The following is a 72,089-nucleotide window of genomic DNA, read 5'->3' on the forward strand; positions in this document are numbered from 1 at the left end:
TATCTTGACAGCATATTGCAAAATTAGTAGAACAATTTCACTATGTTTATAACTACCTCATGCTGGCATTTGATTCCCATTTGTCTTTAAAATGAAAACAAAGAAAAGTAGTTGCACAATCACTCTCAATCTCTGTCTCTCAAGCACCAATCATTCTATCACCTACACTATTATTTTCTTCAAAGCAATGAAAAAGTTCCTGTTAAGGAAATTTAAAAGTTCAAATGGATTTTAGGTAAATATAATTTTAAAATGTGTGTGAAAAAAAGAGTAATTTATTTCGCTCCATACTTACAAAAAAATAAAAAGGTCTATTAACAATATATAGCTATATCACAATCTACTTTTAATGGCTAAGGTAAATACTCAGAAAGGCTAAAAAGCACAAGAAATTCCTGACCTACAAATTTGTCATCTTTTAATTAAAAACATAGATAGATAGATAGATAGATAGATAGATAGATAGATAGATAGATAGATAGATAGATAGACAGATGAATAGATGAACAGATAACATAGACAGAATTATAGTTTTTATTCTTTACATGTCTGTGTTGGCTGCTATTAATCTCTTTATTGTCTTTCAGATGGATAGAGACAGTTTCATTATTTGCTTATGTGCTTTTTGAGTTTTGTGTTGTTTTTGTATGTTTGTTTGTTTGTTGACAAGGATTATATATAACTGATGTGTCCCTCTTATTTTCCTTCTTTTTTTAAAAATAAATTAATAACTCTTGCCTTTTTCAGTCTCAAGAATATCTGTTTACTTCTTATGATTTCATTTGAACATCATCAAGTTCAAATGAGTTGAAAACATCTGTCTCATTTAAGTACTCCCATTTCTTCTTCCTTTGTGCTAGATGAAAACTTCTTTTTCTCATCAATTTTGCTAATACCAAATGGTGGCTTATAATTTTAAAGTCTTATGAAGGTCCATAAGCCATTAAAATACTTGACCTTCTAGGCATCATTTGTCAACACCTCTCCTTCCCATGAAGAAGTTATATTGAAGACCAATTATATTCTTAAGGATTTTCCTTTTCTAATAAATATACATATTCTGCACTATCATTGTCGTTTCCTGTAAGTTGCAACGCATTTGCTGTCTAGACATTCAAGATGTTGTCCCTATGTGTTTGCTCAGTGGGTTTCAAGTTATTCTCAGTAATCTATCATATTCTTTGCTTCCTGCACAATTTCTCCACACATCTGAGATCTATAAAAACTCACAATTCAAGGAAGTTTCCCAATTGCCTATCTTTGCTTTAGTTATTTTGTATTTGTGCTTGTAAGAAAAGGCCACTTATATCACTTTTTCTTACGTTCCCCTGCCATATTTGTCAAACTTCTGAGTACATATGTCTTCCTGAGAGCCTGACATTTTAATACTTTTTGCATGTCATTTTACTTCTTAACCCTACCAGATCTTGAATACTATTAGTTTATTTTTATTCACACTAAGATGGATTTTCACCTTTACATTCTTATTCAATATTTCCATGTTGGCTGGAATTTGCTCTAACTTTCTGTATCATTTCCCTAATTCCCCATTCCTTTTGAAAGCTGGTTCTGTGTGCTGAATAATTTTGCTATTTCTTCACAGAAAACCTTATCCTGAACAACTTCACATTTTAAACTCTAGTAGATCTTAACCACATAGCGCCATTGTTTCCTTTCCCTTCCTTTCTACTCAAAGATTTTTAACAAGCTTCTCTTTTTTTTTTTTTTTCTATCTTGGCAAGCACACACATCCTTCATCTTCAAAGGAATGCTCCTCCTTTTTTTCATTGCGTGCCTTTCTTGTACAAGCTATTCCTATTTTATATTAAACTTCCAGTAACAGAAATTATCTTATCATGTATTTACTATACCAATTTATTCTCAAACTTGACCAACTGGTAAGAGTCACGACACTTTTTTCTTTCTCATATTTCTTCCTTTAAAATACCTACTACAGGGTATTTTGCAGACACCACATTTCCTTTGCACAAACATACACACAGGTTTTTTTAAAGTAAATAATCATTTGCTTATGGAGTGCCTCTGCCATACCAACTTTCCACTTACAAAAAATATTTCAAAAATGCTGTGTCAATACACAGCTACCCAAATACACTGTGAAAAATTATTTTAAAAGTAAAGTGGATTGGATCACTTGGGTTTAGACCTTTAATAAACCTAACTTTGTTTCCAGGCATAAAATTAAAAATTCTAGTTGATTTTTTGTGGAGATCAACAAGATCGACATGTCATTTATCCAGGCACTAGCCACGTAGTTGTCGGTAAAAAATGTTACGGAAGAGGATAACAGAGAGTGCAAATAAATGTGTAACTGTAGAGCACCTGTTTCAGTTTTGTTCATTCTTTTTCCTTTAAGTTCAATTAAAGGGCTTCTTTTATCTTTTTATGTTGTTAAAGAACCAAATTAAACTTGGGGTAAGCTATCACAGACCTTCAGGATGAAATAAACTGTGTCTACAATATGCTCTATTTTCATAGAGTTTATAATATTAGTGACATTTTTAGTGAAGATAATAACAGACAGAGCTTAAAAACCAAACTTCTGCTGGAAAACCAGAACTGACATGACAAAGGGCTGACATAATATCCAAGATACTGATTTTTATTGTATTTGATGTCTGGTCAGACATGTTTGACATGTCTGTTTTCATACCTTTTCTCCTCTAATAGCAGCTGTGCTCTGATGAGATATAAAGTCTTCAATTTCCAGCCTTTTTTTTTATTCTTCTCATCAAAGTGGAAAAATTTCTCCTAACATAAAAGTAGCCTTCTCATGCACTTGAACTAGAACTGACTCCAAATATCAGTTTTGACTAAAACTTCTAACAAAGTAATTAATGCTCAAGTAAACAGGTAATAAGAATGCCTGTGTGTAACCGGAATGATCCCAATTCAGCCCTTTATTTACTTTACACTCATGTCTACTCAACCTTCTATAACCTAGCCATCTATCAAGAAACTCTACAGCTTTGCACGGTGACTAAGCTTTTGTCCAATAGAATATTTTAAGCTGGGGAAAACGAAAATTATATAACTGGTATTATGTGCTCATAAAGTTTATAACTCAGTGAATGATGGCACAGGTTTAACTGACGCACTGCTGTAAGAATCTGTTGTCAATTAAGAGTGTTAGCATTTAAATAAAATACCCAGTCACGCTGTCAGAACTTCCCAAATTGATTACTTGAACCAATTTAATCTTTCTGCACATTATCCTGCTATGCAAAATTCCCTGCATAAAGAAATTAAACAGGATTTCCTGGTGTTGCTCTCCATGAAAGAAAAAGGCCATAGTAAAGGGAAGAAGAAGCAAAATTCAATGAAGTCTTGAAAGACTTGGATATTTTTCCTCAGGTTGCATGGTATTAGGAGGGTTTTGGTTGACTGGTTGGTTGGTGTGAGGGGTTGCCCACTAAGCACTGAACACTGTCAAAATGCAAAATAAGGCCAGTTTACTTCATTTTGCATGTAGCTTTTAAAGCTGTGGTCTGGGGAATGTGTTTTATTAACTTATTACCACCTGTCACTTCAAACTATATAAACTATTTGCTAGAGAGCAATTAAGCCAAAAATACTCAGAGGATCATTTTAAGATATTAATTATGAACAACGTGGGAAAGGAAGGTGCTATAGACAAATATTATTTATGTTGCAAACCAAATCCACTTTATTTACAATTCTTAAAACTGAAATTCTCTCAGATTTTACAGTTGTGATCAGACGTAGATATTTTTATTCTGAAATTATTCTACACAGTACACAGACACATTTCTAGTTGTGCCTTTGTTACTTGAAAGGAAGTGGTTATATATTTCCAGTTGTTTTTCTTTTCCATTTCTGTTGGCCTTTTACTTTGAAACAAGACAGGTCAAACAGAAAAATGATGAATAATTCAGAATGTTGAAAGAAGAAGACATTGAAAAGCCTAGAAAGGTCTGTTTCAGACAATTCAGGGTATTAGCTCTTTCCTCTCCTCAAGTAATTTGCAATTTTTTCCCTGGAAAGAGGCAGAATCTCATGTGCTTTCCTTTTCTTGGATGACAGTTGCAAAAGTATGGCTTGATGAAAAAAAATACTGTGAAGATTTTTAGACTGAAGTTTACCTGTTAATATAGATTAACAAAGATGAAGAACAATTTAGATTAATACAGTAATATGCTGACATTTCCTCATATAACTAAAACAGCTGTTTTACACAGTTTGTTGTTTTGAGTTGGCAAAAATAATTTTATCCTTAGATGATTTTTAATATGTTTGCTGATGTGCTTAAGTCTTAGAGAAAAGCAATCATTTCTAAATAAATTTCAGACATGGCCTTAATAATTTTATTTAATTAGAGGGATTCCTTAGCTTGTTGGAATTCAATCCAGTGTTTGTTGAATAGACATCTGAAAATAAGTAAATCATTTGCCAATGAAACAGTCTTCTCAAGATAATAATGTATATGCACATTTGAAAAAACCACTTAATGTTGTCTTGATGTTTAATCCCATGTCTTTATAAAGATGAGGTAGGCTCAATGTCACAGTTAAATGCTCTCATACTCTTTAGATTCAGTCAGATTTGGTTTGTTTTCTCCAGCATTGCAAATATCTAATAAAATCATCTTTTAGCATAATTTCATTATTTTCATTATTTTCAAGCTATATAATTTCAGTTAATACTCTGAGTGAACATAGTGTTGATACGTCATGCTACAGTTTAAATAAATTTTCTTCCCTTATTTATGATTCCCAGCCTAGCCTTAGCTGTTTTAAACAGAGGCAGAGCAATTTGGTGAATATCAATCAGTCTTACCAGGTTGGTTTCTCCTCTCCTATCAATAAGTTTAGTCCTTCAGGCATGACAATTCCCATCAAGGGGTTCTGTACAGTGTTGGAGCTCCTTAGGTCATTTATATGTTCTTTCTACTAGATCATCTTTTGACGGGTGCCCAGGGATAGCTTCTTTCCCTCACATCCCATTATTCAAGTGAGTATGGTTCACATCCAGCTTCTCCCCATACTGTTTTTAGAAGGATACTGGGTTGCATGTCTGGAAGAGGCCTAACTTCTAGCATGTCTCTAAAAATGCTGGAGATGGCACACAAGTAGATCTTTGTGCCCTCTGTGGTGAGCAGTTTGGCCTTTTCTTGACAAGATATGCCGGATTCTATAATTAAGGAATTCTTTGTCTCACCAAAAGCCATGTCACCATTAGTTTGGTAAGATAATATGTACAGGAAAAACAGATATCCTAGCAAGAATGTTGCAAAAATACCCATCTGAGCACTTGAGATTGAGGCAAAACAGGTGACAAATTGTTATGTTGCAGCACAGAACACAAAGGTTGAAAGTAACTTCACAAAGATTGCAATTAAAAACTGAAGGTGAAGAGAATATTTTTTGTTGTTTTTTTGCTAAAATGGTGTGTTTTATCAAACTGCATTGTATTCAGGTCAAGAGTCATTTTTATCAAGCAGCCTTCCTGATCAAAAAGAAGCAGTCAAGTACAAGTGAAATTCCAATCTTTCTTCTGTGCTCCATGTGTTTCTGTTCCATGGCAAAACTCTATTTGTTTGCTGTATTTTCATGGATAGGACATTTAAAGAAAGGCTGTAACACCAAAAACTGAAAAACTACCATTTATATGTTTGCAACTTTCAAAAAATTGAGTCTGTATGTCTAGCAACCTGCAAGGAAATATAATATTACTAATGCTACTACTACTACTACCAGAAATTGTAGAGTAACCGAAAGATCATGAATAACATAAGACACAGTTAATTATTTGAGATTAAACACCCATTCATCTAGACAATAATAAAAATAATAACATAATGTGTTCAGAGGATCTCCAATACTACCGCATTCCCTTCAAGACAGAAGATAAATAAGAAATAAAAAGTCAGCTCTGTGATGTTTTCTATGGATTTATGATTTTAAAAGACCACTTAGAGAGTCAAGTAGGCAGAAGAATGGCAAGGTTTCCAAAGCTACGTGATAATTGCACTTGCTAGCAACACCCCACTTTGGTTGCACACTGTATAGTAGTCAGTATGAAAAAATATAGACAAATGACATTCAATCTCTGCATAGTCAGAATTAATAAGTTCTGGGAATAAGATGGAACTGTGCAATGGACACCAACAGCAGTATTTAGAAAAGTCTGAATGGAAGGGCAATGTAATGTGTGTGAAATGCCCGACCATTTAATTCTATTTATCATTCCAATAATTTCCATTCTAAAATTAAGCCATCTGCATAGAAAATCAGCCAGTTATGTCTGACAGTAAAAACAAAAATTAAGCTCTTCAGGTTCTACTTGTTTTATGTATAGGACAAGGTTAAAAATTTTGCAAAAAAAATTTTCTAATTTGAGTGTTGCTATAGGGTATATCATGATTTGTCCCTGCAATTGTAAACACACAAAAAGAGAAATATAACTGAAAAGTCTTCAGCATATAATTTTGCCATAGCTTTTTGACTTAAAAAACATATATATTTTATAAAATAATTTTATAGAATATTTTTATATTCTGGTACCAACATAATTTAAAATTAGTTCATTTTTAGATTTTTAGATGTGTAGGTGGTGTATTTGCATGTCTGCATGCATATGTTCATGTGTGTGTGAAAATATATTTGCAAAGGAATTTCTTTTTCTAATATAATATGTTTTCTTAATTATCATTTGGAACAAAAGTGAATGTATAGTCCAGGATTTTTGAACTGTATTGAAGTAATCTGGAAGTCAAATTCTTAGTGGTATCTGTGTACAGAAATCCCTGGTTCACACTGTGAGCAAAATAAAAAAAGAAAAAAAATAAAGAAAGACAACTGCTAGCTCTGATCAGCTGTGCCATATTTTCTAAAAGCCCATGAACCAGAACAGTGGGTTAAGAGGAAGTTGACCTGACACATCCAGGTAGACTGATAAACTGAGCTGAAAACATTTCATCTTGCAGCAGATGCTAGGTGAAGCATACATGACAAATTGTAATGGCTGCAGGGTAATGGATTGCCTGTAAGGGCTCAGTGTTCGCTCGCTAACTCGCTCTCGCTCTCTCTCCTGCTTTCTCCCACGTGCAACAAGGTGTTTTCCCTTCACAAATCCCAGGCCTGCAGGGAAAAATCACGACCTTGGGCAAGTTATTCGGCACCCCCTAGAAAGCAAGAGGACTGCTTTTACACACACACCTTTGTAGCAGGACAGGCTGCACAATCAGAGTCACAGCTGGTCTCCCATAAATTCTCACTTCGGGACAGTGCCTGTCTGGCACTGCTGATCATGCCTCCAAAGAAGGCAATAACTGCAGAGTTGTAAGGCTCCAAGAAACATTTTTACTGGTATACCATCATTGGCTTTCACTAGTTATCAAAGATGTGTTTCCCTATAAATGAGGGAATCCTAAGAAAAACTATGTACTCCTAAAATATTCTGTTGTTTGATTAGACTGTACCGCCAGAGCAACACTCAGCTGAGGTTCCAGCTCAAGGCTGAGCTGCTCATATACTTTAGCATATAAACAGATAAGCCAGACAGCAGTATAAATAGCACACTCTCTTGTTTCTGGCTCCCTGTCTGTCAAACTGCCTGCCTTGCAACCCAGCTCCCTTTGGGTGCAAGCTGCTGAGCCTGACAGAGGAATGTCTGACATGGGACACCAGCCACCAAAAGAAGAACATCGTATACATGCAACTCAGAAAGACTGGATAGGGTTTGCTTAGAGGCCCCTGCACTCTCTGTCATTCCCACTTTAAATGTACAGCTAACCTCTGTCTCTTGTTATACCAAAGAACGGAACTTTGAGAGCTGCAGTTTGCTGTATTTCCCTGTAATGGAAAGTACAGGTTTTCTGTACTCAAACCTGCAAAAGTTAACTCAAAATATACAGCAAATTAGTTAAACTGGAGTAGTTTAGTAGGCAGACATGCCAAATGAGGCATCTGGCTTCTGGCTTGTCCATTTCCTTAAGGTGGTGTTTTAGAATAACAGATGGGTGTGAAATCAAGGCAAGCAAAGATTAGGATCAGCAGCAGTGGCCACATACAAGTTTTTCTGGGTTTTTTTTTTCTGAGTTAGGAAAGCAAAAAATTGTAAGAAAAGTTAAAGGTTTCAGGATATTGACATAGTTTCTTCTAAATGATCAGTCTTCCACATCTGCAATATTTTCTGGTTTCTGTTCTTTTAACAACTTGGCTCCAGGTTTGTATGAAAGTTGGCCATGGAAACATTTCTCAGACAAAACAGGTTAAAAACTATGTAATTATTTTATTTGTAAAAACAGCTCCCTTACTCTACTAAGCAAAATATCTGTATCTCTCATAGATGTTCTAAGACACTCCGGGAATATTCTTGGTTTTCCCTTCATTTACTTTCTAGATCTTGATTCTAAGTGGCTATCATATAGATTATATTTTACCTCTTATTTTCATCCAAACAGGGTAAAACAAATATATTTTCAATTTATAAAGCATCTCAGACTAAATTCACTTTGTTGTAAATTGTAAAGGAGGCCATTTGTGGAGCTGGTCTGTTGAATGCAGTGTTAGTCACCATGAAACTAAATGACACAACAGGCATCCTCTGTTGACTTTCCCCACCTAGAAGCTTTTTATGTGACACAGGACATGCCTTGCCTCTCAGTTCTGCCTATTCAGAAAATCCATCAAAATTAGTGGCATTACTGTGGTATAAAAGCGGTTTCAGTGAGACAAAATTATTCCCAGAATTTATAGTGGATAAGTGAGGAAGAAAATTATTTTTCCAACAAAATGATTTTGTACCAGCTGAAAATGAATACACAGTAGCAACTGGAGATTCAGAAGAGGGATTCAGGCTATCACTCATTGAGACTACCCTCTTTATCATCTCATACAGGCAAGGTGGAAAAAGATCTACTTCTTCACTTCTGGTCTTTTCATATTATATATTGTAAATATCCACATTAATTGCATCTGCAAAGAAAGGAAGAAGCAAAACCCATCCAAAACAGCCTCAGAGACAAGACATATTTGAAATTGTCAGATTTCTTTCAGTTTGGGCATTATTGGACTTCAACTCATAGTAAGTCATTATTCTAGGTTGTCAAAACTGACGTAAATTGGAGAAAGTTAAGTTTATATTTGGACAATTAAAACAAGTCAAATAATTGAAACAAATATTAAAATAATTTGAATAATTAAATAATTTAAATAAATCAAAATATATAGGTTGGATTTTGGTAACCAGAAGATTAACAAGAAAAGTAACAATTTTTGGCTACCATTTAAGTTGATGCTGGTTCATAGGATTGACACTAGAACAACCATTTTATTTTACTTTGGACCCTAAGATCATGTAGACAGTCCATACCAACTTCTGCAGGATTTGAAATGACAGTGACGAGCTGAAATGTTTCTCTTGCCTAACTTCCAGCCACTGACAGTGTCAGCACCAGCATCTCTGTGTAGCAATCTGACTCAAAGTAATGCCTTGTGCTCCAAAGGTTTCCATCCTTTGACTTTGAAGAAGAGACTACCCATCCTTAGACATTGTGCTGTTCTGTGTGATGTGTAAGCTATTGATACTCCTGTCAGACAGCTTTCAGGACCTGAGCACAGAAAGGGAGAGGCTTTGTGGTATTCCTTGCTTTGTGTCTTTATGATAGAGTTGTACTCTGGCTTCCAGGAAAATCGGCACAATACCCTTGTTTTAAGATGAAAAAGCTTTTGCTTTTTCATCAAAATGAGTATGACAATGCTCTAGTCAATTTCTATATCAAATTATTATTGCTTGTTGGAAGCAAGGTTTCTCATGAAATATTTTGTTAAAAAATGTACATGTTTTGTCAGCAGAATTTCTCATGTCTCGCCTAGGTGTTTTCTTCTTATTCCATTTTCTTTACATTCTTTCTTTCTTGTTCAAACTTTCCTTCTTAAATCATCATAATTTTTAACTGAATCTTTCTTCCTCCTATTAACTGATGAATATTTGCCTTTTAGACAGTGAAGAAAGGTAAAGTAATTTCTATAATTCTAATTTACTATGTGATATTGTTGGTGGGCTGACCTTGGCTGGCTGGCAGGTGCCCAGCAAACAATTTTCCCAAACCCTTAGCAGGACAGGAGGAGGAAGTATGATGAAAAACTCACATGTTAAGGACAGGGAGATCACTCATGAATTACCATCACAAGAAAACAGACTCAGCTTGGGGACGAATAACTTCACGCATTGCCAATTAATAATGGAACAAGATAGTGAGAAATAGGCACAAAACTAAAACCATCTTCACTACATTCCCTCTCTTCTCAGACACATCCTAATTCTTCAGCCTCCCTCCTTTCCAGCTTTCCCCAGGGCTAATTGACTACTCTGGTGTGGGATCCTCCACAGACTGTAGTGCCAACAACTGCTGTGTGTGGTTGTTGCCATAGGTAGCAGAGCAGCAACATGCTTCACCATGGTCTTTTCCACGGGAATATCAAGTGTACCCTCAGTCACTTTGCAGATGACATCAAGTGGGCAGGAGAGTTGATCAGCTGGAGGGTTGGAAGACTCTACAGAGGAATCTGAACAGGCTGGATCAATGAGCCAAGGCCAATTGTACGAAGTTCAATAATATCAACTACCAAGTCCTGCTCTTGGGTCACTACAACCCTGTGTATCTCTACAGGCTGGGGGCAGAGTGGCTGGAAAAAGACTTATCAGAAAAGGACCTATGATGCTGGTTCACAGCCAGCTGAACACGAGCTAGCGTGTGCCCAGGTGACCAAGAAGGCCAATGACATCCTGGGCTGTATCAGAAACAGCATGGCCAGCAGGACCAGGACTTTGGCTAGCAGAATTTCTAAGTGAGCACCACTGGTAGCATGAGTAGAGCAAAGAAAGATTAAAACTATCCTTAGGTAGAAAACAGGCTGATGAGCTGAGAACTCAGATCTCAAAGCCTAAACTGTTTCGTATTAAAGATATCCCTAAAAACTCCTTTAACAGTAGCCAAATAAAGTTTATATTTTCTGGCCAATCAAAGGATTTTTTCATACGACAAAGTGTTAAAGAAATGACAAAAGTACTCATTTCTTATTGATGTACTAATTAGAAGAAGTTTCAAAGACTAGGGGTGAAATGAACATTCCTTCTTGAAAAAGTAATTCCAGCTGACTGGAATGCTTATTATTGTATTAACCAATCAAATAATTTAGAGAAAATCTAAAGGGAAAATGTGATCTATTACACATAATTTCTAGAAAACGCAAGAAATCTGCAGGTAAGTTGTAGTGGGTATGGTGGAAGTAGGAGCAATCAGCAGACTTTTATCAGAGGGTCATTTGAAATCAGGATTAACACTCTTCATATCGCAGTCACACCACATGCACATGACATTTAATATGTGCTGTTGGCAGTTAGATAACCTCACAAGTGGGAGTTGAAGAGCCCATCTATGTTTAGGCTTTCTCACATAGTATGCATTTAAATTGAGATTCCTGCTGTACATGGTTGCTCTGTCTCTTTCTCAGTGAAAATGGATAGCCAGTGTTTCATAACGTGTGTATTCTGTCAGATACAGCCAATAAACTCTCTTTTTCCTCCAAAATGAAAACTAAAAATCAACAGTAATGTCTCCAGCACCATCAGACAGCTGATTCAATAGTCCCAAAGTCCAACTAAACACGTGTTTCTCATTAATGGGATAAATCTGTGGAGACCAATAAAAATAGTGTTGAAGACCTAGATCTTCTAACATATCCAATATATGCTTCCCATACAAAAGTCAGGTGATTAAAGATCAAATTCTTGGTTTGTCATACTTTTTTTTGTGGCACATATCCTAGAAATTGGCATATTATCAGTTTTTCTTTATTCATTCTACAGTCTAGTCACTGGTTAAAAAATTTTGAAGTGTTTTCAAACACATGATCAGCAGAGACCAGTAGCTTAGCAATGCTCTTCCTAAAATTTTAAAACTTTTTTCTTTTTCTTACTGTTAATAAACAGTGACGTATCCAGAAATGTTAATGGACCCTAATGTATATCCAGAAAGGTTGATTACAATCACCACAAATCTTCAGGACAGAATTATTCTTGTTCCACAGCATAACACAATGAGAGTTGTTTCATTATGATTTGTGTGGTTTTGTGAGGAGTAATATTATTAATATTATTATTATCATCATCATCATCATCCATGGCCTTTGATGTATGTATTTTTAATACCCCTTTCATTTTTCTGCCATGAAGGAGGAAATAGCAAGATAGCAGGAGAGACATCTCATCATCAAGCCAAAGATTCTGGGAGATGCATATTTGGGTCCATAAAAGAAAAGTAAGCTGGATGTGAAAGAGAACCTAATTGCATGCTGTAACTAAAAGGGTGTTTTAATTTCAGCATGAGATTGCTACCAATTTTGTAACAGTCAACTTAAAACATCTGCATATATCCACAAGTATCTATATGTACAATATCAGATCTTATTTATCAGGGAACACTGAAGTTATTTTATTTATAACTTAAAACACTGGTTAAGTACTTTAGTAAAACCTTAATCTAAGGTGAGAATTTTCTTCTGATTTGTATTTCTTCTTATTTTGCTACCCTCATTTATTATTTGTTCTTATAGCAGGTCCAGACACAAGAGGGAAAATTAGTTTATTGTGTCATAGCAAAATGTATCATGACACTATGATTCAAATGATCTGAAGAATTTCTGTGACTTTTCCATCCACTGGGATTCCACCATACCTATGAGCCTTGTTGCTATAGAATGATGATGAACATTTCTAATGCAATTTGTCCAAAGCATCACCTTAGATTATAAATTGTAATATTTTTTGCTATACAATGATTTGTTCCTATGAACAAAGCACTACTGTTCAAGATTCACAGAATTCTAGCTTCAATTTATCTTAACTGGCCAAGAAAATTTCCTTTTTTTTTCCTGAATGAGTCTTTTCCACTATAATGTGAAGTGCTAGCCCCACACAAGTAAATGGATAGTCATGTCTGGCTGTCCATATAAAATGGTATGAGTATGCAATATTAAAGGAGTGAGGTATGACATAGTTTAGGGTTTTCTTTACTTAAATGCTGACAACTAAAGAATAAATTTCAGTAACATGATTCCTATTTTTTTCCATAGAATTTGAGTTCTAAATGATATTAAGGCTGTGACAGAAATAAAATTTAAAAAAATAAAAGAAAAAAAGAGAGGATCTCTTCACTGGAGAAGCAGAAAAAAATAGTGATAGAGAAGTAACAGGGTGGATTAATAATTATTGCTTTTGGTATTATTCATCACTTCTAAATTACTGTTGGTAAAAAAAATTCCTATGTGATGTTAAAAAATGAAATTATGAAGTTTACTGTCTGAACCCTACTGCTGCCAGGATGCCTTCTTTTAGCTCATACATAATGTATATCTTCCAGTAAAGTTGTTTAGAAGCAGAGATGACAAAAAGAAATGAGAATGAAATGCACATACATGTCTACGAACATAAGGTAATATACATAGGTTTTAAAATAAAAAATCTTAAAGTTAAAAGTACTACAATTAAGTTCAATCCAATAGAATTCTGTATGTTTATTGATTTATGCACAAGCCTATTGACAGATATTAGCCCTAACTCTGAAAAGTAAAATAAAGTTTTCATATTCCCTATTTACCCTGTTGGGTTTGAACTTGAGTACTTTTATGCTAAGTTGCAGTTTAGATATATTGGTAATTTTTTTTTAATCAAGTTGTTATTGCTCAACAAGTTCAAATCATTGTGCATAAGTCTAAAGGGATTCATTTAAAAAATCTGAATCTAAAAAACAATCTGGTATTTTTCTTCTTCCCTAACATTATACTAGAAATAAACGTCTGCAACATTCCCTTGGAAAAGAAATTAAGAAAATGAAAAATACATCTTTCCAGTTTAATACCATCTTCTGAGAAATTTGATGTTACTTGTTTCAAAATGCTAAAAAAATGTCTATTTACAGATTGTATTAATTGCAATACAGTGCTTTCTAAACTTCTTTGTGCTGAATTAGAGAAGGTGATATATATGGAGTAATAATACATGAGCAAAGGAGGGGACCAAAAAAGCAAGCTATAAACAATAACCTCAAAAGGAAATATGAGCAAAAACTGTTGGACATTCTTGAGAGCTTTCCAAAAACAGGGTTCAAGTTATATTGTGTGGGTTTTTAAAATTTCTGTTATAATTGCCATCACCTTTCTTATTTCCTGCTCCCTTAAAGAGAGACTTTATGAGCTAGATTATTGCCACTTCAATTTGTGTTTGGTTTTAAATGTATAGGATTTCCAGGTCTACAGAGCAGGAACTTGAAATATGGAAAGGGTACATGTTTTCTGTATGATACAGTAGAAATATTCATACGGTGGCAATTTTAGGATCACTAAAGTTGACATTTTTAATTTTGTTTTAGGTGACTGCAACATGCATTTGTATGTATAGCATTTAAAAAAAAGGAAGACAAATTAAGATACTGCAAGGTTATCAGGCCATTCAGAAACATATAGGAAGGTGCAACAAATTCCTTTTATGCTTTTCTGCATAAACATGCACTCCAGAGTCATTAACAATATGAGTGATGGGCTGAAGCTTGCCACAGTTGCTGTGCAGCCAGCATTCTCTTCATTTACAAAATGAATTTCCCTCCCATGAGTTATTTAGTTTGGCTGAATGCATCCGGTTGTAAACTGAGTATATTGCAATTAGTGCATCAGCATGCTAGCAAGCAAGTCTCAAGATGAGAATCAGAGATCCAATTTGAATAGGTGTCTGGTTTCTGATAGTGCTGAAATAATCAATGGGCAAAAGATCAGCAGAAGCAAAAGGAAGTTACAAGGAGTAACAAGGAAGTTGCATCCTTGACCTTCATTTAAATAGCTGTACTTAATATGCCATTGTAAGTATCCCTGGCTGGATTACCAGCAGCTGTGAATCAAACTGACTCCACTGATTTTCAAAGGCAATAGATCTGTTTACATTATCTGACATCCTCCTTGACATAATCCAAAAGTGCAGAGTGAGTCAATCTGACACAATGTACTATCACAAATTAGAGGCTTAGCATGATGCTGAGGTCCCTTTAAAATTAGTGTCGAAGCCCCAGCTGAAGTTAGGAAATATAGGCTTTCAACCTGGATCTTTTGAATCACTGTCATGAGAACTACCAAGGCCAAACTTGAAGACTCTCTGCAGTGTTTCTATTTAGACTTTCAAACATTTTATTAGAAATAGGCAGAGATATCTACATTAAAGTTTCAGATGCCCAAATACAGGTGAACTGAGCAATTTTCCCCTTGTTAAAAACAAAACGAAACAAAACAAACCCCAAAACCAAAACAAAACAGAACAAAAAATACCCCACCCAAATAAAGGCCTTTGTTTTGCTAAAGAAAAATCAGTGAATTTTCTCATCTACTTTTTTATCCTGTTCACCTCTGTAAGCCTATTTTTGCACATGAGCCTGATGCCTTTTCTTCTTAGTGCCCGCTTTTTCTTTCTTTGCTATTTCTTTCAGTCTCTGAATCAAAGTGATACGAATTAATACTAAAACTTGAAAAATTTCCTATGGCCAAATAGAACTGGACACACTGAAAACTGTATTTTAAGGAACTAATTATTAATTCAGTACTAATCAGACTCATAAATTCATCTTAATCTGATTCCCCATTAAATTAGGCTGAAGTTTCATGAAATTTATCTGACATATTTACAACTAGGCATCACACAATTTTAGCTGTTCTGTTTTAAGACTCACTGGAACTGATGCACATTTGAAATTGAACTAAACTAATCAACATGTCCCCAAGAGTGGTGTAGAGGCACCTATGTGAGTGTAAAATCACTATGAATGAGGTGTGTCTGTTAACTGTAGACAACTACTGTAGAGACTTTCACCTCTCAGCTGGTTATCTGGACTGTAATCAGTAAAGAGAAGCCCTTTAAGGCCATGACTCATGTGGGTTATTTTAGATGACTGCTGTAGAAGAACTGTGCCCTAGCAGACTTCCTTTCGAGCCACAAGCCACAAAGACAATCCACGTAATACAGATACCTCCTTAGTAGGCATTGAAATGCAAGCATAAATCAGGGTGTGATTTTACTGTCTTTACTGTGTTGAGCTGTGCTTTTCACAGCATTTCTTGCAGACTTTCCTCTCTGGGTAATTCTTAGTTTGACTGAGATTAGCAAAATTAGGCCAGCTAAATCCAGGTGAATTTTCCAACGTTATCCCAAGCTAGACTCTGTTTAGGTGTACCTAAGCAATTTAGACAACAGAGAAAATGCACTTATGTAAATGAAGTTAGATAAAAGACACTATTTTCCTTGCTTTCTGAGATACTCATTGAAGTTGAACTTTCTATTTTTCATATATATATATATATATATATATATTTGTCAAAGCATTTTATGTTAGTGTCCACAAAATTGCGATTGACAACCACCTAAAACATATTATAGGGAATGAACAGAAATGTAAAATATTTTAGGGCAATTACTAAATTATACCCTGGTTTTTAATCTTACCCCTGAAAAATGAAATAGGTAAAACCTTCTCAAATGCACAGTCAATTGAAAATGAAATAATTACTTGTAACCTTTCTCTTGTTGTTCTTTCTCTTTTGTGATTCGCTTCACAAAACTGCTGTTATGAAGCTTCTGAGTGAAAAAAAAAATCTTCATAATTTTTCCTACACTTTTAACCATTAAAGTAAAAAAAATAAAAGCAGTTCAGGACCCGGAATGCTGCGCTTCATCCCACAGTACCCCAGTAGCTCAATTAAGACTATATCAGATCAGTTACTTGCCTGCTACTCAGCTCAGGTTTATGATCATCTAAGTGGTCAGATCTTAATCAAACAGTGGTGATATCTAAGGGTAGAAATAAAGCATTCCTTTTTTTTCCCCCTGTATCACAGTCTTTGTTATCTGATTCAAATACCATTTGGAAAATTTTCATTTGTTGCTGAAAAGCCCATAAGTAAGATCAGGAAAGAAAGAACTCCATCAGTTGATAACATGAATATGAAATTGAGAAAGTGGCACCACAGCACTAGGTTCAGTGTGGCCCTAGATAACTGTAGAACAGACAGATTCAAACATCAACTTCTGTTCCTCTGAAGAGGTTGTTTCTCTTGTGTTTGAAGGTAAAACTTACTCTTGTGCTTAGAATCAGATTACATCTGTCAAATTTTACATCATTTAGGCACAGATATTTTTTTTTTATATTGGACAACAGTGAAATCAAAAGAATTTCTCTTGAGAATTTAGACTTTCTTGAAGATGTGCTTCACCATAGATAGACTGGAGACAGTGCAGGATGGCGTGAGCTTGGTCCTAGTTGTATAATTAAGCCTGAAGCTCTGACAGATCTGTGATCTCTTTTACTACATATTCTACAGCTCAGCATAGTACAAATAATTTGGTTTTATTTTAATCTTCCTATGAAGACTTTTCAAATGTTCAAGGCCAATATTAATGCTATTCATGTTTTTATGAATAAGATAATCCACACATGAACTTTAAAATAAAGATATTTTATCAGTTCTGAACTTTTCAAATGCTTTGATTTCAATTTTCAATGTCAACAATGGCTAAGTGATGGTATAGGCTCTCCAGAGATGTCAGATAATAAGATACAAACTATATTTATTTATTATTTTTTGTTAATTTCTACAGATCATATGCAGGGCATAAAAGTGTACCAACAATCACTCCTTAGTAAAGAATGACACAAATTATGGAAGATTTTCAATAGAAAATAACAACAACAAAATCAGTAGATGATAGATCAAGCTGGATTATTTACCTGCCTCATTCCAGAAAGACGTGTGTACAATATTCTACTGTGCACCGTGGAAGAAAAGGCAGGAAACATTCTCTTTGTAAATATTATATTGGAAAAGCAGATTTAGTTTTAATTTTGAATGACAAGTCAAGAATGTTGTTTAATGCAAATCCTTTCCAAAAGAGAACATACAAGGCACAATATATTATTTATCATTCATTTTCTGTACTTCATTATATATATCTGCTATAGGGATTTCATGCCATTGTTTGGTCTAAAAAGATGAGAAAATACACTTTCAGGGATGAACCCAATCCATATAAAAGCCATGCTATTAATTTGCTTATGGTGGTTTATATTTTTAAATTACTCCTCATTCTATTACCATAGAACCTCTACTTTTACTTAGAATATTTTGCACTTTACTTGCAAGAGCACAGCTTGAAACCAGTAGTTTAACTGTTCCATTAGCTACTGAAGAAAGAAAAAATGTTTTCCCTCTTGTTTTCTGTTTTTTTTCATTTTAAGTTTGTGCAGATCCTAGGACAACATGGTCCTCATTTAGTACTAACACCCTAGAAGTCTGCAATAATACAAATAATTTTTTTGTGTCATCATTTGATAGGGAGAAAATTATTTCACTTTTCAAAAAGGTAGCAAAACTCACTACCTAGTAGTAAAAGAGAACTGTTAGTACTGTTTTATGCCACCAGAATAGGTGTCTCAGATATCAGAGCATATCATGCTCATATCACGATAAGGACTCAGTATCAATTGTGCTTAGGGCAAAAAGAGAAGAGAAAAGAAAAAGAAAGAAAAGTAAAAGTCCAACTAGAGGTAATTCTAATAATAAAATTTTGAACTGAAAATGCCAATTTTACTACAGGTCCCATAATTCAGGGACTGTGTTGCTCATGAGTTTGTTCAATATTCAAAAATATTCAATTATAATCAAATACTGAATCAATTTCTAGCATTTTTTTACGTGCACCACACTCCACTTGGTACATTTTAGAATGAAAAGCAATGTATCATTAATACAAATAACAAAAATAAAAGAAGATAGAGTACACTCAAAACAATCCACTATTCTATCAGGATTAGATTGGTAGAGCAAAATGACTGAGACAGAGGAGTCAGCTTTCATCACTTTTTGGTAATATGGCAGTGTGAAAAAGTGAATTAACATTTCATGTGATTCCTTGAAATATTTTTATGCAGATAAGGTAATAGAAAATGTAATTCTGAAAGAGTGCATTTATGTGCACCCAGTTTTGATTTTCTTATACAAACATTTGAATATTAATTTAGTATATGTGCAGTCTAAGTGGCTGCAGTTCTTTGATAAAGAAATTTTTTCTTCACTATGTAAGATAATGCTTTTTATCATTCATTTATTTTTAAATCAAAATTTACAATGGACTACAAAACTTAGTTTTGAAGAATAATATTTTTTAATTTAAAAATATTAAACAATTATTTCAGATTTATTTTCAATTTAAACAGCAGAAAAAAAGGAAACAGTAAAACTTTCCTTTTTGTCTTTTTACCAAGTCATGTGCTTGAATTTAAAGTCAAAATTAACTAGATCTTCCAAGTCGATTTTTAAAAATAATTTTGTATTCCATTAATTTCATCTAGTATGAGTAAATATGGCAGAGCCTTGTATGAATGACTAACTCTTCCCATTTTAATGGTTTTCATAAGTACTAGAAAATATGAAAGATTTAGAAGAAACTGACGATAGGACCAACAGATCATTTTGAATATATGACTGGAATTCCTTAAGAAAAATGTTGATGGGCAGTTTAAAATGATCGGCCAAGTCTTTAACAATGATGCATATTGTGACAAAAGCACTTCCTTGCTTCCCTGGAAAAGTTCAGGAGTTTAACTGCTCAAAGCATTTTGTACCAGTGCACTTGTTTTTTATCAGATAAGCTCTACTATGGGGCAAACTGTCTTTTAAAAAAGATTCACTTCAATGCCAAAAAGATCTTCATGCTTAAATTACTTCAATTAATTATTTAACTAAGCAGAAAAGCTAAAAAAAATGAAATAAACAAGGTAATCGGCATACTCAAAGTTTGTATGTTACAGTGAATTTCAAAAGTCAATAGATTTTTCTGGTAGAAATTGGTCTCATTAAAAGGTTACTGGTATTCAAAAACATTATTAGTTATTTATGCCTATTTTCGCTTTTTAAAATTAAACATGATTTATTTCTGTGTAAAGGTTGGTCATCTTTGACATCCCCCTTTTTCCACACACTGCTTTAGGTTTTCTGTTTTGTTTTTGAGTGTTCGTACTAGCTGCACCAAAATCCAATATTTGTACAGATTTTATCTAAACTGTTCCAAACTTTCAACTATTGGATTGAAAAATCCGTATAGGCATACAAACGTCTCCTTTCACTATGATAGACAAACATATTTTTTATGACACCTTTTCTCAACAGTTATTGCTTCCTGTTTCCTCTTAACCAGTCAGATAATTATTAAAAAAAAAAAAATACCCAACCTCTTTTTCCTTAAAAAAGTATCAAAATCTAAAATTCTAACTTAATGAAAAAAATTGCTGAAGGAAAGATTTAAAGCTCGGTCACAAATACATCCTCTACTACGATTCACTTTACTTAGGGAAGATTTTTATTGGACAATAGGGAAAATTTCTTCACCGAAAAGGCTGCTAAGCATTAGCACAGGCTACCCAGGGAAGTGATTGAGTGGCCATCCCCAGAGGTATTTGGAAGGTGTGTGGGTGTGCCATTGAGGGATGTGGTTTGGTGGTGGACTTGGCAGCGCTGGGTTAACAGCTGGACTCGATGATCTTAAGGATCTTTTGCAACCTTAATGATTCTGTGAGTCCTCACAGCACATGAAGAGCAAAGCCGTGTATTATTTCTGCAATGATATAATGCACAGACCCCATGGCAGAGGGAATTTGGATGCATATGAAATAGCTTGTGCTACAAAGTTGCTTCAGCTACAGGGGAAGGGCAGCGGAACAGTGATGGATGACTGACCTTCCATGTTGGACTGCCTTGAATGATGGAAGGCTTTTGAAGGCCAGTGTTTCATTGTAAAAATCCTGGCCTTTCAAATGTCTCATGAGAAAGAAGGGAAGCTTTATTGTGCCTTACCAACCAGATAAATTTAGCAGTCTGCATCAACAAAGATGTTTACACTGTATTAATACACACAATCTAAAATAATAACATAAAATCACTACTTAAACCACATACTTTGGTAATTAATTTCTCCTTTATTCCTTACACAGTCACAAAGGCTTTAACCCATCTAGATACAGCACTGGCTCTGGAAATGATGCAATGATTTCAGAGAGCATGATGGAGAAATCTGCATCGAGCTTCCCATTGTTTCTCTCTTTTCTTGTCCTTCCTTTGTATTCCTGTAAAATGTTAATGTGATAATTTCACCAGCACCATTTCCTAAGCAGTAAAGAGTATCCTGAGACAGTTGCAGAGTTTGTCTGGTCTAAACAGTTTGCATAGCCTGAACTCCATAGTCACACTGGGACTTCACAATGTTGAGCATCCTGGTTTATATTGGCTCTGACTTGATCATCACTGAATTCTGCCTTCTTATATTTTACAGTGGTGAGTTTCTGGATAGGATTCACTGTGACCCCACTGGAATTTTTTATCCTTGCAGTTAAAGAAAAACCTCTGGCTTATAAAAGTGAGTTGTGACTGCTGTGAGGATGCAGATAGTTTTAGATACCTCAGATCCTATAAGTAGAAACTATTTTTTTTAATCCTCTTTTCTGAGTAAGAGACTATGTCATGCTGCCTGTTAAGTTTCAGGAATAGATGGGACACTCTGGCTCCTCTGAATGAATGTGGAATATGAGAAGAGGGAAAAGTGGTTGGATTAGATTTGGGCTGAGTAAATGTTGATCTTTCCTCACCTGCTCTGCACAAGTTTTCACCTCACCGAACATTTTTATTAAATTTTAATCAAAAGCACAGAAAAGATTGTTGATTGTAGAAATGTCTAACCCTGCTCTAAGCTCCTCTGCTAAGTCAGTTTGTAGATGTTAACAGTGCCACACTGACATGGAGTTCAATGTTGTTTTACAGCCTAGGTGTCCTACAAATTATCACAAAACACAAGAGCATAAAAAAATTCTGTGTCTACATAAATGTGACAGACCAGAGACCCCAAACTTCCATGAGATACTTGAGATTGATTTGTGTTTAGAAGGTTCCCTCTGCATTTGTTGTTCCTGATGTTAGTCTTCTGCGAGATCACAGTTTGGTTCTGGGGGGACCTTGTGCTGAGACCCCAACTTGTGAGTCTGTCAGGTATAAGTTTGGGGGACTATAAAGTTGCATCCATATGATCTTTGATCACAAATAGATGGTCTGGCTCTTTTTTGGAAGTCATACACGATCAAAGAGATCCTTTATTTAGAGATGCAAATGCTGCTGTCAAGCTCATAAAATACATACAAATGACAATTTTTTACAGTCCTGCATTGTACTTCAAAAGAGTGCTTTTTTTTTAAAGGTCATGACCATTTTGATATCAGATACTGTTATTTGTGAGTGGAAGGTCAGCAATCTTTTATTCTTCTGACTTAAACATCATATGAATATGTGTATTAAAGCAAAGATGAATCTCTCAGAACAAGGAAATGAATTTTTTAACAGATGTTAAAAGGCTAATAAGTCCACAACCCTTAGCACCCAGTCCAAATACCAGACTTTTATATTGCAATAAAAATTTACCAGATTTCTGAAAGTATGTGATCTCTTGAAAAGAAAAATCATAAGAAACTTGGATCAGATGTCTATTATTTAAAAAACTTTACAATCCACCAAAGACTGCTTTTGGCAGGGAAGTAGGAAATGAGTTGGAAAGCATTAATAAACTTTCAGGATACTTAAAAGCACCAGCTTATGGTACTTGATCTATAAGTGAACTCTAGATTACTTCCTTTTTTTAAAAAACTAGAATCTTAGAAAAAAAGAGAGTTTATCTAAGTAAAAGAAAGAAAACAGAATGCAGGGAAAGAAAGCTTAGCTTGGACAAAAGCTACAAAAGACAGAAAATTAAGTACTTGATTTTTTATTTTTGCATTGAATTTGATTAATACTTTCAGAGTTCTACAAAAGAAAACAGAAAATTGCAGTAAGATTCCATTTTAATTTCATTTACATGTTACTGAAATCCATTTTACAATAAATTCATAAGAAAGTTTCAGTCTGGTACAGAAGCACAAGAAAGGTATGCCAACTAGTTGGTAACAATAAAACAGGCTACATAAACTTTGGGGATCAAAGAATAGATTCCAAAACACATTCGTTCCACTGGCATGACAGGCACTGATTTTTTCCAGTCTTGAACCAGATCTACTTTGCTCCTCCATAAAAATGTTAAGTGGTTCAAATTCAGTGCAATGCTATGTAGAGTGAGGAAACCCCAGCAAAAATACCCAGCCTCTGAAAATCACTATTTCCAAAAATGGTAGGAAATTTTTGAGATCAGCCTAAGACTTTCCAGAATTCTTGCTTCTTTATGGTAAAGACCTGAAAACTGTTTCTATATATTTCTGTATTTCTGGAGGGTTTTGGGGGTTTTTTTGTTTGTTTTGGTTTGGTTTGGTTTTTGTTTCCTTGTTTTTTGTTTTCTTGTTTTTTGTTTTTCGTTTTTTTTTTTTTCTAAGGGCCCAAACAAACTTTGAAAAGTCTCTCTCCTTTTATTTAACATAAACTTGTCAAGACTCAGCTGGTTTTCTTGAAAGCTTTTTCTGAGGATTGGAAAGCGTGTTTTGTGTGAACTCAAGCACCTTAATTGAAAGGTGTCTATGAGTGTACTGAAGCCTTAATAATGCTGTGTTTTATCCAGAATGTTAATTAGATGTTGTGCTAGATGGGTATTAACAAGAAATAAAAGCAGAACAGTTTTAAAGAGTATGTCTATAAATCCCCTACCTTTCAACTTTCCTTCCTGTGATCTTTTTACCAGTTCTTCTGTCACATTAGAATTGTATAGGATTGAAAATATTTGTATTCATCATTAAAACAAACCAAAAATAATTTTATTAAGAAAAGTGCTACTATCTGACTATGGATGTCAATAACAAACAAGAATGAGATCAGGACAGCAGCTTGCTTTCCTTCTGCAGAGTGGCCTCAACATAATGCTAATAAGACCATTCTCTGTAACTATATTAAAGCAGCAGGCAAAGCAGATTTGAATAGATAAACTATGTGCAGTAGAAGAACTTGGGTATAAACCTTTAAAAGGCTGAAATAAACCACTTTTCTGCCTATGCTGATACAGTAGATATCAGCCTGCCTAGATAATTAGATGCATATGACTATTTTCTGCATGGACTAGAATGAACTCAGAAACAACATTTCTAAAGAATTTGAAAAAGCTTTCAGAAAATGCTGTAACAAAGTGCCTCTGACAGAGCACTCATAGTAGAATAGGAATTCATTCCACCATAAGGAATGATTTGCTGAACCAATAATTAACTGTATTTGCAACATAGAAAGAGAAAGAAAAAATGAGTGTAAAAAGTTTTAGGAGATGCAGGTGGTCACCATTCAATGAACACCTAGAGTCTACTGCTTCCTGTGAAGCTAAGAGGAGTCAGGAAATACCAAGTATTTTTTTCTACTGCTCTTCAGACATGCTGATAAGAAGTTTATGGTCAGCAAGGAGACAGTTTGGTCAAAAAGTTTCTTTTCAATTACAAGGTGCTTACTTAGGCTTTAAATTTTTGATTTAAACTAATATAGGGAAAAGAAAAAGAATTTTAAAATGACAAAATATTATTAAAACATTATATAGTTGAAAGTGCATCTATGGAGAGCAGAGCAGTTTTGTGTTCTCTCTGATTATTGATATTGCTATGGCAAACCACTACCACATAATTCTCAAGAGCTAGGAGTGTTGTGGAATTATAAACTGAAATATAACTGCCTTATATTTTCCAGAGTAGAGTCCGGCCTGATTAGTACTACTGAAGACAATGGAGGAGCAGACTCCTAATGGAGAAGTTGACAGTGACACACATAATTGGATAATGTGGTGCAAAGTTCCTCAGGACAGACAGACAGGCAGGCAGACAGACAGAGAGGAATTGAGAGACTTTTAGAGAGCCACTGCTATTGGCAAAAATACCAGTGGTTTAATTTGGATGATAATTACACCTAGGATCTCTGCTTGCTATCATAATAGCATAAGTCTTATTTTTTCCTGTGCCACTGTGAAAACCTGACTTTCCAAGGCCATGCATTCCTTGGGCATCACTTAGCAGAAGGCCAAAAATATATGACTTTCTTTTTTAAAGAAGTTCCATTTTTCTTCAGAATGATAACTGAGCCCAGAGGTGACCCTTATACACAATTGCAGTTATTCAGGTCTAAAAATCCAGCAAATTCACATGTAACTATATCTCCCAGCTTCAACAGTAGGGCAGACTGTCAGCTCCCTCATCTGTCAGCACTTGTTCAGGCTGGTAAATGAAGACTGGTGCATACTAGCAGTATCTATTTGCTACAGGATATGCACTCAAGAAAGTCACGAAAAGGAGTTTCAAGCAAAGGCCAAAACCAATCAGTCATTTTCTCCTGTTAGTGATAAGAAAAGCAACATAAAAGAGAGGTGCTTGTCCCAAAGGTGGTATCAGTAGCAAACTGTCACCAAATAAAAATAGTTAAAGTCCTAATGACTGTACTAATTCAATACAAATAGCCAGGTTCCAGTTAGCTTAGCATTTCCTCTTGCTAGGCCTCAGGGAGGAAAAACAGAGCTCCTACTGTTCAGAAGACAAATTGTGTGCAACTTGTTTTGGGTGAAAAAAGATATGCTGAAATGGTGGGACAATCAGTGCCATGTTGCTTCCTTGGAGCTGAAGTCCTCAAAAACCATGCTGCATCTCATTCAATTAGCAAAAATCTTCCTGCCATTTTGCTTCTCTGTGTTGTGAAGACTCAGCCACAGCTACAGTCCCTCCCATGCTGAATGTATATTTAATAAATCTTGAGGCGGTGGAAAGCTGGGCCATCACCCAGGAAGACTGGGAGAGGACAGCCAGGCAGAAAGGGAGCATTGCAGAGAAGTTCTGCTTGCCCTGGTCCCTCCCAGAGGTGAAACTGGCTGCTCTTTGGAAGCTTGCCTCCCCCACTGCCCAGCACCAGAAGCTGAATCTCTGCACAGGGAATTGAGAAGTAACTGTAAAGATTACCACTCTCACCTGATATGATTTTATAGCAGACTTCTGTGATTCAGAAGAGTCACGGAATGCCAAAGAAAGAGGAAAATGGGGTTAAAACTCTTCAAATCAGGAGCAGATTGTAGGGAATGACTGACTAAGGATCCACTGATGCTGCCCCATCTGACATGTATGATCTCAATCACATTATGTGCTGCTGTATGTCTCTTCACATCTAGAGTGAAGCTGTCTCTGGCTTGGTAAATAGATTGTGCTTTTCCAGTGCCCTATACAATGCTTGATTCAACTTAATCAGATCGCTGAAAAGGAAAGATGCTTTGATAGTTATTTTCAAGCCCTTACATATACAGCGTTATGTTCTAATATTTTAGAAACATTTTACATACATAAAATATAAAAAGGAGTGTCTTGATTCTATGACTTTTGCTTACATATTTTCAAGAAAATATGCTAGTCAGAAACTAAAACAATTTAAAATATCTGACTATTACCCCCCAGTTTCAAAATAATTATAGTTTTCTATGATAATTTAAAATTAGAAATTAATGAGTTCCCATATTAAAGTGTTTATCATAAAAGTATTGTCTACATTGGTTATCTGGTCATGAAAACATATATTTGATAAAATTATATAGAGAGGGAAGGGTTCTGTAACCCTTCCCTTTTAAATACAGTGTTATGTTCTAATATTTTAGAAACATTTTACATACATAAAATATAAAAAGGAGTGTCTTGATTCTATGACTTTTGCTTACATATTTTCAAGAAAATATGCTAGTCAGAAACTAAAACAATTTAAAATATCTGACTATTACCCCCCAGTTTCAAAATAAGTATAGTTTTCTATGATAATTTAAAATTAGAAATTAATGAGTTCCCATATTAAAGTGTTTATCATAAAAGTATTGTCTACATTGGTTATCTGGTCATGAAAACATATATTTGATAAAATTATATAGAGAGGGAAGGGTTCTGTAACCCTTCCCTTTTAAAACAAAAAATAAGGAAAGCCCTTTCTATATAGTCAAACTTCCCTTCTCATAACACTTTTTCTAACACTATCTTTGGGACATTAAAAGAAAAAAATCAACACCAAAACATTCAAGAGAGGCTTTCAGTAGTGGATGCTCTATTGAACTTCCACTCCTCTTTCATTTTTCCCTGTCAGCTTCTTGCACTGGTGTCAGTAATTTGCCTTAGATTTTAGTTCCTTCTCATACCGCCTCTCTGAAACCCTTACACAAAAGATGTTCAGAAAGAGACTGTGCTGTAGTGATTTCATTCAACCTAAATGTTTGATTTCCACAGCTCCTTCAGATCCCGCTTGCAAACTTCCACTCTTCAGACAGCTCAGAGAAAGGATACTTTTCCTTTACAGCCTGCTGCCACTGCCATTCTGGATATAAATGCTTCCTGTTGTGTTTCCCCTTTCAACTTGCAGCAGCCAGCTCATAAACTGTGGACTTTTTTGTCTCCCCCAGGCTTTTTCCTCACAGGTAACTTTCTGGTGAACTTATTGCCCTGCTCTGAGATCCTGGACACCTGAGTATGGCAGGTAGGTCTAAAGAGGGAGTGACTGTATTTCTCAGGACCTAGATCCATTTGTGACAGAAAGAAGCATCATCTTGAGCATGTTGTGCTACAGGTATTATGCCTCTCCATTTTTCTGTGGTATCACTCTTCATTCAAAATAAGCAATAATATATCTGGAGCTCTCCAGCTACAGTCTGGAGAAACTACATCAGAAAACAAAAGAGAGGCCGAGGTTTTAAGGATGATTTCCCCCCTCCATTTTCTCTCTTCCAGACAAATAGAAGTAATACTATGTCAAACCAGCAGATGTCTTCAGGATCTGCACCTTTCTCTGGTGAAGGCATGGAAGATAAAAGGGTCCTTTTAAGGTGGCAAATTCTTAAGTGTGTTAGAGATTTATGAAATACTTCACACAGTAAGCAATTTCCCTTTTAGAGGTTTGAGAGCAAGTCAAGTGAACAGTCAGATATTGTGATCCATCCTTTACATAGTGCAGCTAAATGACAGCATTGAATAAACTTTTGAGACTTTTTAAAAAATGTCCTCCCAGATCTAAGCAAAACTGAAAAAATTACTGTAGTAGTAACAGTTCCTACCTTATCTTAAGACTGATTCTGTCTTCTTCTACTACAAGAAGTGGATCTCATTCCTTCCACACTGGAATGAGAATCACTTACTATTGTGTTTTGACATTTCAGGGTCAGCTTCGGCTATCTCCTACATTTTCTTGCTGATAAGCTAATAGACTGATGGAGTATATGTAGATTATTTTCCAGCTTTCATGGCATGAGTCAACCCTCTCTGAATGCTTTCCAGTTTGTCAGCATTCTCTATAAGTTGTGGATGCAAGCAGTAGGTTCAGAGTTGCAGTAGCCACACAATCACAGTCACACAACTAGTAAGGCTGAAAAGGACCACAATGGGTTAGAGGGTCCTATTATTTGGCACTTGCACAGTAAAGAAGTTATTCTCATATTTAGGTGGAAGTTCCAGTGCATCTGTTTCTGCCCTTTGCTTCTTGTCCTGTTGCTTGGCATCACCAAGAAGAGCCTGAATCCATCCTCATCACCCTCCCTTCTGGTACTTGCAGACATGGACATCTCATTATCCACCAGGACTCCCAGATCCTTCTCCACAGAGATGGTTTCCAGCAGCTCAGTGCCCAGCCTGTCCTGGTGCAGAGAGCTGTGCAGAGAGTGCATAGCTTATTTATTGTTTATTATTCCTCCCCAGGTGCAGCACCCTGCATTTACCTTTGCTGGACTTCAGGCAGTTCCTCTCTGCCCATCTTTCCAGCCTGTTGAGATCTCTCTGAAGGCCTGCACAGCCCTCTGGGGTATCACCCACTCCTCCACAAATAATGATTAGGATGTGAGTGGACAACAAGTAGTCCATTAGTCAAAAGTGTGCCCAGGGGCCCAAGAAAACCAATGGTATCCTGGGGTACACCAGGAAGAGCATTGCCAGTATGCCAAGGGAGGTGATCCTCTCCCTCTACTGAGCCCTAATGAGGTCACATCTAGAATAATGTGACCAGTTCTGGAGGGCAAAAAATATGAATAGGGGACTGGAGCATCTCAATTATGAGGACAGATTGAGGGAGTTGGGCCTGTTCAGCCTTTAGACAACAGAGAAGGAACCTCATCAACGTGTACAAGCATCTGAAGTGAGGAGCCAAGCTCTCCTCAGTGCTGTCCAGCAGTAGGACAAGAGGCAATGGGCAGGAAATGATGCACAGAAATTCCACCTGAATATGAAGTCTTTACTGTGTGGATGACCCTCAGTGGAGGTGTTCAAGAACCATCTGGACACAATCCTGTGCCATGTGCTCTGCTTGAGCTAAGAGGTTGGACCAGATGATCTGCTGTGGTCTCTCCCAACCTGACCCACACTGTGATTATGTGATTTCAAATGCAACAGGTTTAGATCAAAGAATTGCATGAGCTTGTTTTAGTCATGTAAATGACCAGTCTGTTATAATCCACCATGATACCTAATTCCTCTTTTTCAAGAAGACCAGGGTAGGATATTAAAAAAAAACATGTATCTTGCAGATACAGTTGGGACAAAAGCTTGGAAATGTGTTCACCTGTGAACCAATGAGAGCTCAGAAACCTTTACTCATTAATGCCTACATCAGCACACAGAAGATTGAATTTCACAAATCAAGTTTAAAAATCTTTTAGGAAATGAAGGTTAATTTTATAAATGTATTTGTGCCTTTTTATTTCCAAATAATCTTATACTGATAAAATTCATCTAATTAATATTCATTTATCTCCTTTTTTTTTTCCTTTTCATAACTTATTTATTGTTTGTGGAGTTGTCACATTTTTATGGCTGCTGTCATTTATCCTTAAGGCTATCTTAATGTTCGTTTTCAGTTTTGACCCAGCTGAACTTTTGCTGATAGCATTTTAGGCATCTAGTTAAAAATTAATAAATACTTTGCAATAACTATTTAGTCTTTTCCAACTGAGTTTTGTCTCCCAATTGATTTGTCTCATAATTATTTTTTCCTTTGTTAAACTGGTCCTTTTAAGCACCAAGTTTATATCTTGTTGGTATGTCTTTTATTCTTTGTGCGTACTATAGTGAAATCAAGTTGCAGTCATTTGCAACCAAGGAACCACTAATTTTTAGTCCTGTGATCAGGTCCTCTTTATCTGTCAAGATGAGGTAAGACAAAATTCCTCTGTGTAAGATGAAACACTCTCTAAGTTAATAAATTGTCATCTGTAATTTTTAGAAATCTCTAGGACATTTCAGTACTGGCAGCCTGAAAAAACTCAGCATATGCTGGGCAGATTGAACTCCTCCTCCATTCCTTCCCTTTTCCTGATAAAACATTTTTTCTTCCTACACATAGCAAGGTACTTGACAGAAATCGACAGCATGGAGGAGAAAGAAAGACTAAAAGAAAAAATAAGATAGGTCAATTAATTATCCTTTAAATAGAGAATCAGAAAAGGGGATGGTAGAGATGTGATCACCTCTGATCCTAGATTTTTTGCCTGAGTTACCTTCTTCCTTTGCTTCCTACTGAATGTCCATGGAAAAAGAGCATCCCCATTTAGACAGGTGTAGCACACAGGGGTTTTGTGTGTGTGTCCCAAGGGTGGAAGGAACAACAGACAGCGTGCCAACACAGAAGCTGTTCCAAACCATCAAAGCATCTGTCTCTGAAAAGCACATAAATAATACATTTGTTCTGAATGTATATGTGTGGTAGTTTATTATATTGTCACATTGATTCATGATTCAAAATTATTTGCCTTAAGATGATATCATTTCAATCAGAGCTGGCTGTTTTTCCTTCCCAACAGTGAAATTATCAGTAATAAGCAAAGAGTTTAACTGAACTCTGGTAACTTGGGGCTGAGACTTGATTCCAAATACGTCCCTTTTTTATTCACAGCAACCTTGCATTTCACTCTCTTTGTTGTCTGCATCATTACCTTTCTGTCTGACATCACTCCACCTTCCAAACTTGATTTCTGTGTATCCTGAACAAACCAGGAGCTTGGGCAGGGGGAGGGGGCGCAGTTTGTTTGTTTGTGTATTTGTTTTGTTCAGATATCTAAAGAAATATACAAACCAGGAAATCACAGCTCAAAATAAAGAGAAAAAACATAATAAAACCCTAAGGAATTTAAGTTGTTGAACTCCATCTGTGGCTACTTAAGGATGTATAACTGTAGCACTGGTAATCACATTAATGAGATGCTGAAAATTTGTGAATGATGAAAGTGATGAAGATTGAAAGAACAGAAAACTGAAGATAATACTTGGCATTGAATAAGTAGATGAAGAGTATTAAGTGCCTACAATTCCTTAAATTCCATCCACAGAAATGGGATTCATGAGATATCTGCCATTTTGGAAGCACTTAGGAAAAAAAATCAGCCAACATGCAGCTGGCAGGAGCAAATTCAGTAAAGACAATTTAATTGTTATCACAATTTTTTGTCCATTCCCTGAAGAGCTCTGAAATAAAGTAAAAAATACAGTCAAAATTGCAAAACTACATTGATTCAGTCTGCAAAAATGCTTTGTTTTGAAGTAAGCCTTTCAAATGTCCAGTTAGTGTTGCTGAAAGATGGAGGCACATACTAAATATACCAAATATTTACTATGAAAGTGATATAGTTGCAGATAGTTTATCAAACCTATTGATTAGAAATAGAATCAGAGAAATTGTGGGAAAGGATTTTTCTTTATAACAAAAATCATAATTTGGTATTTATGAATGGATTTTAAGACCAAAATTATGAAAATGATAGTTGTTTTTGATAAATTAAGCAATTCTAAAGTAATAGCTACATAATTCTTAAAAATATCAGGAAACCTGTACCCTGTTGACATATTCCAAGAAAAAATAATATTAATTTCCCTTTCTTTTATTAAATTTTTAGTTCTTGAACTGTGGACACATATCATTTTACTGTTTGTCAAAGATCACATGAAATTTTGTATTAAACTAAATGCATCATACTGGCTTTAAATTTGCAATTAGAATGGTATGTTTAAGTTGAAAAGTAATATCTGAATCATAAGATTAAATGGAGAAACGATAAACAGGTGAAAACTTGCTAAGCAAATTATTAAATCAGTATCAAATTGTACATTCCTTGACTGTTGCAAAGGACAGTAAGTAAAGCAATTGCTAAGGGTAGAATTCAATAAAACCTCCCTTGTGTATACAAATTTGGCATAAGGACAAGAACATAACTAAGCAATGAGAAAAATCTAAAGAAAATCACAAAAAACCACCAAAACCATAAAAAGACAAGGTTGAGAAACTTTTCCTTCTAGTGAACTTGTGAAAAGGTATTTAAATAAAATATAAAAAACAATAATTTTTTAGTTTTGCATTACAATAATTACTGTTCCATCTCTTTGTAGAAAAGGCCATTAAAGAGCCGTAGTTCTTGAAGTGAAATTTTAAATACAGAAGATCCTCTAAGACTTCAATTGCAAATGAATTGCAGAAGTAGCATTTTTTCAGTCTTTAGACATAAACTGCACAGGTTTCTTACCGTGTTATAACTGAGACATATGTCCTGACCTCTGAGTCCTTTTTTGAGGAGCTCCATGACAACTCTGACAGCAGACCTGTGTTCCACTCAAATGCAGGAAGTCTCACTACGAAGGTTTATTGGAAGCAGACTTGACTACAAATCCTATTAATGCTACTGCTCAACATTATTATTTCAGTTCCTCCAAAACAGTTGAGCCTCTTCCACTCTTAGTGGCATTTGGACTAAAATGCATTGCTGGGGAAGGAATGATCTTTACACTTACAAAGGAATATGCTACCAGAATTTTGTAGTACTATCAGAAATTAGAGTATTACATTATTTTACATTATGATAAAAAAAAAGAGTTTTGTGCTGTGTTTGACAATAAAGTCACTGCAGGAAAGAGTTGAATCATGCTTGTTTCACTATTGCTACTTGCCTCAAATCCCTCAGAGTTCAACATTACTAGTTTCTTCTCTAAACTGTGAGAGATCAGTATTACAGCAGTGTGCATTTTCTAGAGAATTCTTTCAAGACCTTTTCAGACTGCCCATTTCTTCTCTTACACCTTTCCTTTCCTTGTTTAATCCCAAATATTTTTCTTGACCTTTTGGCCTGCAGCTTCTTGCCACAAACTGCAGAGAAAACCTAGACCTCTGGCTCCTGTTAACCACAGACATGATGTAATCCTGCTTACATTACTTCACTATTTTTTTCAGTATATGCATGTATATACATATTCTGCTTAACTAGTCATCTGGGGAAGGATGTGAGATCATTTTGTAAAATTGGACCAGAATGGAATTTAAGGGTCGTTTTTATAAGCAAGTGGGCAGCTGGAGTTAACTCCGTATGAGGAACTAATCTCTTGACATTTTCTGAATTTTAAACCCTTGGGGTGCAGTTTTTAATATCTATCTATATGCATATTTATAACATTTTAAAGCATAAACAAACAAAATAAAGTCAAAGATAAGATGGTACAGAAGTACTCAGCTGTTGCAAGCACTTCTGGGCTTCCAAACACATCCGTCAACCCCATGGGCTCTACAAATCTGCCTGGATCAGAATGTTATGACACCATTAACATAATCTTTCATACCAGAAACTACTCTTGACTATTATAAAATCAAGAAACAGGGGTAAACTTTCAGGAGAATTTTTTTAATTAGTGGATTTCAAAGAGAATTTCCAAAGTTTTAAATTACTTTCATTTTAATGTTCAAATAAAGAGATAAGCCATAGTAGCAGCCTACTTAGCCACTTTTTATAACTATGTTTCTTTATGGAATTCCTGTCATTTACGCAGTTGCAGTACATGGAGAAGGCAATTGGTTTCATCTTATTTCTCAAGTGTCAGGAAAGAAGGTTGAGAAGCCATCTTGCAATACGGTTAATATGGCCCTTCTCTGCTTCTAGACCCAGTGAGGCACAATCTGAGAGCAGTCATTTGTATAAACAGTTCAGTGCCTGGGCAAGTAATGCTATAACTATCCAAGTACTGTGCATGTGACACAACTCACAAATATTAATTTGTTTCCAGGACATTGACCTTGTACCTCTATATATAGTCAATACTCACACAGGCAACAATTATATAATTTCATTAAGCAAACACACATTTTTTGTGTTTCTGTATGCAGTTGAATTTATGTTAGCGATAAAAACTGCAGTAGTTCCTTTTTCATTCTTCAGTATCTTGCTTTACAATCCAAGGGTCTATCAGAAGACAATATTCCCTTCAGAGATCTTCTGCCCTCTAGCAAGTTTTTCCGACATCTGTAGTGGAGCTATGAGATTCTTTAAATAAGGAGCTCAAATAAGCTTATTACAAAATAGTTTTGACTTAAAAATTACTTATGAGGAAATAAATTAATTTTAACCCCTACACATACAATATACTGATACATTACAGCTATAGCTGAAATTACCCCTTGTTGCTAGTCAAAATCTCTGAAGTTTTGTACGGAATCCACCTTTTTTTAAAACCCTCATATTAATTTTAAACTCAGTATAGGAAGTCCTAGGAGCTCTTGTTGTATCTTTTATTGACATTTCCTCACAGATATATTTTCTTTATGATAATTTTCAAGAATGTCTTATTGAGGATACTGCATTTTACAAAGCTGTTTTAACATGAGCCTAGGCAGAAATGATACACTCTATTCAAGCAAATTCAAAGAAGAAAGCATAAATTTGCAAGTAGTCTTAATTTCACTGTACTTTTAAGTAAGAACCTCGGGAGTAAACAAGTTGTTTCAGTAGAGCTGGCCTAAATTGAAAAGGCTCCATATGCTAATTTTAGAGGTGCTCAAAGTAACCAGACATAATTTCAACAAGTCTGTCATTAGGTCTGATTTGTTTCTCTTGGTTTCAACTGCCTCTGTTAATTTCTCAACCTGTCAACTTTTATATAAAACAAGTTTTGTCATAAGAAAATATATTTTCAGCCTCTTTTTTCTCCATATACTTTGGGTTGTGGCTGTAAAGAGATTCTTTTCTCTCTAAGTCTTCTGAATTCTGTATTGAAGTACATGACAGGTACCGAGTCAAAACCTATTATTTTTAGTATAAACACCTTGGTTGTATACTTCTTAATCAACAGTGTTTTAGAAGAAAATAAACTTTTAACAGAACAATTTATAAACTGGCTCCATCTCTATGTCCTTTCTCACAAGACTGAAATAAAACTTTCACTTTTTTTTTGAGATCCACTCCACTTTCTGAAACACCCTCAACTTTCCCTCATTTGTACATGCTCTTCATATATATAGAGACATATGTAGAAATTATTAATATGCTGTATATTTTCTCCCTCATAAAGGGTCAAGGAGCTGAAATTCTTTTTCATTGTTTTACCTATGCTCCTTATGCTGTTCCAGTGCTAATTGTACTTTCTCTATATATAGAATAGATAACATACACCATTATTCTGAGTTTTTGACAAGGATAAAAAGCTTGTAAAAAAAACCAAAACCAACTAAAATGTCAGGAAGCAATATATCTTTTGAAGCTTACACAGAATGGAGAGTGTGCTTTGAGAGCTCAACTGAAAGTTGAAAGAACTTTCTCCCAGAAAGTTCTGCTCCTGCTCTTTTGAGTTTCCTGCATTGTTTCATGACATGACCTCTGAAGACATCACTGCTTCACTTAACTTCTGTTTAATCATCTACAGATCATTTTCTCATTATTTCTTTAACTTCTGCAAATTCATCCTAACCTCTCAACAGAAAGAAAAAAAAAAGAGCTATATGGGAGAGTGAGAAATTCAGAATCGACATTTTAGAAAGGAAATATGAAATTAAAAGATAAGATTGTTTAAAGTGTTTACTGGTTGTCTGAAAAACTCTTCTCTTCCAAAGGAAAATTTATGGTAAAAAAGGCAAATATTATAATAAAAATAACAACTATATATTATAAAATAAATATATACATACAAATATGTATGCAAAGAATCATATTATACAATAAATATAAAAAATATAACAATACCCAGAAAAATTTGGGTTTAAAAATTTTAAAAAAGAATTGGCACAGTACACTAGCAGTAAAGCCTTTTCCATCGGTACCATAAATATATGTGCTCAAGATTAAGCTCCTTTGTAGTATTTGTGTTTACTAAAAGATAAGCTCTTTTAGTGTCAAAATCAAATCCATGCATGCATTTTAAAAAATTTGGATATAACATAAAATTAGCTACAAGAAACTGCAGCTATAATTACCGTATAGAACTTCAAAAACAACAGTGGATGGAAATTCTATAATATTTCACATTTAAATTCTTGAAAAAGAGGAATTTTGAAAGACTTGGTCTAATGATGAATTAATGAAATTAAATCATCTTGTCTTCAAAATGTGTCACTTACTGACCTCAAAGTCATCAACTTGGTAGAGCTAATTTTTATACAATAGAGTGAAGAAAAAAAGATCAAATTAAATAAATAACTTGTGTGACTAAATTATTCTGCAATTATTTTTAAATTGAGGGTTTCTTTGTCTTCTAAAAGGAGAGAGGGAATGAAGGGATTAAAATTTGGCGGAGTGCAATTTGTAAGGCTTAAATCAATACATAAAACAATCAAAGAAAATTTTAGATAGCTTGTCCCTCACTATTGATTTCTACCATAAAGTTCTAGAAGTTATAAAGCATGACCTTTCCTTATTTAAATACAGAAATATTTTAAATCTGATTATTAGACATTGCAAAATAAAATTAGATGTTGCAAAAATAACCCGATCATCATTTTTAAAAGTGATGCTATAGAAGAGTATGAAGATAATGTTAACAACTTAATATTATGTAAATGACATGCTGGAAATGTGGAAGAAATATGCATTTCTCATTGTTAGTTCCTGAAACATGGAAATATTATAGCTGCATGCAAGATAACATGATGATTTTCTGGCTTGTGCTCTGTAGGAGCAAGTGTCCTCTACAAGATTTGTGAAAATGGTGACAGTCATTCTTGAATGTTACTTGATGATCTAATCAAAGTGGAAAGCCTTTCCTTTTGGAGTCTGAATTTCCTTTGGCTTTCCTGACAACATTCCCACACTTGCATGACTTTGCAAACAACAGTGGCAATCACAAATTAGGTTCTTTTTCTTCCATGAGTATTCCAAGTGATTCAAGTATTGCATATGAAGATACACTTTCAAATTTTACCCCAGAATTCCAAATATCAAAGTAGTGTCTTCTCATATAGATGTTACCTCCTTTACACGATCTCTACCTGTACATGTTGGGAGTTTCTTTTTGTTGTGTTTTGTTTCATTCTATAATACAAAGAACTAATGTGATCTTAGCAAATATAATTCTTAGAGTATCTGTGGGCTAGAACTGCAGGTTATACCCTTAAGCTTGCTAAGGGAAAACCATTGTTCTGCGACTTCCAGTTGCACTGAGCTGTCTCCACACTGGAGATTTCTGTTGCTGGTCCTACAGAAGCACTTCTCAAAGGTGACAGTGTGTATTCCTCTCATCACAGAAAGACCCAAAGAGGTTTGGAGATAGTGTAAAAAGCAGTCAGCAGCAGCTCATTTCTGCCAAGGAGGAGGTCTAATGCCTTTGACTGTTTTAATGCCTGCAAGAAGCTCCATTCCTCCACGAGCAAAGCAAAAATGTTTACATTCATAGTTAACTACTAGACTCTCTTTTTTTCCTCCTTTGTCAGTGATTGAGAAGAACATGTCAATAAAGAGAACCTCAAAGAGGCTTTTCCCTTCCTACAGTTCTTACTGATTGTGCTTAAATGGGCTAAGTGTGAAGCCCCCCTGGAACAGCAAAGTGAGTAAGCGTAATTACACGTATCATTTCATGGAAAGGAAGCCTACACATGTATGAAAAGGATTGAAAAACACAAGGGAAACTTCCAAGGTGTAAATATGCACATGGGTGCTAAGGAAGGTGAATTTGTTTTCTGAAGTCTTGCAACACTAAAAATTACCTTTCCATCATGAGACCTTTACACTTCGGGTTGGAAAAAGTAATATCCAGACCACCTGTTGGGAAGCCTGTGATACAAAGCTTTAGTATTTCATCCTGTCAATGAAAATGGTTGTTAGTTTTATGAATCATAGAATTGTCTTACTGCTAATTCATTACTCTAATGAGTGTGTATTAAAAAAGTTTTCACAAAATAGAACTTTTCCCATACTTTGAAATTCAAAACAACAGTTTGTTCCTAAAATTGGGATAATTTCATTTGCAGTTACAAAGATTTTAGGCCACTTTGGATTTATAAGTGAAATCAGCTGAATTAAATTAATAAATTTGCAAGTAGAGCAATTCAAAGTAATTACTTCAGTGGGGCTCAGCATCACCACAGTGGTTTTCCTGTGACTTGAGTATTACCATATCCATGGGAATGGAGTCCTGTACAGAAACCATTCAAAGTCAAAGGAGATCTGAAGTACATCCAAGTCCTGATTTCTGCCCTTTACATATGCCAAAAATGTGAGGAAAGTCATGCCCATGTGTCTTAGAAGAAAAAGGAGAGGATATTTAGATTAGGGAACTGGTAGCAAGGGCTGATGAGCACAAATCAAAGGAGCAGATAGATAAACAACACTGAATAAATTACGGAAAAGGCAAAGAAGCTTTTGGACAACTCAGGCATTCAAGCTCTAGCTGGCTATAAATACGAGCGAACTAGAGTTATGATAAATAAGGTTTCTCTAAATTTCAAATGGCAGTTTGACAGTCTATCAAAAAAAAAAAAAAAAAGGGATTGATTACCACTATCCTCAAAATAATTTATATTATGCTTCTTTTTGCTATTATGGTATTGCTTACATCTCCACTTAGTTCCATACAATGGATCTTAGGTTTAGTTTAGATATTTCAAGGACAAATCACATATTAAGTTTTAACTACTGTCAAATGTTTCACAAATGGGATGCCATGCATATAGATCTATTTAAGGAATTTCAAACTGCTCTTAACTCTGAAAAAAAAAGCTACAAAAATCACATTTCTAAAGCATATTTAGTTACACCAGTTGGAAGGATTAAAAATAGTTTTAAAAAGACACGCTGAAAAGCCACTACTGTAAAGATTTGAGTCTGCCTGACTGGTACGTCTAGACTCATTAAATGTCAAAATACTAACTGCCTCTTATTTTCAGAACACAGAAATGTATATTTTTCATGTCACAGATGCCAGAGGTGAAAAGCAATTTAATTCCAAGCTGGCATGATATTAAAAAGAACTGCTGCAGAGATTTCAGGAACAACAAACCCACTTCAGACCTCAGGGAAAGCCTGCAGAGAAGTGTCCTTACTAAAATCTAAAAAGAAAAGCTTTGAACTACAGCATGGAAACAAATACGGACATTTTCTCTGTGTTCAAAAAAATGAAAAAGAAAGAAAATAGATTATTCCAAAACAGAAATAAGGTCCTGGCACCTCAGCTATATAAAGCTCACATGACTAAATGTGTTTAGTCTCTTCCCTTCATGTTTAGCTTCAGTTTTGACTAAGAAAACGTTATCCTTTCAGATCAATAAATCTCGGGAATGGCCTCTGCAGAAGTTAATTTCCACTTTATTCTATACAGTAGGGAACACAGTATGAGGTGCTCAAAGATTTATAAAGCATATTGTGGGGCCAGGAAGAACCAGAGGTTAAGTGCAGATCTTGCCTCTTGAATCTTCAAAAGACAGAGAAAGAGAAAGGAAGGAAAATAAGGGCCAAAAAGAGATGCTGATCAAAACCAGAAAATTAGGATCTTCCTTCTTATGCTAAAGCTCAAAAAACCTACCAGTGGTTCATTATGGAAGGAATCCTAAAAGCTGTAATATTTATATAATTTTTTTTTCCAAATATGAGTTTTTAAACACGGAGCAGTACTCCTGAGGCTTGGTAACTATCAATAGACTGAAGACCACAACCAGCCATGTTATGACTTATCAACATGAAATAAGGGCTTCACAATCTGGCTTCAACTTAAACTGCACATGTCTACCTCCTCTGGTTTATCAAGCTCTAAAATTACCTCATCTCATATGATGTTTTCACATGAGACAGAAAATGACAGCATATACCTACAGGGAAATGTAGTCTTGGGTCCCCATATATACAGGGGAAATGGTCTTGTGGAGAGAGGACAAGATGATAGTAAAATGCCCCGGCACCAAGCCTGGATGAGCAGCTGTCCATGCAATTTTACTGCAGCCTGCCTGACAGAGTCCTGACACAGCTGCACTGTCAGTGCAAACAACATCCTCCCAGATATGTTTGGAGCTGACTTCTGCAGCACACCAAGGATGGTAAGCACAATATTTGAGGCTGACTTCTTTGGAACGAGAGTTTGGTTGTAAAAAGAGACAATGTTCCACCCACACTCTGGATCAGAGAAAAGCTTCTGGATCTTTTATTTGCAAGTATAGGTGAGATGTATAGCCAAAGGAGTGAGGATGGGTTTGTAATAAGGGCAAAGTATTTGTGATAGGAATGTGTAAAAAAAATTACCTAGAAAGTAGAGAGAAGAAATTGGTTTACAAACTATACCTCAAGAATTGCTCAACCAATTTTATACAAAAAGTAAACGTTTCCACCTTCTCTACTGAAAAGAAGCCCGGAAAACTGCTAGTACCATTCAGAAAGTTTTGAACATTTTGAAATAATGAGAAGAAATTAAAAAAGAAAAAAAAAAGGTTTCAGTGTGCACTAGGAATTCAACTCCTTATTTTTTAGTTAAAATGTATTTATAATAAAATTTTCATGGCTCATGAGATATAGCAACTTGCATGACATTGGATGAGGGTGTGGGCAAACAGACAAACAATGCAGGAGCAGTGTTAGTCCAAATTGTGGTACATCTTTTGAGTATTTAGGAAGTCAATAAAACTTTTGCAGTTTCAGACTATCTTTTCCTTGATTTTCCCCCTGACTATTACAGCACTGGGGAAGATATGTCCTATGGATCCAATCAATTCCAGTGATGATATTTTTCCTAAATGCTACAACACCAGAGAAAGCATAAGGAACAAGCCTCAACTGATCCTACTTTATCATTTTCTATGTCAGTGCTATACAGATAATTTTCGTGGCTTTTTGCAATATATATAGTAGAAGGATTAATGACTCTAGTTCTCCCTTTTGTACAACCATTTCTGGAGGAATGCAGGGATTATAATCTGTCTCCCCTGTAGAGCATTAGATGAAAAAATCATAAAGAGCAATGTTAGAAAAATACCTTGTTGGCAAAAGGAGAAGTAGGTTTCTGCCTTACTTTTTACTGCTTAATACCCCAAAGAGTAAGTAGGAATATGCTTGACTTTAAAGAATTATCATAAATTACACTTCCTACTCAACCTGAAGAGTACACACACACACAAACACACACATACACACAGAGAGGCATCATATTTGACTGCAATTCCCACAGTAGACTATCACAGCACCCCATTTACCTTCTGCATTTTGATGTTGATCACAGCAGCTCCAGTTTAATTTATATTTTTCTCTTCAAATATATTGTTTCATGTCTGAGCCCATCTGTGTTTCATCCTAACTCTTTGCAATTAAAAGAACATTAAAAATATAACTAGATTATTTCATAAATTGCATTTCTAAAGGTCATCTGACTTTTGCTGAATTCAGTGATATTTGCTTTATTCAGTGATATATACAGTGCTTTATCTGCCCTATTCACTCACTTCAAATTTCCCAGCAAATGAGAGAAGTAAACCATAGGGGGTTTTTTGACTTTAAAAAACATTTATTTTCTAGAAAGTCAGAACAATGGAAACAAAGTGTTTCAAAAAGTAGCTGCTGCTAACTATTGTACTTTCAGAAATAGCACAGAAGCCTGAACTGTCCCATTTCCCACAGTTTTAATTCATTAGTTTTCTTTCAAATTTGAGAATTAACTTAGTGCCTTTCCCACTTGTATTATGATGTCATATCACAAACTAGCTATGCCAGGACATCAAAGAAATGAACAGATCATCTAATTCTGTGATCTTGACAGCAGTGTGAAGAATATTTTCATGAGTCCTCTATCTCTACTTTGTATGCAATGGGGATTGTCTGACATTTAGTAAATGTTATAATCTTGATTTCTAAAATTCTGTGGAGGGGTAGTAAAATTTGTCCTCAAACAATCTACAATGTAGCTGCTTTTTCATTTCCATGCATATTTAAATTTAAGTTTGATCTGTGTGGGCTTGTAATCATGTTGCAGAGGGGAGTGGGGATTTTTTGGGTGGGTTGTTTGTTTGTTTGCTTGTTTGAGTGGGGATTTTTTGTCTGTTGATGTTGTTGTTGGTTTGGTTTGACAATTTTTTCTCCAGAGATGTATGACCTGGGAAAAATGAGGCAAGTGACTGAAACCTCTTTCTGCAAAGGAACAGATTTTCCTTTCATGGGCTATTTGAACACTATCTGCCACACTGAATATATTCTCATTCTTTCTTACTCCAATTTTCCAAGCCAAATCTGCTTCAAACAGAAAAGTAATATTGAGAAACCCCATATTTAGTCTTGTAATATGGCATAGGAGCGGGAGAGGTTCTGTCAGTCAGCTGGAGTTCTGCTCTTTCCTTGGTTGACATTAGCTGGAGAATCTCTTCTCTTGAGAGGTGCAGAATCTAAAAATGATTCTGTTAATCTGACTCTGACGTTACAAGACTTCATTGAGGGGAAGCCTCTACTGTTCATTTGAAACACAGATTGAAAAACTTGTCAGCTTTAGAGATGACGCACAGAAATATGCTCCAGATTTGGAGCACGTGTTTTGTCACTTGTGAAGACTTTCAATAAAACTTTCAATTTACTCCTGTTTTCAGCTTACTTAAACAATGATAAAGCCACACAAATATTTCTTTTATATTTAGAAAAAATTATTCCACTTTCAGAAGCAGGATTTGGAACATCTAGTTTCCCAGGGAAAAAAAATGTTTTGGAAAGTACAATTTTGTCTGGTTTTCATAGTCCACTGGTGATTGCCAGCACCTGCAGTGAACACTGGCCAATATGCTTATCTGCTCCATTTGATGAAACCAAATCAATAGAAAATCCAAATGAGGTGCCATTATGTTTTAAGTAGAAGAATCCTACTATCTGCACGTGGCTCCCCATTCTGAATGATGCTTTGGGAATGTGAGGCAGGCAAGCTCATAGGTCGATGCTGAAAGGTATGACCCTGTTGGCCCCCTATTTTGAAACATGCCAGAAGCCTGTGTACAAATAGTGCTCTTTTCCTCACTTCACAAATTTCAGCAGTTTAACAAGTCCCTGAAGTGAGGCAGAATGCAAAGCCTCATCCAAAGCATCACAACAAGAAGCTGGAAACCCTCTGGAGATCTGCAGTCCGCCAGTGCCTCCACTCTGCTGATCTTGTCTAAGCTGTGCTGAATGAAGGTCAGCCTTTCAATTAATGCCTATCCCACCATAGCAAATTACTTTTTTTTCCCCATGAATTGGTATGATATAGGAGATTTTTTTTACTATTAATAATTTAAAAGTTCTATCTTTATTCCCTTATCCAATGGCCTGCTTTAAAGCATTAGTGGAGAATACTAATAGCGCTACTTTCACATGGGATATGTTGGTGTAAGAGATAGTACCTATAATAAGGTTGAGCATGAGGCATAGGCAATCCCCAGGTACTTTGTGATATTTGATTTGATTTGTGGTCCTTTGCAAAAGAGGCAAAACATGCTTGAACCTGATAAATGTCCTGTAAGAGAAAGAAAAATGTCTATTGGTCAGAGAACAAAATTACTCCCAAGGGGATATGTTATTTTAAGAAAGAATATTTTCCATATCCAACTTATTGCTAATAGCACAATGAGCTAGAGGAAGAGAGAGAGAAAGGTCAGATTTAGACGACTGTTGAAACTCCTTCTATTTAGCCTGTAATAATGCAGTGCAATAAAGTTTTACAAAGAACAAATTCTTCCCATAAGTATTTTATTACTATTAGCAGGTTTGGAGTGGTTTAGTTAAAACACTGCTACCTTTACCTTTATGCTTATAAAACATGTCAATAGATTTCAGAAATTTTTATTTCTATTTTCCTTGTACCTTTTCCTGATAGAAGTTTATATTTTCATGTACAGGTTCACAGCACCTAAAATTTTGGGATACTGCTCTTGTTTGTCTACAATTAAATTATTGCTATGAACAGCACTGCAGATAATGCAGCATGTCTTAAAATTGTGTTCTTCAAGGCTCAGACCAGTAATGGTGGAGAACACTTTTAATAAAGACAGCAGGCAATGTCTTCCCAGTTCTCTTTATCAAACAAAAGGTTTATTCCTCATCAGCACACCCAAGACTTGGCATCCAAACCCTCGCAACATGATGACCTTGCAAAAGAAACAACTTGAATATTCTTAACCTTGGAATTTTTTGTTCTCCATTCCTTTCTGTTTGACTTCAAGTCCCTAGTAGGTTATGGATGTTAAAACACTATTTTCTTGAAGAATAAATACTCATATAAACATATATTATATATATGTATGTATGTATGTACGTATAAAATAGTGTAATTTGTTTTTTTTTAATTTCTAAGAAAAGTCTTCTGTTCCACAAGCACAAACAATTCTTCTGATTTTTTTAACGTCTTTGGTGACATGATCCTCAGTGCACTCATTAAATTTAAAATTATAGAGAGAAGATGGAACTAGCTGAATATCAGTGAGACTAATGCAGTATAACAGACATGTCTCACACAGAGTCTGAAGAGCACCCCAAAAGTAAGGAAATCTGGAGATAACAAAGAGAAGAAAAGTTTAGAAAAGCATCTTTTTGATTTGTATAACTGTATTTCAACTAGCCATTATTCAGACATTAGAGACCTTTCTAAATGTTTAAAATGTGTAAATGTCTGAACACAAATAGTAGTGAGACAGTATATCCTAAAATATAGGACCAAAGAAGCCATGTACTTCAGAAGTGAGATGTCTGGTATTCAGTAGAATGCCAGTCTTGCCACCCCTCGGGTAAAACAGTATATTTTCCCCCTTTCATGAGCTAAATCAATAACATTAGTTATTTTAACTAGCAAATGTGTTTCTGTAGGAAAAGGCTAAAAAAAGGGTGTTACGTGCTTGAAAAATGACAACACAGACATCTTTCACATCTTGATGTTATAGCTTGAAGACTTAAATCATTGCAGGAAAAGAAATGACATTGCTTTGACTATCCTCTTGGTGAAAGTGGCTGACAGAAGGACTTCATCACGCACACACACCACACACAAACTTACATAAATGCACAGAGAAGGTTTGCACTAATCTAGCTATCACCAGCACTGAAAACACTACTCTTCCTTTTATTCTTTTTGATAAAAACTGCAAGCATCTCCAAGCTTTTCTCATTAACATCTCTTTTCTGTACTTATCAGCATCTTTTCCACATTGTTGGGGCCATTTTCCAAACAATCATTTGAGGGAAGGGGAAAAGCCAAAGCAATAATAGGCTCAGGGTCACAATTGAGACTGTTCCATATAATAAGCAAACCTGAAACAGTAAACTGAGAAAGAAAGAGGGAAGGAGAAGGAGAGAAAAGAAAATGCTGACTTTGGGTCAGGGGTCAGCTCTCTGATCTCATTGTCAGCGCCTCTGCCTTTTGCGTTATGGAATTTGTCTTTCATTACCCTGTCTGCCACTCCTGTCAATACACCCTGACAAGGCTCCTCAATAGGAAATTGTAAAGTTCTGGTTGAGGTAACAGGGGGAACTACCCGCTGGAGCCAGCTTGTGGCTCACTGCTGTTTCCTGGGTCTCCGCCCTGGTGCCACTCTTCCCCCAGCATTGCCTCACGGAGCACCAACAAGGACAGCAAGGAGAGAGGGGCTGCACAGCCCACCCCAGCCCACCCCTTCCTTCCTCCCAGGCAGGGCATCCCTGCTGCTTCAGGGAATGCGGAGCTTTAATACCCGAGCTCCTCAAGTGCTGCAAAGGCAAACAATGCAGGAACACCTACTAACACAAAGAACATTGCAAAATCATTTGTTTCACCAAGAGAAAGAGCATAACGATTTTCTGAAAAAGGGCATGAGGCAAAAGGAAGACTCTAAGTGTGGTAACGGGAACGTTAAGCATCATGTACGATGAAGATATTTTGTTCTGGTTTATTCCCTCTAACTTCCTATCTTTAACAGACTGGGGATTTCCATCATAGTTAAGAGAGTTATAATCTCCCCTGACATTTGTACTACATCAACCTATACTGAAGGGCTTTCCAATTGAGTACTCAATTATTGTTAGCATTGCTGAATGTCTCAAGTGGAGTTTTTATTTGGTACAAATTAATGAATGATTTTCAGTATTCAAACAAAAATGCTTGTACATTAAATGCCATTTGAAATGTCAGATTTTCCTTTGTTTTCAGTTTATCCTTCACTTTAAGTAACAGTGTATTTAAATGTGCTTTTTTAAAAATTTGAAGTATTTTCTTAAAAATGGTGTAATCTGCTCAAATATGTGATGTAAACACTAAATTTAGTTATATAACTGGTGAACTTATAACACTCTTCACTGGAAAAATTGCTTGAAATAAAGAATCACGTGCCCACTCTGTTTCTGAAGTTCCAGCTTTTTATTTAGACACAGTCTAGATCACAGAATTTTAAAATGTCACTGTCCTTGGAGGTACACTGAGATATCTGAAGCCAAACTTGAATCTTTGCATAGCACTACTCATAAACATGCTAGGATATGTCTATTCCAGCTGCAAAACACTGTCAAAATTTGCCAAAAGTTGGGGTATGGTTCAATTAATCCATTCTAATTCAGTTTACACTTCTTATACAGGGGAGAGATCAGTAAGGTGGATGCTTTAATTTCTGTAACATTTTCTGTAAAAGTCCAAAGCAATTAATAGTGTTTTTCCTAAGTAGTTTAGTCTTCTCAGTTTAAGAAAGTATTCTGATATCAATATCAGATTTTATACTTCCTCTACAGTTTCTCAGTCTAGAGGAAAAAAAGATATCATTAATAAATTTATCTACACCAACTTTTGACGTCACCATGGGCAGGAGGTGTAATGAGGGAAGGAAGGGAAGATGGGTAAGGTATGGGGGAGGGAGGGGAGGGGAGGGGAGGGGAGGGGAGGGGAGGGGAGGGGAGGGAGGGAGGGAGGGAGGGAGGGAGGGAGGGAGGGAGGGAGGAAGGAAGGAAGGAAGGAAGGAAGGAAGGAAGGAAGGAAGGAAGGAAGGAAGGAAGGAAGGAAGGAAGGAAGGAAGGAAGGAAGGAAGGAAGGAAGGAAGGAAGGAAGGAAGGAAGGAAGGAAGGAAGGAAGGAAGGAAGGAAGGAAGGAAGGAAGGAAGGAAGGAAGGAAGGAAGGAAGGAAGGAAGGAAGGAAGGAAGGAAGGAAGGAAGGAAGGAAGGAAGGAAGGAAGGAAGGAAGGAAGGAAGGAAGGAAGGAAGGAAGGAAGGAAGGAAGGAAGGAAGGAAGGAAGGAAGGAAGGAAGGAAGGAAGGAAGGAAGGAAGGAAGGAAGGAAGGAAGGAAGGAAGGAAGGATGTTTCAGATAGGACAGCACCCTCTATGTGACAATAGAGTAGGTAAATAATTAATTCTTAGTGAGCAGCTTAGGACTATGACATTATGTCAATTTGCTAGCTTTTGGAAAAAAGAAGAGGAGACAAAAGATGTTTTCATCCCCAAGATTGCGATATTGGCATGAGTTGTTCTCTGTCAGATATGTGAGAAGCTTCTCACAGAAGCCATTCATGTTTCTCCTCTTAGCTCCCCATCCTCCCTCCAACCCAGTTACAAACCTGTCCATACAAACCCAAAAGAACTCTTCACAAAGAAAAATAACAAATCTTAAAGGATCATGGGAATTTCTCCATGACAAGAATATTGCGACTGGACTTTTTCCCCTAAAATTGATATGTTCTCATTCACAGTAAAATGAACTTTTGACCAGTCCTGTTGTCTTTGTTTTGCATGATCAGATGAGTTCATCATAGTGGTTCTTTGTATCATAACAAATCTCAAAAAGGGACAGAGAGTCTGATCCAATCAGAATTTTGGAGATCATCTTAGAAATGAGAGCTCTTAATTCTTGTTTGGACGCCTAAATATCTCCTCATCACTCCCCATCCTAAATGGACAACCAGTAGTGCTTCAGATGTTAGGCATTATAAAATTAAGCATGCAACATTCTGTTCCGTTCTTTCTGAAGTACAGTTACTGGACACTGTCCATCAATAGAACAGACACTTTCGAAGTCAGGTATATTTGGCAGAGGCCAGTATCTGAGGAGGCTTAAAATAAAGCCTCCTCAGATACTGTAATAAAGCCTTTCCAGGACACTGATGTAGAACAAATGCTACCTTTTACCTGTGGATAAAAATTAAATTACACAAGTGTTCCCCTCAGATCAAAGCAAGATGTTTTATTTATTATGAAGTAGTTTGAAATGCTGATACAAAGGTGAGCTTTGGAATGTGGAAATTTGGCTTTTTCTTTTCCTCAGATCTTCTTATGTGCTTGCACCAGCACAGGAAAGCCTAACATTGGATTTTAGAAAAAAGCACTTCAGCCATTTATCTATATCTTACTGGTAGGTAAAACGTCTAACACAACTCAAAAGTTGAACTGTGTCATTTCAGTACACAAAAGTGAATTTCACCCTCAGCAATTCCACTAGCCAATTTACCAACAGATGTTGATTTACAGGGAGATCTATTAAATGAATTTGTCCTTCATTAATAGACACTATGTTATAAAGTTTTCCCCAATAGCTTTCCACAGCACACTTGCTCCCAATTTGGTTGAAGTCCAGTCTTTGCTATAAAGTAAAAAATACTTGGCCGCTAACTAAAAATATATAGCAAGCAAGAAACACTCTTTAATTAATATAAAAGAAGTAGTTGTATTATTAACAGTGGTACTGGGAAAAAGTCAGTTTTATTTTTCCTCCTAAATTATTATTATATGTCTCCCACTGCTGGCATTTTCTTTGAAATAATCGTCCTTTTTCCAAAAGGTAATGGATACTTTTACCGTCCATACTTTCCCTTTATGAGCATTTATAAGCCTCACTGCACATACTTTATCCAACAGGTAAGGTTCTACCTTATAAAAAAGCAATTTAGCTTTATAGATTTGGCAATACTGAACACTTGGTTAAATGAAGGGTGCCTTATTTAAGAAATGGCATATCTGAAAAGGCCTGTTATCACAGCTTTAAGTCAGTGTAAAAACACTATCCAGTACACTGCTTTGATATGGACAGAAACTATTGCTTCTGGCATATTCTCACATTGGTGTGTGCCTGGAAATCTTTCTGTATATGGTTCTGTTTAGCTGGAGAATAGATGGTGTATATTTTGAGGATGATTTTTTTATATAAAACTGTGTTCTTTTGTTTAGGAAAACATTTGTACAGAAATTTGATATATTAATTGGTCAAGTTTTTAAGATACATTGCTTTTCAAAATAAGGGACTTCAAAGGAAGCATTTCTAGAACATGATTAAATCATAATGAAATTTTATGGTATTAAATGTTACACTTTCCATATTCCAATCTTAGCCAATTTAACATTCAGACATCCCAAAACTGTGTTTATTTGAAAGAAAAACAAGCCCAAAATGGCAGAAAGTTGTAATTAAATACTGGGGTTTATAATGTTAATATGATTAACATTTTATAACAACCTCAGGTTATTCTATATTATTTTTAAGCTAGCAGAAAATAAAGTATGCAAATACTGGGGCATTTGAGGGTCACTTCAGGAGCTGTGCCTATGGCCATTTTTTATTAGATCATTAACTGATTGACTTTAAAATATAATCTGTTAAACAGAATAAGAGTAATTTTGCACAATTTAAAACTTAATAGGAATCCTTTATTTTCATTCAGCACACAGCAGCATCTTGTAAAACTTTTTCTTTCTTTTTGGTGATTGTTAGTTGAAATTAATATAAATTTATTTTATTTTGTGGTTTGGTTGGGTTTTTTTTTCAGAATAGGGTGGTGAGGTTCTGGTGTGGTTGTTGCTTTGAGATGGGAATTCTTTGTCTCTTAATGATAATCTAATCTTAAAAGGAACAGATGATCTTAGTTTTCAAAGTGACAATATGTCTCTGTTTTTGAAATGTTCCCCAAGATATCCAAAAAACCCTTCAGCTTTTTTGTCCTGGTGATCCTTTTGCAATAACAAAGTTGGGGATGTTTCTTACAACTCTCTATTATTGCATTTTGTAAACAATTTAGTTGCCAGGACTGTAGGGCTGTTGTCACCCATAATCCTCTCCTGTGTGCCATTGACAGAGTGACCTTCATAGTCCCTGGCTCATCCATCATACAATGAACTTTTCACTCTGCACCATGCTCATCCCTTCCGAGTAAGGGAAACCTTTGCCCACGTCCCACTTTGCCATTCACTGGAGATTCTGTACTTTTGCAAATGTGTATCATGAGAAACGAAAAAAAGGAGGAAGTGGGGGAAAAAATCACCAGTTCAGCACCTTTGAAAGTAAGTACAGATGGCTAGCTTTAAAGCACATCTATCATTTTCATTTGGAGCTCTTTATCCAATGGGCCGCCCCCACTTGTGCTGCCCCACTGGACAGAAGACACCTAGTGAATCAGTAACAGGGAAAAACTAACTGCCATTTGAGAAATGCACTTTCCCTGCATTGCAGGATGCTCTGTGCCTTTGCCTCACATCCCTGAACTTAAGGATCTCATTAAAAAGAGTTTGGTTCTCAAATCATAAGCAATTTCTTTAAATGAAATATATTAATAAATGAAGATTAATTGATATTTTCTACCTTTTGTAATTGGCAAAGTAGTTTGCTTTAAAAATGACTACACAAAACATTATAAAGGACAAGAGATTCATCCTGTTCACATATTCATGTACAGGGTCTTGAGTACTCCTGCACTAAAATATTTCTTGCTCCTCCAGAGAATAGGTTAAAACATTCAATTCTGGTGCCATTCTATTTGTATTTAATCCTTATTTTTCTCTGTTTTTATTGGCATAACACTTGACTAAAACCTAATCTCAGATTTTTAAAGTCACCTCTTCAGCTGCTTATATGAATAAATTCTATAGGGATACAGAGCCAGCAGAGAGTTTCAATAACTGTGTAGTTAACCCCTGGAAAAGAAAAAAGGAAAATATTTATCCTTAAGTTAGCACAAGGCACAATGTAATAAAATATGAAGCGGATTATTGGATCCCTATGACTTGCTATTATTTTACCATTTGTTTGTTTGTTTGTGTCCTTTTTCCCAGAGATTTTCAGAATTTTTTTAAAATAATAGACGTCTATTCATTATTTTAAATTATTTATGAGACAATAAACCATAGAAAGACCTCAAGCTTAGAAAAGGGAAAGAATCTATTTAATGGTATAGCTGATGTGAGAAACTAGGGACCAGCATTGGTGCATCACTGACATTTTCAGGTAATGAATGTAAGTAGATTTGGTTATGTTTAAAATCTTGTTTCATTTACTTCCTGAAGGTAGAGTTATACTCCAAACATTTCCTATTTACTGTTATTTTTCACAGTTATATGCAAACAAATTTGCATAAAAAGTCCCATTAACAGAACAGTATGAATTAGGTATTTCCCAAGAATTTATCTGCCTCTATTAAAAAAAAAAATCCAACAAACTGAAAAAAAAAAAGAAAAAAAAAACAAAGAAACCTACCCCCAAATAAGAAAACAAACCTTTTAGACTAAAATTCATGACAGGAAATAGAATTAGGTTATAAATGCCTTGTGAGCATTTGTTTTTCCCATTTCATTTAAGAGTCTTTCTACTTTGTATTCTAAAATTTTAGTGCCTTTATAAAACCAGAATTAGTTTAGTGCCAAAACCCAGAATCATGGACTTGAACTCTCTCTCAGAGATGTTGACACAAGTCAAATTAACATAACCTGAGTAATTTCCATCAAAGAAAGTGAGTAATTACAACACAGGAGAGAGAAGTATCTCCCTCAAAATCATTCACTTGTCAAGGTTTGGTCAGGCCTCACACTCAATCACTGGTGTTTTCTCCAGCCTTGTCTCCTAGGTGCTTAACCCGTGAAACTGCAAACCTTTATTTCCCAGCTGCATATATTCCCTCATCAGAAGGATTTGTAATTTTAAAAGTGTAGTTCTTAGTTGTATCTAAATAGAGGAAAAATATAGGAGAGTAAAATATTTTTAATGTAAACCTCAAGTAGCAAGAGTAGTACTTATAAAAATAAGTTGAAGAATTTGAGTAGGCATGTTTATCAAAAGCCAATTTAATATTATTTTTTTAAAATTACCCTCTTTCCACTTCAGTTTACTGCATATGGATTTTTTTAATGATTTCATGATATAGTTCTGAGACAAACTGCTCCTCCCTCATTCTATGGGTAAATTAGATAACTAGTTTCTCTACAAGTTCATGATAAAACACTCTCAGATTTGAGAGTCAGCTCCAGTAAAGAAAATTACTTGTGGTAAGAACCTGTAAAGTACAAATGCTTTTGAAACATCTCTTTAGACTTTTTTTAGGGCTACCTTCCACTTCACTGGGTTGAAATCTCTTATGTCTGATGAACAGAGGTCCTTCTTAGTTATGCTGGATGCCAGTGAATATTCCCCATTTATTATTCCCCATTTTTCTTCTGGCATTTTCTGATGCCAGAAGATATTCCCCATTTCTACTGATTAGCAAAACAAGGAGATGTCAAAGTGGACGTGATCTGCCAGGCATTGGGTAAGAGAAAAGTACACAATTCCTGCAAGCGGAGCACACTTGTAGCTTCTCTTTCACATGACATCCGCTTGCACTCGCCTGAATGTTTACTGGCCGAACTTTTGGGACCCTCCTGCCCAGCACAGAGGCTGAATACACACTAGAAATCAATTTGCACCTCATCAATATAGCTGTGAGGTTAAAGGCTGGGATTCCCTTACCAATATGTTAATGCTACAACAAGAAATTACAGAAGTCTTATATATATATATACCTAAAGACAAAAATCCTCTTTGCAATGTCAACAAAAGCATCAGCTACTGAGAATCTTAGCTTAACCATTGAAAATAATCTCTATATAACTAACTAAAGTCAGAGAGAACTTAATCATTGAATTTCAATTCACTTACACAACCTGCATGCAGGGTGAATAACAGAGAAGAAATAATAAACTGTAGCATTTCTGAAGGGAATGACTGCAACAGGAGACCAGCATGAGGGAAAACATTTTGCAAGTAGAAAGTGCACCACCAAATAGGTTGAGTTCATACTGTTTTTGCAGTTTTTCTGCCTTGTCTCTCAATCTTAAGTCAGCTGAGCAGCAGCTTTCTTAGTGGGAAAAAACAGGAGGAGGTCAGGCGGAATGACCTCCCTATTTTGTCTCCCAGTGGCCTGCCTCCCATTTACTACACCTTTGACATCCTTAAGTAGATATCTCTTTAAGTGTCCAGTCAGTAAAACAAACTGCAATGCAGGCAAAGCAAAGGGGGGGCGGGGGAAGAAATGTACACTCTAGGACTCAGATTGAATGTGAGGCACACACAACCTGTCAATGCTTCTTGTATCTTCAGACACAGATCAAAACCAGCCTATTACTTCATGTATTCAAAAATTACTAATTCACAGTTTGCTAACCAACTACTGCAGCATTCAAACTGTGCCACTGACAGTCACTTGGGAGAAATGCCATACTCTAAAATAAGCTCTGGAGCTACATCTCAGGGAAATCTCTATTCAGATTTGATAATTCAGCAGCAGTATTTTGGATGTTAATAACTTGACTAATCAACTCAGAGTGGGGAATGTTAGTGTGTTCTGCACTTAATGAATCCATGCAATCCACATATGAGAAACCAATTCATGGAGTAGTGATGGTAGTACATATGTGAGATGCACTATAGCACTATAATGGGATCTATGACTTGGAGTATATTATTTCAAGACTGTTGTGGAAAAGTTCCAGATGTTCTGCAAAACTTTCAAGAGCTTTTTTCAATTTGTAAATGACACATTTCCCATATCTTTCTTTTATCCATTAATTAAGAAGTTTAAATATTATGCTATTAAAAAAAATTCTTAAATAAATGTCAGATGCTACTCATGCACTTTAAATAATCAGAACCATAAAATTTAACACCCTGGATGTACCTTTCTTTATATATAATCCCTAAAAGAGAAACCTGAAAGATGCGCATTGCATTTTGAACTTCAATAATTGGTAGAGAACTTTACCAAGAAATGGATTAAAATGATTCAAATATCACAATAAACCCTGTTCAACATATCAAAACATAGATGAATTTTTAGTTTTTCGGAATTCTTACTAATTTATTCTCTGATAGTCACGAAGCTAAAGCTGATGAATAAAAGCTGACGTAAAGTTCTTATGTTAATCAGTAAATTTCAACATCCATATAAACTGGAACCTCCAAATACCCAAGATTTTTCATGAACCAGTAATTTTTTTGCAGGATCAGGCTCATATAGCTGTAAATAGGTACATACCTTTCTTTCAAGTTTAATTTTCTTGAATATAATTTCCTTTAAAAATTTGGAAAATTAAATTGTTTTTCATTATCTCTTTCTGAATCTTGCTGTGCAGCTCTCCATGCATTACGTTTTAAAGCAACTTCCCAAATAGAGCAACTACTTTTTTTCCTCATCCTCTCTTATGCAAATTTGTCATTTGTAATACAAATCAATCCCTACTCAAAAAAACCCAAAAGTAGGTAAACAAATTATTAAGCTGTTGTACAGTGTTTATATTAGTGAAAATGCTATTATCTATTGCTGCACATAACAACTGGTTTGGGCAAGCTAAACTAGATTTTAGTGCTGAGTCAGACGAATGGAACCAGAAAGTATTAATAAATCAATTTTGTTGTTAAGGTGAGCAAATATGAATGAAATACAGAGGCATCAGGTTTCAGATATGCTAAAAACAAAAGAATTCAGAAAAATTAAACATCAATGATATTTAAAGAAATAAGTAATTAATGTTAGCCCGTGGCACTGGCATACACTGGGAGAGGGCAACACATAACATAGATTTGAAGTCTCTGTTTCCTTTGAGGTTAAATCTTTGGATAACAATAAATGGCACTAAAGATCCTACCTGGGTCTGGTAAAAACATTTTACCAAAGTTTATTTTTTCAGTTAGTTCTTTGGCAAAGCTAAGCCTTTCTGCAATAACATATATATTTCTAAAGCTTTTGATGGGAGAATTCCAGAGGTTCGTGGCTTTGTAGTTAATCTGGATGCTTTAAAACAATCTTCTGTATGGAAAACATGTAGAGAAAACACGGGAATTTTGTTTGCCCCATGGATCCAATCAGCTGCATCAGTGTAATGCTCCTCACCTATTAAGCCCTTTCAAAAGGAAAGGTATTTAACTTGGAATACAGTGTGATAGCATGGCTTTCAGTGTGGCATTATTCAGCATTGTACTTGCAGGCAGAAAAAGTCTAGGACAGCCCCTAATGATGTAAAGATTTCTCTAGAAGCATTTCTCTACATTGTATTCTCAGGGTTAGGCAGCCTGACAGCACACTTTCTGTAGTTCAATCACCAGAAGATGTTCTCTCTGGAGCATCTCTGGAGAAAGGTGGAAGAATTGAGGAATCAGCCTCCATGTCCTAAAACCGTGTACAAAATTCTGATATTTTAGAGCATGCTATAGAAAATATGATGACAGGATTTACTGTTTGGACACTGCAAATATAACCATCCCTGAGATATGTAAACTTCTTTTTCTGGGAAGCATCTTCCACTTAAGGTATAATCAAAGAATGGACTGATTTTATGTTCATTTTTCAAAATTTTGACAGTCTCTGATCATAAAAATTTCCTTTTTTTTTTTTTTTTGTCCACATTTGACAAATGAAATTTATTTGCATACTTAGACAAATCTTTAACACATTTTTAAAATGCCCTGCTTTTCTTTTAATGAGTAATTCTTTTAAAAGCAGTTTATATAAGGGAGATGCTACTAACATATTTTTCTCTTCAGTGGTTAACACATTTCTTAAACTGGCCTGCTGAAGTGGGCATTTTCTCTTCAAAATGTCCCATTAATTCCTATTAGGGAGCTACTAGTAAAGAAAATTGCATGTTAACTTTTATCAATCTGTACGAATAAATGTTAACCATTCTCAGTTAAAAGCTCTCCTTTTAGCTCCACTCAAGTGAAAACACCTAAAGCAGTGCACACGTTGGCAAATCATTCAGAAGATTAATGCACTTAGGCCTGTACAAAGAGTTAGAGATGTGTATTAGCATTATAGATTTTAATTTGAAATGATGTCAGTCTTTTCTCAGCAGCATTGTAGTGCAAGGACTGCCATCTGCTTATAATAATGAATCTGACAATCCACGTAAATGTGATTTGCTGCTTCTTTTGCCAGCATAATGGCCTGGATATTGATCCTAATGGTGGAGCAGTTGCTGCCATTTCATTCAATAGAAATGGGAGGAGAGGGTGAAAGAGTGAAATTTCCAGGATTTCTCCTGGAATGACAGTTAAAAACAGAGCTGTGGGCTTTTCACTATGAGAGGGGATGAGGAAAGGCATTGGATGGCAAAAGCTGAGTGTCATTCATAAATCAGAGGTCTCAGAGGAAACTTGCCTGCAGCTAACACAGTGGATGCAGGGATATCATGTCTGCCATTTTCATCACCTCAGTGCAGAATTTCAGGTGTCCCTCAGGATGGCTTTCCTCCAGGAAATGGAACCTGGATTCCCGAGAAGTGCTCAGACTTGGGGCTGTCTAGAAGAGAGGCAAGGGGCTATTTCCCTAAGCTACAACCATTATTATGTCTAAGTTGATTTCCAACTCCACTGTTAATGTGATTTGTGCTCGGCCCAGCAGTATTACAGTACCTTTATAACAGGGTGCACGGCGTTTCCATGACAGCCAGAAGAGGTAGGGATGGAAAATGCCATTTGAGATAGCCCAGAAGTGTTTGATTGATACAAGACATAAGGTCAGAAGCTTTAAGTAGCAAACTCCAGTAACACTCAGTCTGATTTTCTTTTAAAAGTGAAGTTTACAAGGAGTGGCATGTCATTTTTTAATAGATTTTAACCAAAGGAGATAAAATATAAAGATGCTGTTAATTTTACCTCAAACAGTTCCTGGACAAGTCAGTGTGACCTCAGTGACTGAAATACTAATCTCCATGGCAATTTATAGTGGTTGCTCACACCTACACTCAAATTTTAAACCATAACAAAGGGTGATATATGAAGCAGCTTATAAATAACTCCATTTCAGAACTGTTCCATCACTTCGAGCAGCTTTAACTACTGATGTTTCAGCTTTCATTTCTAACCTCGAAGACTTCCATTCATAAATGGAACAGGCACTGCTCATTTCAAGATATCCTTAGCAATCCATCATCTTCATGTCATTTGATCTCCCAGGACTACAATTTTCTAAACCTGTTCTCAAAATGTAAAACCACCTACAAGTAAAAACTGCAGTGTACATGTAAAATTTTTGTAATATTCTATCAAGACTAAGCACAAAGCCTCCTAATTTAATATAGAACATCCAAGAATATCTTACATCTTCTGCCTTACCTGAAAGAAATTTATTTCCCACAGAACAGTCCAGCATTGAGTAAAGACAGTAAGAGGAAGAGAACCTACACAAAAACAGTGAATGTGAAAGAAATGGAAAAAAAAGCAAGAATAAATTCCAAAGCTGTTTCCAACAAGCATATATAAGAAGCATAAAACTTTTCCAAAATGGCACCATACTTGCTCTCCAATCTTTTTTCTGAGGATTGGTGATAATAAAAAACACCAGTGATACTCAGCTGACAGTCAGAAAAACCCACCTGCCCTGAGGAAAGTCGGCAAACAGAATTTGGCATAACCACAGAGAGGTGTTATTCTCAGATGTGAGTATAAAATGAAGGTAACTTATTATAAATCACCGGTTTTTGTCTGACTGACATATCTCCAACTGAAAAACATCTTTCATCTCAGAATGGAGGAAAAACTGTTCTCTCATCTTCTCTCCTATAATTCTTATCCAGTGTTTCTGCCCAGGTAGCAGCAGACAAGATTTAACACAGGCCCCTAGTATAGTGAGCCTTCATCCTTGTGCAGTGAAGATTTGCTTTCCCACAGGTGTTCCCCAGTTTGCTCCTCCTAGAGCTGCATTCCACTAGTTTTATTTTTCTGAGAGGAAAGGTCAGGTTAAGAAAAAAAAAAAAAAAAAGAAAAAAAAAAAAAGAAAAAAAAAAAAAGTTAAAATTTATATCACTCCAGAACTTTCCTGTGTGGAAATCATTAGATAAAACCTGTTTGCAATCAGAGTGGATGCCTTTAGAGAATGGGGATTGGATATGGATGCCTCCTGTCCTCTTTGGTTAGGACTCATTAGCCCTATTTCACTACTGTTTAAGCTACTACCAGCTATCCAGATGTACATCTTTTCATTCAACCTTCTGAACTCCCCTGTTATAGGAAGAAGAACAACCATTTTAGTTAGGTACAAACCAGTAGGAAGAAAGCTTATGTTCCAGTCCCACTTTTTGATGCTATTTGTGTATTTGCTGCAGAATCTTGGGACTAGTTTGTACCTCAAAAAAGCTTTTTTAATAGGCACAGTTTCCTGAGGAAAAACATTAAAACTGAAATAAATATCTTTAAATCTGATTAAATACATATATTATTTTGGACAGCTCTATTTTTTCTTTTACATTACAGCAATATTTGCCTATTCATGCACATGCATATATGTGTCCTCAATATACATAGTCTAAGCATACAGAAGATGTTAATTTATAGCTTGGGCATATGCCTCACACTAGATGATCCAGCTTCAGGAAAGGGCACTGGGAAAGCTGTTAGCATGGTGGCAAGCACAAAATACTTCTTCACATCTTCCCAAATACTCATTTCTCTTCAAAAAGAAATTAGTATTAGAGGAAAAAAAAATGTTCATCTTGGATTGGAACAAATACATCTTCAAAAATATAAGTGATGTGCAGCTCTAATATGGAGGTACCCTACCAAATCTCTCCCAGACGTCAAGTGAATGTAGAATCACAGTAGCATATTGTCCACCCTGAGGTAATGCCCATAAAGATCCACATTTTATAGAGTCATAGAACATTGTCTGTAGGAAGGGACCTTCAATATCACCTAGTTCTAACTCCTCTGCCATAGAGGATCTTCCACTAGATGAGGTTACTCAAAGCCCCATCCAGGGTGGCCTTGAACATTTCCAGGAGTGGAGCATCCACAGCATCTCTGAGCCACCTATTCATGTGTCTCACTACCCTTGCACTAGAGAATTTATTTGCTGTCTCTAATGTAAACCTTCTCTCAGTTTAAAGCTATTGTCTCTAGACTTATCTCCACATGCTTTTGTAAAAAGTCCCTCTCCAGCTTTCTTGTAGGCTCCCTTCAGGTACTGGAAGGCAGCTTAAAGGTCTCCCTGGAGCCTTTTCCTCTCCAGTCTGAACAACCCCAACTCTCTCAGCCTGTCTTCTTAGGAGCAGAGTTCCAGCCCCCAGACCATCTTCATGGCCCTGTTCTAGACCCAAACTTACTGTTTTGGGCATCATCAGCATCACATCCTTTTGATTTTTTTTCTGAGAAGTGGAAAAACACCAAGAGCCTTAAAATACTATCCTGCAAATTAAAGCAGAAACACAGATTTTTCTACCTTATGTGGAGCAGAAGGGGGTCTGGACCTGTGTCAGGTCTGAACTCTGCCAGCAATCCCCCAAGGGGCCAAAACTGAATAGACTTCATTTTTCTGACAAGAAAGGACTTCATTTTGGAGACACTTTTCAAGGCTTCTGTCCTGGAGAGTTATGGAAAAAAATGGTACAATGTTCAATTGTAATTGTAATTTTTTTCTGATACATCAGCTAAATGCGTGGTATATCATTATTCCTACTAGTGCATCTCATCCAAACCTTGTCTGTCTTCTCCAATTTAACAATACCTCCTTTCTAGTAATCTCAGTTTAAAAAAATTAATAGGAAGAGTCCATTTTTGAGTTTACAAATATAAGCAACCAAGAAGGTCTTTGTGAAGGGAAAAAAAAAGTAAAAAAAAGTGTTTGTTGGTGTTTCTTAATCAGCAGAAAAGGAGCAGCTGTCAGCCTGCCGGAATTCAGAATTTAGATGAGCTGTGAGGCCACACTTCTGCTACCCCACATCTGGTTTGGAAACAAAGAACAACCTGTCTTTGGTTGCTCTCATCTTGTAAGTACAACTACTGCATAGGTAATTAACACTCCATGATGAGGGCTGTTTTGCACATCTTCATTTCTTCTGACTCTTCCACAATGTAAGTCTTCTTCCCACTTTCAATTCAAACAAAGGCTATGCAGAGGAAAGGAAAACTGAATATTTTCTGACTTTGAGGGCAAGTGAAGTAAATTTACTCTTTCAGTTCATGTCCTGGAGAGCACACCATGGTATATAATAAATGTAGCTTTTCATCTTATCCTTAAAAGGGGAAGAGTACTTCTTCCCTTCCTCTCTAAATGTTTAGAGATTAACTGTCTTTGTGAAGCACATGGTAACTAATGACAGTGTTTTTAAGGTATCATAGAAACACAGAATGGCCTGGGTTGGAATGGACCTTAAAAATCACTTAGTTACAACACTCCTGCCACAGGCAGGGACACCTTTCACTTAGACTAGGTTGCTTAGAGCTCCATACAACCTGTCCTTAAACCCTTCCAGGGATGGGGCAGCCACAGATTCTCTGGGTAACCTGTTCCAGTGCCTCATAATCATCGTCACAGTAACTTTATTTTTTTCCTAATATCTAATCCAAATCTACTCTCTTTCACTTTGAAGCCATTAACTCTTGTCCTGCCATATACTGGGGTATGTGAGCTGTATTATTTCAGTATTAACATTATTTCTGTATTAGTACTGAGCAGTATTATTTCATGTTGTATATAATGTGAGTTCATTTGTCCTGTCTATAAAGTGGTGAGTTGAGGTTCACCACCACAGGAGAATGAAATTTCTCTTACTCTTTGGTCATCTACAAAAAATTCTAGGCAGAAGTCACCCAGCACTGCTGGGTACAGGCTCTGTGGTGAATGCGGGGCTTTGTGGGCAGCAGAGAGGTACAGGGGACAGACTCTCATCCTCGGTAGCATTGACATCACACATGGTCACAACTTCAACCTTCTCAATTTCAGCCCATGAACTCATCATGAACCATGGATTTTTGAAACCTTACAAAACCCAAATTTGCAGCAAGAAGGACATATTAAGGCAGCACTGTCAATAAGATAAAGAAAACAAATCATAAACCTGTGATTGTTCTATATTTTCACACTCGCAACTGATTATTTTTTCCTTAGGACTTGAACCCAAGTACATAGATATCTTACAATCTTGTAAATTGCTTTTTAACTCCTAGTAAGTGAGCATTTTTTCAACATATTTTCACATAAAACGTGTTTAAAAGTAGGGGAAAAAACCCCAGTGAGACAGTTTAACCAAAGTTTGCATCTTTGTTTCCTTTCAGTTTCAGTATTTCACAGTCCTTTTCTGCTTAACCATCAAGTGAAAGATAAGGCCATCATACTGTCTGAATAACAAAAGAAATACAATTTTCCTACACTAAAGTGTGCTGGACTTGTGCCACTGTTAAAATTAAATTTGTCCAATACCAGTTAGCTGCTGCAAACATTTTTATGGCAATAGTTGGCAAAGAGAAGAGATCTTGCTGGGGTTTTGTGTTGCTCCATTTCTCTGAAACAATGGGAAGAATTGACATTGTCTATTCAGTGTAGAAGATAGGCTGTCAAGTAAAGCAAGACAAATGTGATGTCCTGACTGATTATTTCCTTAGATACTAAATCAATGAGCTTATTATCACAGCAATTACATTACTAATATAAACAGATGCTATGTGTAGAAAACTGGTTAACAATAAGGTAGGCAGAGTGCAGGGTTTTATCTGTTACACAAAAATATATTTGGAGTGTGTTATACTACAAATAACATTTGATCTTCAGTTCATATGTATCACTTAACTGCTTATGCCATATATATATATATATATATATATATATATATATATATATATATATATAAATATAAATAAAATAGCCCTATCCCGTGATTTTACATGTAAGAGAGATATACTGCAAAATGTACATAATTAGTTTTACTTGTGTAGTCTTTATTACCAACATGTAATTAATGTTCTTATCTATATCAATCATTAATAAAATTCAGGGATTTTGAAATAAAAAAGAAGGACTACAATGCTGCTCACAAAATAACTCTGCCAATTTTCTTAGTGCAACTTCTTATTTAGTTTATAATGAAATCAAAAGGGGAAGAAAAGCAATATCCTTGAAAATGGCTAAAATTAGTTTCACATAACTCAACTTGAATTTCCTATCTATTCTTTTACTTTATAAATAGTTATCTCTAAATTTCTAAAGCCTTCTCAGTTCTGGTAATTGCATATGTTCTTTAGATATATCTAGTATGCATAAAATAAATTTTTAGAAACACAAGAGCATTTATAGAGATATGTCTTTCTAGCAGAAGGCAGTTCCTACCTATGAAACAATTCAATCAGCTCTTAAGCTTTCTCAGTACAGGTGGGTATTTAGGATATTCATTGCAATAACCCAAAAGAGTAATGAAGAATCAAAGTAGATTGGTATGAGACTTCTGTAAGAAAGGACCATTAACCAGTATTTGACCTAATAGCAGGACATTTCTGTGTGATACTGTGGTGTTTTCAGTCAAAGGAGTGGAAGGAGTCTAGCAAGTACTAATAAAGAGCATATGGACCTGGTCTAGATATAACAGAGATCATGTCAGAAAACAGCTTGTTAGAAAACATTGTTTCACCAACTGCAAAAGTTTAAATGGGAATGCTGATCACAGAGTTCTCACTACAGAGAATTTTGACTCCATTGAATGCAGACAGTGAAAAGCTTCAGATTTTTTTTCCCTCAAATTGCATTAAAAACAAATGGCAGATAAAGCCTTCAATTTCTCTTTTCACCACTTTTATATATATATCATAACACTGAAAGAAGCACTCATATTTCTCCCTACTTTACTATTTCATTAAAAAATTGACAGGGAAAAGGTTCCTGCTCATCATCATTTTAAATTAAACTATACCTTAATAACTCCAGTTATTTTCTAAGGCCTTGTTGAAGCAGCAAGATCTTTTTCTGAGTCATTTAGGAAGGCTCTCTAGGCAAATTGTGGTCACTATTTTCTATATAAATCTGAGTTCTAATCACAAATACTTAAAAAAAAATCAGTATTTCCTCAAAGGTTAAGTGAATTACTAATTTGAACACCAAGAATGAGCCAGAAGTTCCTGAGCTGCAGCTACAGGACGAATTTCTCAAGAGTTTGTTTTCATGAGACCTTGCCATGTCCTAACACATTTGGAAGTAGATTGCTTAAGATGTTTCCATTCTACAAATCCATTATGTACCTATGGATGACATGTGTACCAACAACCTCGAGGTGCATTTTTTCTAGTCTGGCACATGATTCTGTTGTTCTGGAGAGAGAAGTCCTGTCACTACTGCACCATGGAGGAGAGTGGGTGCAGGACAAGCCTCAGCACCAACACACTCAAACATCCGTTCGTGGGCAGCATAAGATTTTTGGTCTTGTCAAGCAACTGCCTAAAGGAACTTTCGCTGGAAGTGAGTCAAAACCATTTTTCCTTTGTGGAGATTGATTTCCATGACAGATATCAGTCACAGCTGTTTATAGTCACATGTATATTTTGTGCTAACTGTTATCATCTGGAATTTTTCTTTCAAAAATAAATAATTTATGTTAAAGTTTAAAAATTCTCTTGGTAAAAAAAAAAAAGAAAAAGAATAGAGATCAAGTGGAAAGTGTTGATAAATTGCAGTCTTTTTATGGAATATCTACTACAGAATAAAATAGCCTTAAATGGACAAATAAGGGAAATTACAAATGTACTTGTTTTTACTAATAAAAAACCAACTACTCAGTTGTTCTTTGAAAATGTCAGGGAAGTTTCAGGTGAAAGACTTCATCGAAGTTGACTTAGAGATCAATCTCAATTAAAGAGAAAATAATTTGCAGAAGTTCAAAATTCATTGAGATTTCTCTGTGTAATAAATTAATCTTTTACAATATGATTTGCATTTACTGCATGTGGCAGATACACTGTAGTTATACTTTTTTTAAAATCTGTTAGCTTTGGTACACAGCATTGGTCTCTGTCTTCAGAGAATTTCTCTTCCTCCTGCAAAATTTAATTTTGCTGCTTTTAAAAAACTTGAACAAAACAGCCCCTTTTATAAGAAAATTTTTTATGAAATGTAATACAGCTTTGCTTAAAACCTCAGACCTAGGCATATCATTGGTTACAGTGTCTTTTACTTGTGACTGAATACCTCATTGGCTTTCCATATATTGGTTTCTACTGCTGAGTTTCACTGGTCATCCAAAACACCTATGAAGACGAGACTTCAGTTCCCCAGTTTACTCCGCAAATATTTATAAATTTCATTCAGATAATGAGGTAAATATTTTTGCAATATTTCAAAAACTTTTTTTTTAATTAATTGTAATTTGAAGTGAAAATCTTGTGGGAGGGGTGTCCAACTCATACTTTCACTTTTCTGGAATTTTTGAAGTCTTAAGGAAAAAATGTTCTGGATATGAGATTATCATTGAAGGTAAAGAATCATTCAAAAATAATTTTTATAGTCACTAGTAGTAATTTTTCCAGTTTTCTGCATACATATTTCAGAATCCATTAATTTCTGAAATTATTATATAGTTTGCTAAATGCTGTAGCTTCATAATTTCATTTTTATTGCAAGAGACATAAGTTCTTCAGTGAGAACAAATTGAGACCAAATAGTTTTGCCATATTCAGCACTTGTGGAATCTCTGTTTCTGTGTTTTCCTGACATATACTCACTTTACTAATTGAATTCATTAGAATCTTTATGCTAAAAATATTAAAATTTTAGAAATCCTTTTGAAAATCCATCATTTTTATGCCTGTCAAGAGAAGATATCACATTTTGCAGACGCAGCTGAGCGATATTTTTAAAGAAATGGCAGTATGTATTTATTACTTCTATCAACGGTTAATAAATAAGATGAAGGTTTTTAGTTTGGAGATTTTAATTTCTTTTAAAATCATGTATTATAACATTGAACATAATAAATCAAATTGTTTGCTATCTCATCCACTGTCTGAGCAGTTCTATTGATCGGTGATGAATGAGTCCCCAAATTGCCTACTGTGTGCTCTATTCAGGCTCACTGCACTGCTTGTTTTAGCTGTGCTTATTGTGAGACACAAAAAAACCCCCAAAAAAATAAAAACAGCAAAGATGCAGGTGTGGGAAAATTAAGAAGCTTTGCCAAGGAAGGGCTGAACTTTGGATAGGCTGCACAGCTCTGAAATACTCTAGAGATTGACTTAAGGTGTGAGACATCTGCTTTTCATTTTCTTACTGTATCTTAACTGGGACAATTGCAAATCAGAAACTAGAGTCTTTTAGAAGTTGGATCATATACTGAAGAACAAAAGGAAATTTTAAGTTGACTCAGGCATCAATGATAAGCAGATAGAAAGGGGATATTCTTTGCTCTCTCTTTTTATTGTACATATGCTCCTAAACAAAGTGTTTATAAAAATACGTAGAAGTCCACTTCCTCAGGGCTGGTTTTCTACTTTGCTCTTTCACACTTTTCCAAGGACTCACCACCACTCATGACACAGAAACCCCGGTGCAGCACTGGATACTCTTTGTGCTCAGAGAATACACACCAGGCCTTTAAATGAGGCAGAGATGAGCAGTGCTTAAATCACTTTTGCTTATTGCTGTGCAAAACATAGTAACAGATAATTGTCAGAGGAGCCAACTTTGAAGCATGGCTGTGAGAGAGCAAATATAGGTTTCACTTTGCCCTAAAGTTAAATTCCATTCCAACTTTTTAAAAGGACAGCATCTAGAAAACAAAACTGATTAAATAATATCATCTCCTTATTTTTCTGTGGTCAGCAAAATGGGCTTCTCCATTATGCTCACAATTGGGTAAAACAACAGTTGTTTCCATCAACATATATGCAGGCAGCTAAAAAAGGAAAAAAGATAGTTTAGTGTCTTTTTTTCTAGGATATATTTGTTACAGTTATTGGAAAAGACACGTCTTCAGAGCCAAATGCTTTACCACAAGATTTAGGATATAACTGTACGAATCCTTGTATAAATATGTGGAATCTAAAATAAAATTTCAGAATAAAAATATAGATAACCCATCTTTTTTTTTCCCAGAAAGGCTAAGTTTAAAAGAACGTAGTGACAGCTCATCACTTCTGAAAATTTGACTACTAATAGATTCTTAATATATATTTTAGGAACTGGAATCTATCTTTCACCAGTCTTTTGCCTTGTCACTGTTATTTGTCCCTTTAGAATCTCAAGCAACTGGATTTAAACTTGCAGTTGATTTAAGGTAGAACTTCTACACAGTATTCCTCTCACTCCAATGTATTTTGGACATGGAAATGATCTTTTGCACAGTACATTACTGTAGAGAAAAGGAGAAAATGCTACAGAGAACTTGAAGCACTTGAAAAGAAAAATGCAAAACTATAACTCTGTTAGAAGTTTGGAATATCAATGGCAAAATGAAGCATGGAGGGACTAAAATCATGTGATAATGGTCAAAGTTTTGTATTACTTAAAATTCATCACTTTCAGAATTTTCAGACTGTTGAACATTTGTTTAAGTATTTTCTCAAGGATCTCACCATCCCAGGCACTCAACCAGTATAAAACACATATAAGTTTGTTATAAAATTAGCATATTAGCATTAAATTCTCTTGCATAATACAGAGACATATAATATTTGTTGGCAAAAAGTACAGAAAAAAAAGGAAAAATTTAGAAAAATATATTCAGTTTTTCATTTACATGGAATTTTCATTTATAAAAGTTTAAAAAATGCTACAGTGCTTAGAAAAAATACTCAATGATCCACAAATAAAACAATTCAATTTTTTAATATCCCATATATAGTAACCAAAAATTATTATAATATCACACCACATTTAGCAAAGTAAAGAGTGAAAGTCAGGAACCCCTGAGTTTTACATCTGCCACTGAAGTCCTAGCTTTTACATTTGAACATCTCATCCACTGACATTGACAGCTTCAGGGGAGATTTGACTCCTATTCCTGCCTTCTCCCTTTGCTCCAGCAAATGACAAATACAGACAAATAATCAATGGATGCTCATAGAGGCTGAGCCGCAAGCAGTGAAAGCCATTTAAAAAGACAGCCATGACAAAGTATTTCCTAGTGTACTTCAGAATCCAGGTAACACATATAAGCACTAGCTCAGGAAACAGCGTTGCCTGGACTCCAAAGACCAAACTTTGATTCTGTCCAAGCCTCAATTTCCAGCAAACCCACCGTTCACTTTCTACAGCAACCAAAAGACGTTCACATTCAACCCAATGATGATCATCTGATGATGATTAGTGCTAAAGACAGGACTGACAATGTGGAATTTTTTTCCCAGGTGGTCCAGTGTTATGATCCTTGCTCTGCACAACTTGCTTTGGGTCACTGATTTGCCAAGGTGAAATAGTTCTTTCTTAAAAATATAGGTTTGATTTTCTAGAGATCAGGTATTTTGGACGACTCTTTTCTGAAGGAGACATTAAATCAGAAGTGGCTGAAATTCTTATATTTTTGTGTTATTGAAAAAATAATTCCACTATGTAACCTTTAAGTTTAACCATGCACAGATGCAGCTGCTACTAAAACAAGGAGTAGAATTCATTCCAGATCATCATTATGCTAGATCTTTGAAGGCTATGGAGGAAATGAGTGTAGAGCTTCTAATAAAGATTTACAAGCCAATTATGAATTTGTGTGCATTTCTAGACTAGGAAGACTGGCTACTAAACTAAGACATTCAAAAGAGCTAAACAGCATTATGCATACATAAAAATAACATGAAATTCTTGCTTTTACCACAGCATTATACATTAGTGTTTTATATTTGACATGGTAAAATTGCACATGAAAATGTATATTCTGCTGTGTTCCCCAGGAAGGATTGGTTTTGCCACTCAGGGATGCATTATTTAGTTATTGAACAGGAGAGGAGCTACCTGAAACTGTGACTTTCTCTAATTATCTATCTTTGTTGCCATTGAGTAGACACTGGACAAATGATACTGCCCTCTTTGAAATCAGCACAGAGGCTAATTTACTGATAATTCTAAGAGATCTGGGGAAATGATCTTAAATTAACTTCTTTGTTGAGTACTCAGAGCACTCTGAAGAGGATTAACGAAAACGTGAAGCAACAAGCACCACTCAGGGTGTCATGTGCATTCTGCATACCCATTTCTGTCCCAGACTGCTGAAACACAGAATATTAAGATAAACAAAACAAATCATTACCAAAATTATTTTAGGTTTCTATGGCCTTTGTCTGCAGTCAGAAACAGTGAGTTGCTGCTCAAAGTAATAGCAATATCAGAAAGAAGCTGTGCGTTGTACTGGCTGCTTGTACCCGTGACCAGCCCAATACCACTGAATTAGCTCTACTCTTTGAGATACACTCAGGGGGATCCATATTCATACTTATTTTGAAAGGGATGGAACAAAACTCAGGTCTTCACCTGAGACACACTTTTTGTAACCTTACCAACGTGGCAAAGAAACTTGCTCTCTGTTAATCTTGTACCTAAAGTCTCAAAGAACAAATGTATATAAGGATTTATTTTTTTCTACATGTTCTTCAAGTATGCTTAAACAAGAAATAAAAGATCACACATTTCAATTACTAAAACACACAAGGATGGAGCAACCTGTTTTATAACCTCTTATGCATTTTATAAACAACACATAAGTATTAAACAATTTCCTTGTCCTTAATACCCTTTATTGTCTTGATTCTTTCTCCTCTATTTATTTTCTCCTCCTTTTTTAAAGACAAAATCAAAATGTTTTGTTGTGTTGATCTTATTTTCATTGTAATTTACTTTCCAGCTGATTTTGAAAGCTGTTTTAAAGTTCTAACTTAAGTGAAAAAGCAGCTACTACACAATAAAATCCTTGGGAAGAAATGTGATTTATGCAGATGAGTTTGTTAACAAAATTTACACATAAATGAGAACATTTTTTTCCATTCCGGTTGCTATTACAAAGAAACACTGGGAAGTAAATTATCTGTAGAGGAGTACAAGATAAAAAATGTATTAAAAGCTGTAAGAACGAAATTGAAATGTCAAACATAGTTACTTATAAAAAACAGGTGATGGACTCCTTGTAAGCTACCTATTAAAAAGAGTAATCAAAGTGAACTAAAATGACTTTAGTTCTCCCACTAAACTTGTGGCTCAAATTCTCCACAGCTTTATTGCCTGTTTGCAATAGTTTCATTCACTCCTAGGCAGTGCAGGCTTTCTGAATGTTAAAGCTATATATGATAAGGCTCTTTATTACTCACATATATAACATTTGAATTCTGCTACAGGATTTCACAAAATCCTAATAAATGCTTCTTGGCACTAAGATTTTATGTATTCCATAACCAAGATACTCTGCAGCCTGCAGAAGAGAGAGATGTGGTGCAAATACAGGTTTTCAAGCTGTAAAAAGGCCGTGAAACCGAAAATGAGACAAGGTCATTGTGACCAAGGCTGCTCCTGGCTGCAGGGCACGTTTTCCTCAGGAACGCCCCCCTCAAACCCTCATCCCATTTCTATCCCCCAGTCCCACCACCCCTGGTCGCCTTCTGGTGGGGTGGTGACGCCTCCTGCCCGGGACCTGGGGTCCTGGGACAATGGGGCCAGGGGCACAAAGCATAACACTGTGACCAAAGTCTCCTCACTGGCAGGCCTTTTCAAGCCGATGGGAAGTACGGCCACTTGAGCTGGACATGGCTGGCTTGTCAGTTCCTGACAACAAACTGTGTTTGGTACGCAGTGCATTCATGGGCAGTGTCGTGCTTTTGTCCAGAGCCATGCTGACTTTCCCCAGGTCGGTTTCTGGCTTTTGCGGACGGGCAACAGTGTTGAGAAATCCACCCAAGCAGAAAGGGCCCCCCTGGCTGGTGATTTCTCACATTTAATTACTTGATTTTCCTTTCCTGCCGTCAGGAAGAAAATGGAATTACATCACGCCCCATGTAGCCTTGGAAAGGGACCAATTGTTTCTAATAGAGCCGCTGGCGACAGGCACAATGCATGCGCTCCTTGTTTCACGTCGGATATTTGATCGGCCAAACAAGTCTGAGTACTCCTGCTCCGAGGATCCTCAATAGGGAACAAAGGGGACCAGGCTTCTCCTGTGTCACTTCCAGCACCACATAAAAAGAAAATCTTCATTTAGGCACACTTCACCCTTTTTCATACTTTCCAAGCGTCTTCTGGGACTCGGAGGTTGGTTTGGAGAGCAATGGTTTCCTATACTGGAATTAGTGAGCTGATGCTTTATTCTGTTCATCAGTAATTAGTTGAATGAATGCCTCTACCACTTCACATAACTGCAGACATGTCTGGCTGTAAATTTACAGTCACCAAGAAGTATGTGACGGGCTAATGACACTTGGCTCTGGGACTGTATAGTAATGACAATTTATTAAATTAGGTACATTTCCCACAGGCACACAGATTATGTTACAGATCTTGTGCAGATGCTCTGCTACAGTTTATGTTTGAAAAACCCAACAAACAAGAAAACAAACAGAAAACACTCAAGAATTTCCACATTTAATCAGACCAGTGATGCATTGCAGTCAGTACTGGGTCTCTAGTGACAGAGGATGAGTGTGGAGAGGCCTGGGTACACAGAGTAATACCTCACCAGAATACAGCATACATGTCAAAAAAGTAGAACTTCCCTAGAATACCCTCTGCCCTTGCAGTGATTTTTGGCTTAATAACTTTGTGAATCAGTGTATTTAAGAGCATTGGATGGACTTCTGTCCTACCAATCTTGGCATTACTGCCATTCTCAGGCCTTGAACAAAATATCTAAAAACACTTTCCCCAATCACTTCTCAACCAGGCAAGAAGCGTGCTTGAGAGTTACCTGGGTACCTTTCTTCCTAGCAGATGTTCAAATGATGCCTGCCAAAATTGATGTTCAGTGCCTGTGCTTCTAAACAAGTATTCAATAACTTAGGGATAATTTTTTTCCAGGTGCTAAAAAATATGTTTAAAATTGTTCTAAAACAAGGTTTTCCTTAGTAACCAGTTCAAACTAATCTACCTATGGGACAATTGGAGGCAAAACCTGTTTTTGTTAAATGCTAGAGATGGGGATCACTATTATATGTACCCATGTTAAAATATTTGTCATACCAATATCAATCTTTGTGAGTGAATTGCAGAGGTGAGAGTTTTTCTTTCATAACATATGTGGACAGTAGACCACAGAGTCACCCTACACCAAAATGGAGGGCTAGAATGCAATCATGATCAATAAAAGGGTATGGAGGGACATTTGTAGCAAAGACTTCAGCAGGGAGCATCATCAGGATAGGACATAACGAAGAGTACATGGTATCGGTTGATGTTATACCTGAAATAAAAATTACTGGACCTGCGTTACTTCCTAGATGATTCTGTAGATGTGTTTTTCAGAGAACTCATTACTATTGCTAATGACATGAAGGCAGAAATGCTGTATTATCCCTGTTATTTATTCCAAACAACAGGCCTCTGGGACTGACAATGTATACACAGATAGGCTGTGTTCCTGTACTAAGAGAAATCTCCAAGCTTTCACTGCAAACTTTTGGATTCAATATTAATGAACAACACAATATGAGTCCATATGGCTGGTGAGGCCCGAGCTGGAATTCATAGGACATCAGTCAGTGTACTGCAGGAGTCAGGTCTTATATATATTTTAAAATAGAGTTTGTTTTAATGTTGTATTAAGCCACTGATGTCAATAATGAAAGAGAAGCGACAGATGTGCCTGTGCAGATCAACTAAGCTTTTTTAATGTTTTTAAATTATTTGTTCTGTTGTAGACCTACATTACCTAACAAAAGAAAAATAGATTTGACTGGTATACAGTCTA

The sequence above is a fragment of the Melospiza georgiana genome, chromosome 1 (genome assembly GCF_028018845.1).
Source record: "Melospiza georgiana isolate bMelGeo1 chromosome 1, bMelGeo1.pri, whole genome shotgun sequence".
Lineage (NCBI taxonomy): Eukaryota > Metazoa > Chordata > Aves > Passeriformes > Passerellidae > Melospiza > Melospiza georgiana.